The sequence below is a fragment of the Lepisma saccharinum genome, chromosome 8 (genome assembly GCF_977018435.1).
Source record: "Lepisma saccharinum chromosome 8, izLepSacc3.1, whole genome shotgun sequence".
Lineage (NCBI taxonomy): Eukaryota > Metazoa > Arthropoda > Insecta > Zygentoma > Lepismatidae > Lepisma > Lepisma saccharinum.
Window position 1 is genome coordinate 37,982,848 of NC_139236.1, and position 60,948 is coordinate 38,043,795.

At 37.2% G+C, this 60,948-nt stretch overlaps 1 protein-coding gene across 4 annotated transcripts; it reads right to left on the reverse strand.

Moving 5' to 3' along the window:
- Positions 1 to 9,880: 9,880 nt before the first annotated feature.
- Aplip1 (JNK-interacting protein Aplip1) lies at positions 9,881 to 54,552 on the reverse strand. 4 transcript variants are annotated; one of them, XM_083127417.1, is made up of 8 exons: positions 54,444 to 54,552; positions 41,412 to 41,818; positions 35,739 to 35,903; positions 29,984 to 30,100; positions 26,399 to 26,575; positions 18,802 to 19,085; positions 15,989 to 16,167; positions 9,881 to 10,730 (listed from the first exon to the last, which is right to left on the reverse strand). In XM_083127417.1, the coding sequence occupies exons 1-8, from the start codon at positions 54,524 to 54,526 to the stop codon at positions 10,658 to 10,660; spliced, it is 1,485 nt and encodes a 494-aa protein (XP_082983543.1). In that variant the 5' UTR covers positions 54,527 to 54,552; the 3' UTR covers positions 9,881 to 10,657. The 4 variants fall into 4 exon arrangements, with proteins under 4 accessions (XP_082983543.1, XP_082983544.1, XP_082983545.1 ...); XM_083127418.1 differs by lacking the exon at positions 54,444 to 54,552 and adding an exon at positions 54,186 to 54,253; XM_083127419.1 differs by lacking the exon at positions 54,444 to 54,552 and adding an exon at positions 54,161 to 54,253.
- Between the last annotated feature and the right edge of the window lie 6,396 nt (positions 54,553 to 60,948).

Here is a 60,948-nt window from a genome sequence, read left to right on the forward strand (position 1 = left end):
ATTGCTCCCATAGTGCCCGAGTTATAACAATCTTCCTCCAAAAATGCAAATTACCTATTTTTCGTAAAAAAAAAAATCACATTTAGGCTTATTATTCAACTTGTATGGCACACAAGAACATGAAACATGTTTAATTCTGTTGAGAAATGTCCATTCTTTGAAAAGAATACTAAAGTTTGCACCTTCTTCCCAAATAGCGGGAAAAGAGGGGGCAAACTACAGATTTTTATGGTTTTTTCATTGAAATTCGGGGGTCGCGCTCCCCAACCTTCCCCCCACCCTTCCTAGCGTTCTCCCATAGTGCCCGAGTTATATCAATTTTCTGAGCAATATGCAAATTACCTATTTTTCGTAAAAAACAGATTTTCACATTTTGGCTCATTATTCAACTTGTATGGCACCCAACAACATGAAACATCTTTCATTCTCTTTGGAAACGTCCACTCTTTGAATAGAATACTAAGGTTTGCGCCTTCTCACCAAAATAGCAGGAGAAGAGGGGGGTAAACTCCAGATTTTTGTTTTTTCCCATTAAAATTCGGGGGTCGCGCCCCCAAGCCCCCTTCCACGGTTCGGCGTTCTGAATTGTACACGGTTGCATGCTCTGATGTTTTAGCTGGAAAACAAAGTTATCCGAAGTAGATAGCTCCCATAGTGCCCGAGTTATAACAATTTACCTCCAAAAATGCAAATTACCTATTTTTCGTAAAAAAAAATAATCACATTTTGGCTTATTAGCTATTAAACTTGTATGGCACCCAAAAACAATAAACATGTTACGTTCTCTTGAGAAATGTCCATTTTATGAAAAGAATACTAAAGTTCGCGCCTTTTCCCCAAAATAGAGGGAGAAGAGGGGGCAAACTCCAGATTCTTATGTTTTTTCCATTGACATTCGGGGGACGTGCCCCCCCCCAAGCCTCCCTTCCCCGGTTCGGTGTTCTGAATTGTACACGGTTGCATGCGCTGATGTTTTAGCTGCAAAAAAAAAGTTATCCGAAGTAGATTTCTCTCATAGTGCCCGAGTTATAACAATTCTCCTCCAAAGAGTGTTCGAATTTAAAACGCCCGGGCGAGAGAAATTTCTCTCTCTCTCTCTCCTCCTGCCAGTGGCGTGGCGTGGATTTTTAAAAGTGTTACCGGTTATCAGTAGGACATTTATGGGAGACTTGGGCGCCTCCCCACCTCATACCCCCCCTCCCCCCAATGTCTTCCAAGTAGTTCATATAATATTAATCTGGTACGTATGAAATTCAATACTAGATTTTGGTAAAGTTATTAATCAGGAAAAAAAATGTTGACATAAGGACTAAAGTGAAATCGCAAACATTGGTTGTTGACACAATAATACGTAATTTGATACTTACAGAAACATCGAAGGCTACTTATAGAGCAGGTCAATCCGACTTTGAAAATAGTTATATGATGCTGGGATCCCGGGTTCGAAACCTAGCTTGGGCATGGTCGTTTGTGATGTCTATTCATCAATTTAATCATATCATCACTCATCCCTATCTTCGCAAATTAGCCAAAAGCGGCACAAGAGAAGCAAAATCAATCAAATCAAATCAAAAAACTTCTATGATGCTGTCATAAAGAGAAGTTTTTCATTTGAATTTGATTTTTTGGGTGCGTCATGGTCATGGTCCATGTTATCCACATCTGAATTCCATACGTTTTTTTTTTTCACCCGAAAATAGAATACATGGCCAACAAAAGAGTTTCGACAACTGCACACACCCACATAACCACGGATAGTCGTTATACCACGAAACATTGAAATGTCGGTCATATCCAGAAGACGACTTGGTTTTTAAATCGTTCAAAATAGGCTTTGGCCTCCCTTTCGCCACAATTTCGATTTTTTCTGCAAAATAACGAACCGAAAGATTGCTTCAAAATATCTTCTATCGCACGATTACACACACTGTCCAGATAGGATGAACCCGTCACCTCGGAACTCGGAGCAAGCTTCATTAATTAATTGACAATGCCCGAAAACAACATAAAGACGAAAGACACCAGTCACAAAACTCCCATTCCACAGTCCCTCCCACAAACCGTTGTTTACTTTTGTAACACGTGAAGCACCCTCCTTGCCCCCTCCCCTCTCAGCATCGGCCCTTCCACAATATTTCCTTCGGAACCTGCAAGAAGTCCAGTTCTACTAATGTTGCCATCTTAGTTCTTTTGAAACCAGATTTGCCCAAATCGCGAAACTTTTCGTTTCAAATAAGACGTATGTAGAGTAGATGTAGTCTTCATCTGTTTCCTAACTACTCCCACTCCCATGTTTCGCTAAATCCACTGAAATCTCATTTCTGATACCACTACTATTTCGTATATTTTACGTCCTTTGCTACCTTTAAGGCTTTCGCTTTATAGGATAATCGTGACGATGAGGATGAATGGTGAATTATTGAAATAAAATTATTATTTCTTTTTGTATGTAATTATTAATTTTTATAATTATGTAAGTAAAATAATAACAACGACCACTGAAATAACCATTTCTTGCTGAGGATTCGAACCTGCGACACCTGACACTTCAGAGCGTGCTAAGATAACAATCGGGAAATTATGCTTGTAAGTATTGTTTTCACCCAAAAACAGTTCTACCACCTCAAAAACATTGCTTCAATCCGAAATTATTGCATTCCTGCGACAACGTATGTCAATCTCAATCAGTATTATCAACAATTATCACAAATTCCTGTAACCGAAATAATATTATATGTGTGAAATATAGAATTTTAGGTTGACATTTTTAGAAGGACAGCGGACCCCTTGACCATACCCATCCCTCTCCTCTCCTTCTCGCCCATGATGTCGAAGAAGGACAAAGAGAACTTTCATAATCGCTGATATTTAGTGTAAATACAAAATATCACTTGGTAGTTTGCTTTTGCCCCAGTGTGATTTGATTTTTTTAAATTTTGATTTGGCGATTTAAGTCCACTTCATGAACAGTAATGCTAATCGGGACAGTTTAAAGTTGGATCCGAACCACTTGTGCCTCCACCGGGTATCGAACCCGGAATCCCTTGATTATAAGGCGGCGACGCTACCACTGTGCCATCGTTCCCCAGTGTGACGGGACACCTTCAGAGTAAGATAGACCCGATTAGGCGACTAAGCTCTTTTCTGTCAATTGGATATGGCAACACTGGTATGTTTCCGGTAAGTATCACGGGCAACTGCGGCGGCTAAACAGTCATGCCATTAACCCGCCTCCTCCTCCGGCCGAAACAGTCTTTGCTGCGACGGAAAGTCTTCCTTGGGTGGGCTCAGGGCCCTTTCCTCATGTTGCCTGTGGAGGGTACCGGATCAGTCCTCTTCGCTTTTGCCGGTGTCAGAAAAAACGTCAGTCTGCAATGTTTACTTTACGACAATATTACCAGTTTATGTACGTAATAATATTTTAAGACGAGTTCTTCAATTCTTTATATTTTGGTGTTACCTGCGGTAACAGCGGCTACATGCACGCCACGCCTCTGCCTCCTGCCATCACTGGTTTCTGGCGTAGTGGTTGTGTTGCGCATAAAAGGGGCCTAAAAGTTACGAACGAGATTCCTGTTCCCGTGCAGAGTTCCATAACGATATCTTTAAATAAAAAAATAAAATAAAAAAAAAGTCAATGAAGACGAAATTCCCTGACATTTCCCTGACTTTTTTTGACACCTCAAATTCCCTGACTTTTCCCGGTTTTCCAGGTCTGTCGCCACCCTGCTCTATCATCATTAATCCTCATTATCGCGATTAGTCAAAAGTGGCAGAAAAGTGCCGCTACATAACAAACATCAAAATCAAATCACTTGTTTGATTATTTGATCCAACCTATAGTCTGCCACATGCAGGGACGTCGGAGTCGGGGTGGGGAGGGGGCCACATACCCCCCACTCATCATCAAGGGGGGGCAAGATAGTATTTTTGCCTCTCCCAGTCCTGTGCTAAAAATAAGACTATAATTTCTCCAACTTATGTTTCGTTTTGAAAAAAATTGGAGAAATATTTTGCACTATCTAAATGAATGTAGACTCAAGTTTTCGGTACCAGCAAGAAGTATGTGGTACACAGATTCACGGGCAGATTAGAATCACAGCCATATCTCTGCTAATCACGTGCAACATGGAATAATCTCCCTAGGAATTTGCTGCTTCGGTTTGCAGTTTTCCTTTGTATCTGCCAGGTGTTGTACGTACAGGTGCAGGCAGTGTCAAACAATAAACTGAACGAACCCTGATGGGAAGGGAGGAGGGGGACGAGAACAGTTTAATTTTAAATCTCTTTCTTTCCGTCTACAACTACATTGCACGATGCAGGGATTCCGAACCAGTGGAACAGATGGAGATTGAGCCTTCTAGGTAAAAAGTTGGTTGGAAAAATTCGAGACGAGTGCGAGACGACACGGTGGTCTAATCGGTAGGGCCTCTGAATGCCACGCGGAGACAGGGTTCGACTCCTGGGGTGGGTGATGTAAGGTCGGAATTTTTATGGCCTTGACCCTGCATAAAACGGCTCCGGTGCTCACAGAGCCTCAAATTAATTGGTGCCAGGGGGCAACCCTAGGGAGGGGGGGGGGATGCAGCCGGAGCGGTGTGCTGATCAATCACCTCCAAAATGGCTGACATCGAGAATGTGTGGGGCCCTACCCCACACATCCCCTAAATGTGCCTTCATGACATGATGCTATATGCATGGGTAAAGAAACTTCAAAAAAATAAATCACACGTGAACATAAGAAAAGCTGCGGTAGCTCAGTAGTTAGGCATGTAACTACCATGCGAGAGACCCGAATTCGATGCCGGTGGGAAAGATCCGAGATTTTTTCCACCTGTTCAAGCGGATCCGGCACCCACCCAGTGTCGTACAAAGTGGGTACCTGGAAGATACTCCGGGGGTTAAAGGCGGTGAGGGGCATGGTGCAAAGCACAGGATAAAACTTTACTTTTTTACTTTACGTGAACATAAGAATAAATGGTGCTACCTTTCTCTGAGGTCTAAAACTGAGCCATCAGCCATGAACATTATGTTTAACACATTCGGGTCTGGCCTCATAATACAGCATTGTTACCTCTGGTCTGCGGTTTTTGGTTGTTTTTCAAAAAATCATAGAAAAAATATTTTTAATTTGTTTTTATTTACCACATATTTCTTAAATCTACAAAACTTCCTCTTTTCAATGAACAAAAATTTGTTAAATTTTATTTTCATTTTCAGACGTTTTTTAATATTTTTTTCAGCAATGTTTTGTGAAGAAGAAAAAAGTACAACATTGTAACAAATGTTAATATAGAGATATTTTAAGTTCGTAATCTGGAAATTTCAATAATTAACTACATAAACTATCAATACATCTTTTGAATCTTGCATAAGAATACTTCTTATGTGCACATTACAAAAAATAATTACAAATTACAAGTAATTATCTTTTGTATGAAAAAGTGGCTGCGGACAGGACCAGACGATGTATCAGTTGGTTCTGCGTCATCTGTAAAAATTAAACAAATAAATAAATATACTAAATAAATAAAATAAATTTTCATTTTACATACACTATACAAAATAATAAATGGAAAAACTAAAAATACATCAGTGCATGTAGGAGAATCAAACAAGAGGCAAGATGAATAGACCCAAAAAAATTCATTCATAAAATACTAGAGTTTGCAACACTGTTTATATTGTCGACAATAATTATTACGAATATAACCTACCTTCCAAATCTTCAAATTCATCTGCATCATCAAAATAGTCGCTAACTTCAAACTCTTGAGTCGGAATCCTCTATGCAGTCTGGATCTAACGACGCCATTCTAAACAATGCACAGTACAACAACTCGACAACAAACAGTCGCAGGTGCGAGATAAAAATAGCTCATGAGTCACCTAGCCGTCGGAATTTCAACAGAGAGGCTTGAATGAACACGCGCATGAGACGAAGTACGAGCATAACCCGTCGTTCAATCGGCAAAGCGATTGCATACCGCAGGATGGGTTATGCCCGTCGTTCGTCCACATTGACTTTAAGTGCACTGCGGGCTATGCCCGTCATGAGACCCCAATGTGTTAAAACCAAAAAAGTAACTTTTAATAAATCTAAATGGCCAAGAAACAAAAGTTCCTCCCTTGGCTGTTACACCTCTACCCACAACACAAGTGCTTTCAGTATTGATTGATGTGAAGAAACCACAGAGGGGCAAGATGGTATTTGTGACTCCCTCCCTCCGTCACGCCCTAAAAATGAGACTATATCTATTTCAACTTATCTTGGTTTTGAACAATGTTTGGAAAAAAAAAATTGCACTAGATATGTGAACGTGCTTTTCCGTTAACAGCAAGAAGGCTAACATCAAGAAGTACGTGACATAAAAATCCTAAAAGCAGATACGAATCAGTCAGGTCTCTGCAAATCAAGTATCTCAGTAGGAAGTCGCTGCTTCTGTTTCGAATTTTACTTTGAAGTCTGACAGGTTTTGTACCTGCAAGTGTGTTCGAATATAACAATACACTGGGGGAGGAGGCTTTGTTTAAGGGCCCCTTGCTGTTAAAAAGATCATTGGCCATGAGAAAAGGTGCGGTGCACATTGTAAGTTCTTGGAAATTCAAGTCTAGGCTAATATCCCCTTCCTTCTCCAAATTTAGACTTGGTCAGACGACACAGTTATTGTTCAAAGTAGAATAACTGCAGAAGGTGTGTTTTAGTGCAGTGATGAGTTTGGATTTCATTCTGTGCCAAGCGATGTAACTGTGCATGTGTATGTGTAAATCATTTGCAGAAAGTATATCGACTACAAGGTTGCCTGTGCTCTCCTTACGTTTTCTTTACTAATTTACAGAAGAGACATTATACACAGACAAGCATGGTCTTGTTGTACCATCAGTTCTCCGCTCTTTCGAGTTTTAAGCTGAAAGCGTTGGAGTGTATGAACCTTTACATTGCCTGCTTAATTTATTTATCGCTACTTGTTTGTAGAATTATAATTATAATGTTATATATACATGTTGTAATGTTGGCCCAGAGTGGAGAGGATGATAGGAGAAAGGATAGAAACAAGGAATCTGAAACTGTACCAACAGAGCATTCGTCTCGGTTGATTGTGAAATTTTAAGAAAATCTATTTGTCAGAAATGTACATTCAGTGGTGTCGCTGGAAGGGTAAGCTCAGGTGCGTGGTCGGGAGAGGAAGGGGAGTGAATTCATGTTGTTATGGCTGTGATTTTTTAGAAGCAAAAATGTTTTATGTATTAAAATATGAAAAATATAGCACCTACAAAATAAAATACACCATATTACCTCAATCTCATTGACTGCCTTCGCGATTAGCCGAAAATGGCAGAAAAGTGAAGCAAAATAAACTAATAAATAAAATAAATTATTTATTTTTAACTTTCATTCATGTGATTCTTCTTTAGTATGCGATGTTTTGGTTAATATTATACTACGATTTATGAAATGATAAAATGATAAATGAGAGCATGGGCAAATTTCTTTACACAACGATCAAAAAGTTTCACAAACATGGATTTTCTCAATACGTTTGCATGTGTACTTTGCCCCCTTTTAAAAGTAGTGCATTTTCAGTTATGTTGCTAATCATTAAAGGAATGCCTCAATAATCATGCCTCACTGTATGATAAGATCGACTACCACGCAGGGATGGAAATTTGCGGTAAATATTGTAAGACAATATTTCAGTTTTCTTGTATTAAGCACCATTTAATGGAATTATAAGTAATAAAATAATCTGTAATAGAGGCCTCTGGGACTCCTCTTATCTCTTATGAGGCTTCGCCACTGTATATGTATTTAAATGCAATAAATATATAATATATATGAATATAACAATAAAAATATAAGATAATATTATATAAATATTATTGTTAAATATATAATATATATTTATTATATATGTATATATATGGGGGAAGAGAATCTATAAACTGGTTGGTTGATTTGAAAACCTGCCCCCCCCCCCCACTTCAAAATAAGTTCTTAAGTCCCTTGGCCACATTTTCATTTTAACTTACAAAAGCACTAACACAACCCCACAGATCCCACAAGTAAAATCTATGGAGTCACAAACCCCCTTGTAAAATTTAGGATGCCACCCCCACAACAAGGGACAGGTGCAACCCGGCAGCACGGCATAGACTCTTGCTAAGAAATTACGAAGTACAGGGAAAGACAGCCTGCAGGAAAACATGCTTTGTACAAAGCAGCAAGTTCTGACAGGTTGAATTCGTAAAATTTATGATAGGTTTATTAACTTGCATAATGTTTCATCTAAATGAATTTAAGCATGTCTCGCAAAAGTTCCCATTGTTTCTTGCAGTTCCATTTTTCTTCAAGTATTGTTTGTGCATTGAATTCTCTTTCACTTTACTGATTAATTATTACGAAGATAAAAAGTTGAGCGAAATCTGTTCAACTCCATTTTATAGTCACATGGATTAATGTACACTTATTTTATTGTCCACACAAATATAGAATTTCTATTATTATATTTTATATTAGGGTTTTATTTTTAAATTTCACAATACTAACAAAATATATACTTTTTCCAATTTTTGAAAATTATACACTTAATTGTTTTTGACATTAATAATGTATTTTTTAAGTTTGGGAAGCTATCTAAATATATCATTGTTTGATTACATTTTGTGAAAATTATATGGTTAATTATTGTTACCAACAACAGTTTTATTTAATAATAATGTATGAGACAGCTATAATGACATTATGAAGAAATCTATGTAACTCGATTGACTGATATATGTCTACTAAATTATACATATTTTTTTTAAAAATAATTTACTGTTTTGATCGATCATTGATTTGTATGTTCAATCAAACTGGACTTCTTAAATCCTTTCCTTATAAAAGGCCATGAGAATACTACTGCATTTCATGTACAGTGCAACCTGGATTTTATGTTTTTCTGGGAAAAACCGAGATGAAAATTTAAAACTTTAGAAAAATATAAAATATGGAAAAATTTTACATTCACCATGATACTTCCAGTCATGTGATCAGAGCAGCTGCTGGGCCATTCCTTGTTGTTGGAGGAGTGGACGCAATTGAGTGAGCACTGGGTGTACATTTCCCACATACAGGGTGACAATTAATGAACTATATGAAATAAAACGGAAATTAGTGACAAACCACGTAGTACACAAACTGTATTGCACATGTAAACGGCACTACAGAAATTCGGATTTAGGTTATGACATGTTCGATATGCTGCCATCTCTGGCGATGATGTGGGGCAGACGAACAGCAAAATTCTGCATGACCCGCTCAAGTGTCAAAACATCGATGCTGTCGATGACCTCCTGAATGGCAGTTTTCAGCTCGGCAATGGTTTTGGGGTTATTTCTGTACACCTTGTCCTTAACATAGCCCCACAAAAATGAGTCACATGTGTTCAGATCTGGGGAATATGGCGACCAAGCGAGTCCCCTTCCAGTGGCCTCTGGGTACCCCAGAGCCAGAATGCGGTCCCCAAAATACTCCTCCAGGACGTCAAACACTTTCTTTGCGCCGCAATCGGACTGTTATTGCTCGCATAATAGGTCTTCACAAGTGATATACGCTCCTGCACGCTGTACCGTGACATTTTCACTTGCAAATGGCAGACATCAACACGTTGCGTGTGCATATGCATACGAATTTCCATCATGCCCTGTGGCCAGCCACGCAGTTTGGACGTCATCACACAAACAGTTCAGAAATTATGACGGTTTTATTTCATATAGTTCATTAATTGTCACCCTGTATAAACATTGGAAGCACCATAAATTATCAACAGTCTTAATTTTTCTGGATCAAAATTACAACTACTTATCATATGAAATAAAGTGTCACACAATGTTAATTCAGTACAAAATTATATTTCTACTCAACAAAACAAAAATCATAATATACACAAATTACTTAAAATAAACATGGTTAAGCATAATATCACACTTCCCTGTCATAGTAAAGCTAGAACTAAAATACATAATTACACATTGCATGTATGACCAATAGGAAGGAAAATACTTAGGATACAAGTGACCTTTACAAACAACTTAAACTACAAGAAAATTAACTGGTACAAATGCACTGAGCCTTACGAGAACAATAACAGGGGACTGACTAGACAATGACTAGCTACTCTTGTTTACACCTCAAAAAAGAGGCAAAAATGGTCATTTCCAAGAGAACACTCTTTTATATATATATACAAGACGACTGCTGTACATATTTTTTACATCCACACGAATGATTCATCTTTTGACATACACAATGGCTTTCCTTGCATATGTATAAACAGACAATAAGAAGTCCATGTTCAGAAAATTTAATACAAATTCTCTGTATCTCTCTTTCTCAACTTGATTCTTTGTGACAAAGGGGTTTGAAGCTGTGTTTCCTATTTGCTTCACTGATAATACTGTTTGGTACCACTTTGGCATCGATATACACAATATAAATGCTATTAAGTGATCCTACAATCAATATAGGAAAGGAATGTTTCCTGCTTTATCTTAGAACAGCATTAAAGGAAAGATTAAGCTACAAAAACAGGGAGAAGTACTGAGTATTTTAGTTGAAATATTTCAGTTGGGTGTTGTGCAGCAGCATGGAAGAATAAATTATGAAATATTACTTTTACTCCAGGTAAATATCTTCTATAGGGTAGGCTGTTTCAATAAACTTCTGATAGAACCGTTGGAAAGCACGCCTGAAATGAAATAAATGATTTAACACATTATCAAATCAGAAAGTCAAGTTAAGTTTGATGACCACTCTTACTATTTACATACTACGAATATCCTTTCCACTTCCATTTCTGTAACGTGTGGCTAAATACTAGCGTGCAGATATGGAAAGTTTTTTGGGATATATCCAGAGGACTTTCAAGGTGTACTGACCTCTTGAAATGTTATGCTGTCACCACCAGTTGTGTTCTATCGGGCCACAATCATTGTAGACTATAGTCCTACATCGGAGTTCCCATTGCAGCAAACTACATTGGAGAATGGGCATGGGAATGATATCCTATTCCTCTCTGCATGCTTTTCAAAGACCAGTGAGGGTGCATGGACAGCGATATTTCAGAAGTAGATTCCAGGGTCCACATGTTAAAAAATCCATAGGACTGCCATCAGGATTTCCACAGGAATGTTCTGAAATAGTATAATATGGATCCTAGTTTCCTGCTCCAACTCCTGATAAAAGCAGAGGAATATTCGGGTAGTGTGGCTTGAGGCCTTGTTCATATGAATGTGTAACTGTTCAGTGTCCTCTATGTACAAACAAGGGATGTCTGTATGGAAGATGGGGGCATAATAGATGACAAAGTAGGCAGCATTCACCTTCACATTCCTGTTCACTTTATGTATCAGTATCAGCAACTTCGCCGCATTGAAGCCCCTTGGAAAAGTAACCCAGCAGTAGCGAACAAAGTTGCTGCGCCCCTTGCCATTGGTGCTACAGTACATAAGACCGAATGTGACCACCGCCAGTGGCATAAATGTACGCTTCAGCCATTGTGGCCACACTCCTCCATATGGACCCTGGCACGTGTCTGTCATAGTTATCTGCAGTTGATCCTGCATTCAGCATTGTGGCACGGGAGGTGGTGCACGTAGGTTTTATGAATGCACAGCAGCCCAAGACAGTTACAGATGGTTGTGTTCACAGTGGAATGAACCATATGCACCTTCCTGGCCATCTCATGTTGGGTTGGTGGATTTTCTTGGCAAACCATTTGCCAAAACTCTTGGATCACAACAGGCGATACTTTTACTGGTGTCCTCTTATGGGCCCCTGCTGTGTGCACTGGGACATTATCTCTTTCACAGCAGTTTTCCCGATGACCTGGCAATGAACTATTTGGTCAAACGAGAAATGTGCATTTGACACAATTTGACAGTTACGTGCATGACACTCCGCCACCTGCAAGCTGTGATACATGACTGATAACAACAGCTGCACTGCCACTCCAGCTCAGTGACATCGCAAATCATTTGGATATATCCCGAACAACCTTCTGTATTTAGATATTTGCCTTCTTTTTATCCCTTTGTATTAAAACATAGGATTTAATAATATAAATTCACTTCATGTTATTTAAAGCCTAACAACACTATTTTATAGTGCCTAAAATGCCTATTTTGAGATTTAGTATTTATTTTGCATTATCTTGCCTAGAAATATCTTTAAACAGTTACTGTAGAAGATAATTTCTGGTTTTGCAAGTGTTTCAATTAACCAGGATTGGTCATCATTGAGATTGTTGCCTATTTTGGTGCTTTTTATTTGATAGTACTTTTTAAGGGCCTACTTTTATAATTTTTGGTGAATCTGCTCCCTACCAATTACTAAAGGCCTTTTCATTCTTTCTTTTCATGTGTAATATTTGGAAATTTCACATTTTTCAAGTTTTCTATTTCACATTTTGGACTCTTCTTTTCATTTGTTACCAAGATCTTAATCTACAATACTACTTTTATGTATGCCAATGCAAATGTCTTCATGTGTAGCATTATGGTATTTCTGTTGCACTAAAAATATATTTTCTTTTCTCTAGACAATATGGATGGATGTCCTCTAGAGAAAAGGATAGCTAACACAAACAGCACACATGTAAAGGAGAAAGAGAAATGGTGAAGTGAAAATAGCTGACCATGCACAGAATGACTGACATAGAATTCAATGGAACACAATAACAGTACTTCACAAAGAAGCAAATTAGTTCCACCAGCATATATAAAATATTACATGATCATTTAGCTGTGAGAAAGGTATGTTCTCATTGGATCCCACACAATTTGACAAAAACTCAAAAAGACGCTCGCGTCAATTGGTGCAAACAAATGCTCAATAAATACAATCGTGGTGCTTCAAAAGATGTATATAAGATTGTAACAGGTGACGAATCATGGATATATGCATATGAGCCGGAACGTAAACAGCAGTCGACTGTATGGGTGTTTCAAGATGAACCCAATCCAACAAAAGTTGTTCATGCTCGAAGCACATCGAAACAAATGGTCGCCTGTTTTTTCGGGAAAACTGGTCATGTGGCAACTGTGCCTTTAGAGGAACGTAGAACGGTCAACTCTGAATGGTACACAACAATTTGTTTGACAGAGGTCTTTGGTCAAATACGGAAAACAAACAAACGCCGTCGGATCATTCTTCATCAAGACAATGCCAGCTGTCACACATCTCGTCTAACAACCGACTTTATGAACAGTCAAAAAATCGAATTGATGGGTCATCCACCATACAGTCCTGATTTGGCACCCAATGACTTCTTCTTGTTCCCGAATGTCAAGAATAAATTGCGTGGACAATGATTTTCGTCGGCAGAAGATGCCGTTGATGCGTTCAAAAACCATATTATGAAGGTGTCTCAAGAAGATTGGAAAAACTGCTTTGACAAATGGTTCGAACGAATGCAAAGTGTATTGACCATAAAGGAGAATACTTTGAAAAACAATAAAGCAGTTTTCAATGGCAAATTCCTGTTTTTGCATTGTTAGGCTCAAAATATAAATAGTGACCCTCATATTATATCAGTGGTTCATTTTATTTAATTCAGCCTTTGAAAATGCATGCGGTGCACGGACAGTAAACTGTAGTATTACGGACGCACGTTAAGGTTTATAAAAAAGAGAAACTACAGGGCGAATGACTTCATTTTCTGAATGCGACATCGAGCAGTGGCCTTTTTTTTTTAAGCTGAGTGGGGTGGGGGCTCTTCTGTTTATCGTACAACAATCACTATGAGAAGGCAATCTGATAACATGCTTGCCTGTGTTATTTTTTAAAGCATTGAAATTTCTTGCTTTTTACTCTTGGCTGCATATTTTTGAAATGCAAAAATCAAATCATGCCGGGTCCAACGAAATCCACAATTTGCTCTGGAAAGCCCCTCAGAGGACAGGCCAGAGAAATTGTTAACAGAAGGAGTTACATAAACTTAAGTATAATGTTGTCGAGTCCACAAGCGCCGCCATGGGAGTATCTAAATGGATGGTTTCTCAAGTTTTAAAAGAAGGAAAAGAGTTGTTGGCGAAAGGTGAGCTGAATTTCTGTACTCCGACAGGCAGAAAATAGCCCAAGAAAAAGCAAATACAAATTTCGTTGAAAATCCTCAGACCATTCCGCTCCCTCCAGGCTGCAACACTGCGAACCAACATCGCCGTGGAGAAGGAAGTGGGGAAATGTGGTGTGAGGTGCGCAACAGCAATTTGCAGCATCTTGTTTTTAAACTTGTCAAGTTATACGTAGTAGTCAAATTAGAGGTCTGTTATAGATTTAATGCCCACCACCAGCAAAAATATATTGTTCACCTAAAGACTAGAGAAGAGGTGCCTGTTCTTGCAAAGTAATGGTAGAAAAGTTGTAAGTAGAGAAAACACTAATTCGATTAACGTTGTATGCTAATAAATAGCATTCAGAGAATTACTAGGTGATGATAAATGATTAAGTGATGAAATAAATGAAAATGATACATCCATGCCTACCCATGGTTCAAACCCGTGACATCTAGCTTTGTAGCACATTAAGATAGCCATTCTGCCATGGGGTTTGGTTCTTCATGTGTACAACAGACACTCTGATTGTATCCTAACTGTAGTTGCAATATTATGTGCTTCAAAATGCAGTAAGCAAAACAAACTGTGCAAGAGTATATGCCATATTTTAACAGTGTCTTATTTTATGTTCTTCTGTTTCACACTTTTCATCTTTATAAAGGAAGATTTCATTGAAACTGTTGTGTATAAAGTTTTGATGCATGCAATTAGACCATATTTAGACAACACTAACAATACTTTTGTTTTTAGTAGACCTTTGATCAGCTTCTTATGTATCCATCATGAGAGTTGAACAAAATATCAGTTATACAGTGTCATGTCTTTTTATGTTGATTCTTGCAATATTTTCGTTGCTTTCTATCTACTGATAAGGCAACACTCAACAAAACTTTATCATAATGTGTTAATAAATATGCATGAAATTAAAACAAATATTTTGAAGTTTTGGAAAAGTCTTTAAACTGGGAGTCAACATCTAAATATTACATGGTAGAGAATGATGTTTCAGAGGTTAAGCAAAACTTGAAAAATTCAATTTTTGTGTAGTTTCTCTGTAGTAACCAAGAGCATGTGAGCAAGCAGTGACACTTTCCTCTTAGGGGTAAACCTATGAATAGCAGTTGAAGCTACTTTCGTCCTATTACCCCCTTCATATTTTAAAATAGGGATGGGCTGATATATTTTGCAATAATAGCAACAAAAGAAAACGTAAAGGGGTCATACTTTTTGTTTCTGTCAAGACTTGCTCTAGCTGTTATTTAAAGTAAATTTCAAGAAAAAAATTACACAACATATCAAGCAGTTAATTAACAATGACACACGATACTACTCCTTGCTCATTTAAAAAATGGAAAGAAATATTTATCACTGTTCAACTTGTTGTGAATACTTGGTTCATCTTTATTATTATTATTATTATTATTATTATGGAAACAGGATTAATGAATTGATTTTCTCCAGTATTTGAATCTTGCCACATATGCTCACTGCAATATTTAGTTTTTTACTAAATATTCATTACTACAACCATGGTACAACAGCAAACTAAGTTCAAGTCTGCTGATCTGAGAAAATTCCTATAACTTTGACCTTAGATTGCAGGAACTTAATGTGAGTTCAACTTTTATACACTGAATCAGAGTTCAGCGTGACTGCAGATAAATATTACTGGTTAATCGAGGATCAACTGTTTTATACAATCAGCCGTTGTTGTATCAAATTAGCATATACGTGACAAAATTTAATATACCAAAAATTTTCCAGGACTTTCATGCCATAGGTCGATATCCTGGATTTTTCCAGCACTACCAGATCATTGGGAACCCTGCCACAGAGAATATCAAGAATTATTCACAAGATTATCTTCTGGCTAATAGTAATGGATACTCACCCAACAGCTTCTGCGACTGGCCTTGTAGATTCATCTCCAATGAAAACATGGCATGCGAAACGTTGCATTTTAGGATGCTTTGTGATGAATCCAAGGTAGCGGTGATCCCACGGATGAAATGCACAAAATGTAACATTTTTTAGAGAGTAGAAGTAGTCATGACATGGAACATGATTCGGCTGTAAGAGACAGGACATAAATGAGATACAAAATTTACCTATCACCAATATACATGGATACAAAATTTTCACTTCGATTCACAGCCTAATGTAATTAATGTATGTGACACAAATTAATAGCTGATTACTTTCCCTGGTTTACATTTATAATTGATGATCAACACAAAACCACTAAAAATACTTTCCTGGTATTCAATTAACTGCTAACTACTGTATTCAATTTAAAAACCATTCATGACCGACCGACTGACCAGTCTCTCTTAAAGGCACAATTTATTGTAGTTACTTTCTAAAATGCAAATGTATTCGCACACCCCTACTAAGAAACCTTAGGCCGACTTTTGACGAAAGCATTTTCTTTAACATTTTTGCTAGCATAAATGCTATGTAAATGCTTCCAAAAATCTCATATAGCAGGTAGTACTTTACATGGAAGCATTTCATGGAACGTTTTGGTTAGCTTTTGCGATTACAATTCATAACATATACAGCATGAAAAACACATTGAGTTACACCATCTATGCTGAGTGCACGGTGTTTACAATTAAAACAACTAAAATATTCTTCCATATGTGTACAGTAAACGTTGTAAAGTATGTATTTAAGCTGTGCCATTATTTTATACCTAATAAAAGTTTTATACGAAATGTGATTCCTCTCACTTCAATAGTTATCGGCTTTTAAAAATCTTAAGTGATACATTGTTACATCTCACGCGGCAGCCATTACATCTTCACTTGTGACCTAGAGGTCGCTTCTGATTAGTTATGCTACGAAAAATGCTACGGACATAGGTTGGGTTCTATCCTTGAGAAATTCCATGAAATATGCCATGGCATCTGAAAAGCCATAAGATTTTTTACTTTACACAGTAGCTTTGGTCATGGCACAAATGTTAAGAAAAACCCTAAGGAAAATGCTTTCGTCTAAAGCGGGCGTTATTCTCCTAGATGAAAAAATTCTGTGCAAATCTTTTAGCCCCCTCCCCCCACCCATTTGTTTGGCAAAGCTGAAAATATCTCATATGACTTCAGTGAACTCCTAGGAAAATAATACACAAGCTGGGCCTGGCTGCGGTACAGATGGTAAGAGAGACAGAGAAATGTGATATTTAAACACATGAGAGAAACAGAACATGACATAGAGTGGGATGAGGCTAAGCAGATAGGAAGGGAGAAGAGAATACTAGTGAGAAAATGGAAGGAGGCCAAGGAAATAGAGAAAAAAAAGGTGAAGAAGACAGAATGAACTGGAATGGGGGACTGAAGATAAAGAATAGAAGAAGGTGTTAGAAAGAGTGGAAAGGACAAGAGAGAAAGAGGAGAGAAGAAGGAAGAAGAATAAAGAAAGAAAGGAAAAAGAGCATGCGATAAAGAATTGCCTGTCCGGTGAAAGTACAGTTGGCAAGGGAAGGCCAGCTGCTGGAATGTTCCAGGAAAACAACTTTCTAATAGTCTTGCATCTGGAGGGGAGTAATTTTTGTGTATATATATATCGTTGAAACGTTACGTTTAGTTTATGTTTTATAATAGAGTGGCCGTGGTGACTCAGTCGGTAACGTGTCTGACTACCATGCTAAAGGTCACGGGTTCGATCCCCGGCCGGTTCAAATCCAGGAACATTTCTAACGTTGGAAGCATCCACCCAGCATCAAATAACATGGGTACCTGGGGAAACCTGGGGGGGGGGGGGGGGTAAAGGCAGTCAGGGGCATGGTGCTGATCACATCACCCTCACTCACGACCAGATCAAGAAAGTGTGGGGCGTTACCCCCACACCCCCTATACGCCTTCATGGCGTGGTGCTAACACAGGGGAACACTTTACTTCTTTTTTTTTTTTACTTTTTTATGTTTTATAATAAAATAAATTTCTGCCTTGGTCTGCATATTGAGTTTTTCATATCATGGAAACAAGGCTTAATGGTGTTATAGATGGTACCAGTCTTTGGTGTCAGACATATAAGCCATGGGCATACATATTTAGTGACAAAACAACGGTGGTGAATATGTCAAAAATTAATTTAGGAGTCATTGTAACTAATGCAATAAATGTAAATTACTATTGATATTCTTGTTTAAAAAATCATGGGTTTCATGTGACGTATAACATACATTATGGTTTTCTCTTGGATAAAATGTTGGAAAACGTGCACATTCTACATGCACAAATATGGCATATTTTGTTTCTTAGACCTAAAAAAACACAATAGCCTTGGATTTTGCAGTACTTTTAGTTATTTAAGAACATTCTTAACAAAAAATCCAGAAAAACCAACAATTTGCATTTTATGCCAAGTTCGTGTTATTTCGCTATTTCACATGGGTGAAAAATGTGTTCAAACCTTTCAGAAACCTTAAAAGTTAACATTAGAATGTGTTATTTCACATTTCGTGTTTCCGTCAAAAACGAAAATAGAAGATCAAGATTAGGGGTTTTTCTGTCATGATGGGAATTTTATTCTGTGAAAAGTTTTCAAATCAAATTTGAAATATTTATTCAGTATAATAGAACTACCAATGTTCTCTAAGTTTCTCTTATATTTCTTGTATTCGTAATTTTATAGACACTTGTTCTTAACAAATTTATGCTAAACACTAGCCACAACTATAGTTTAATTTTCCATTAAACTTACAGCCGGTTTGCTTTTATCCACCATTCGTATACCCTGGTCAGATACTTCTAGTATACAAGCATGAGGTTTTTGTGAAGAGAAATCCTCTCGTTCGACAATTTTTTTAACTGCCTGACAAAGCACTTCATTCCCTTTGCGGTAAAGCGTTTCAATTGATCCCAAGTAGCTCAATAGGTACCGTTCCTTCTTCACTTTCGTAGCATTTGGATCAAAATCACTGTAGTCCATATCCACAACGTATGCTGAAGGAAATATACCCTGTCTTCCTGATCTTAAATTGACTCCTGAAAGAAAAAAATAGTACAATTTTTAAATTTTATCAAGTTGTTGTCATGCCATGCAATTTGAAACTGATTAAGCCTCAGTATTTGAATTTCGTATTTTTGTTATTTGGCATCACTTTTAAGTCACTTTTTACAAATAGAGATGATGAGGATAAAAAACTTCGATGGAAAATCTTGAGTGTCAACACTTAATGTTCTAGGCCCCAAGATATCTAAGCCAGTGGTCCTCAGTGTGTACCATGGTGCCCTGCGGTTGCCTTACAGGGTGCAGCAAAATTTTCCAACATGTTCACTGAATTGATATGATTGTTCCAAATATGTGCTTATTTAGTATTTTTTACATATGTGTAAAATGTTTCTGGATTTTAAATGTGTGTGTATTTTTTAACTTAAGGCAAGTAACCTAACCACACTAACTGAGCATTGCTAAGGCAAGTAACCTAACCACACTAACTGAGCATTGCAAGTGTTAGATAATCCTACATTCTGACTTGGTCCCTGTAGAAAAATCTTGAAAACACTAAGGGTGCCGTGAAACGAAAATGTTTGGAAACTTCTGGACTAAGCTATAGAACTTACATCACCTTTTTATCTACTTCTGCTTATATGTAGGTATGTAGGTAGAGGATTCTAGTTCAACATGGTCTGCTGTTCCACATTGTCCAGGCATTTTTCAAATACATTTACAGACCACTGCAATGTTTTAACTTAATTTTACTCCGTTTACATAATATAGAATTAGTCTAAATGATGTTCCCGATTTGAAACACAGATTTCTCAGGTGTGGTGGTATCCAGATGCAGAACTTTGTATGCTGGTTTACATTGCAGCCTCATAGTATGCACTGTTCACTGCCGGGGTGACATGAGAGAAAATGGCTGCTATCAAAGGCAGGAGAAATTTTCCCATGTTCATGAATCTGGTATTCATGTGAAACAACACATCCATACCAAGTTCTCTGAAAATCCACTTAGGAGGCATCTGTATGAAAAAAAAGTTAACAGGCTGGCCACAAGTAGGGAAGGAAGCAGTGGAGTGGTTCTCACAAAGTTTCACATGCAAGGCACAAAAATTACCCTTATCACAGGCCTTGTTTCATACATGAGGGCGTATCATGCAACCATTTCAACAATTGATCATGACAGACTGCAACAAACAACATGTCTGGTAGGAATTCAACTACAGGCTCGAAGTATGCAGAGTTCCCAAGCTCTTACATAAGCTCTCATAAAACCCCTGGTAGTGAACAATGCACATTACAAGGCTGGACCAGCATTAACTTTTGTAATTTATCTTTCAATCAGTGCTAATTTTGTGCACCTGGAATCAATCAAACCTGAGTAATAAGAGTTTCAAATCAGGAACATCATTTTGACTAACGTTGTAGTATTTTTAAAGTGGAAATATGAAAGTGCTGGTTCAAGTTGCAATGAAACTTATTTTAAAGGTAGCCAAATTGTTAACACACTCATCTTTGGTGTGAACACTTCCAGGTTTACTCCCAGTGTGAGTTCTAAAAGGCCAGGGTTCAACTAGCATCATAAGCAGCTACTTGCAAGAAAAAAATGGCAGATTGTGGTGTTCAAAGCCAGATAACGGTGGTGATGGGACTCGATGAGTGAATCACGTGTCACACATTGAAAAATCACTTGGCAGACCTTGCCCTTCAAAAGACTGCTATCATTTTTTCCCTTTTCTTACTTTTTTTTATTTATCAATGGAGATCTGTTGTAGTAAATGAGTTTCCAAAAATATTGGAGTCAGTGAATAGTAATTACATACACTTTTGCTGGTTTCTTCTACGCTGGCCATACTGCTTTCTGCATGTCTATGTCATTAATGTGTGCATTTGCTGTTGCCGAATAAACATGGAGGTGCCACACACTGCACCAAAGAAAAGGAGAACAGTGATAAGTTCTGAAAGTGACACGGTGGACTAATGTGCAAATGCCTTGCTACTTTATCAATAGTCATGCACAGGCTTGCTCAATGTTATGAGTTATGGGTGTGAATGAGTATCCTAATCCTCCTTCATGCTTGACAATTGTCCAACTGGTTTTGAACTTCTCAAATCATTCAAACACACTCCCCCATGATATAACACTTTCCCCATATTGAGATGTGACAGTGTGTGACACAGACATCTTTACTCAGCAACAACAGGAAAATGAGTGAAAGTCAAATATGTGGTGAAGCAGTGGCAAATGTACACTCAACTGACAAGGGTGCATGCAGAAAGAAATATGGCCAACCTAAAGAAAATTACAGCAAAAGAAAGCTTCCTAGCTCAATTGGTATGAGCACTGCTGCAATATCTCACATTCGTGAGTTCAAATCCATTTCAGAAAATCCAAAAGTGTGGATAATTACTGACTGACCCTATATAAAAACATCCATATTCTCTGCATATATAATACCATTTAATATTTCCAGTTTCTTGCATGATTTTGAATATACTAGTCATTCAAATATGACCGAGACTGATATTTTTACCAAATCCTTTATTGCCAAATACTTATTTGCACATGTCACCCTTCAAAGTATTCCCCTCCAGAGTCCATACATTTTTTCCCAATGTTCGGGAAGCATCTTAATGCCCTTTTCATAAAAGTTTTTCGGTTGGCTGTGTATCCACTCCCGAACACTGTCGATGACTGCGTAGTTATCCACATGCCTTCCAAGTCTGATTTAAGCCTTCCAAACAGGTAGAAATCACTTGGGGCCAAATCAGAACTGTATGGCAGGTGTGGCAGAAGGTTCTACTTCAATTTGCTGATGGTTGCCATAGTTTCTCCGAGAAATTTAATCAGAATGCATTGTTCCACGCTCCGTAGCATCTTCTGTTCGCTCATCACTCTAGCAACACTCGGACACAACTGAGCAGGTTTCTAACCTGCACGGAGAAGGAGGGTTGAGTATGTGGCTCTATTCTCCCAAGGATGCACAACTGCTGCGCATGGCAGGTTGTTTGAAAAAATCAGTCCCAGATCATATTTGAATGACCTAGTATTTATGAAATTTCCGATTTTTTAAAATTTCCACGATATCAAGGTCAGTGGAAACCCTAATGAAGAGACATGAACTTTTACTTATAATAATGAAGAGAGAAAATAGGTATATGAAAATCCAACAATTATGCATGCTACATCCAGGGGTGATAAGAATGAAGCTTGCCATTAGCTGAATTGCCAAATACCTTAAAATTGGTCACTTTGGAATAATGTCAAATTGTGCAAAATAGCAGGGCAACAAAACTGTCAAGTGTAAAAGGGTGATGCAAAGACAATTTGCCACTCTTAATTATTGCCCCTTACCACTGACTTGTCTCTCAGCATTTGTATTACCTGTTAGAGTGCAGGAAAACAAGAGAATGCACATAAAAATAAAACTTTAAAAGTTAAGATGTTACCCTGGAGCAGGAGAACACTTGTTTTACTGACCACACCTATTTTTAACTCAACTTTATTCCTGACAATGCCAGCGGGAAATTGGTAAAATGTCAGAACTTCAAAGTTGTTACACCCTTGTACAATTTGACAAAGTTAATAATAATAATATATATATATATATATATATATAATGGATAAAAGCAAGGAGGACCAAAAGGGCTAAGTAAAAATCAAAGAAGGTAAAAGGAAACACTCACCGGACAGTGGGAGAAACAAAATCAGGCACACACTGCACTCTCTTCTCCCAATTCTCCACAGTGATCCTGAAACCAAAAACATATTTCCCGACAAACCCAGAGTGGTTTTCAAACGCCCCCCCCTCCCCCAACCTCCAAAACATCCTGGTCCACAACACTCCTTCACCACACATCCAACACCCCCCTGCCCATAAATGCAACCACCCCAGATGCAAGACCTGCCCCATCCTCATCACTTCTCACACCCTCCAGGTGCACACGGCCACTGGCAAATTTACCCTCCATCCCAAAGGGACCTGCCATGTCTCAAACCTTATCTACATCCTCACCTGCAACATGTGTGGTGATTTTTACCTGCGGGAAACATCAACGGCCCTCAACCTCCGCATCAATAACCACCGCTCCTCCACCCACAACCTGGACTTCACTGTCGCCCTCCACACCAACCACCACAACATCAGTTTCAACGACTGCTTCTGGGTAGTGATCACCCATCTCCTACGCAAACCAGCCAACACCTCTGTTCGCAAAAAATGGGAGAGGGCCTACATATCGGCCATGAGTGCAACCACTCCACCTGGCCTGAACAAGGCCACCCAGTAATGCCCATCCCTCACCCACCTTCCCTCCCAAACCATCCCATCCCTCCCGCCCTCCCAACTCTTCCTACACACTCACAGTTTACGACGAGCCAGGTGACGAAACAATGTTTTTTTCGTTCTACGCACCGCTTCTTCTTCGATGGGAACCTGGCAACTCTGCAGTGCCCCAACTTCCGGTTCCGTCTATTTCTCCTCACACCAATGATGCTATGAAATTAGCGAAAATTTTGAATTTTTCTACTGTCCAGTGAGTGTTTCCTTTTACCTTCTTTGATTTATTTATTTTTATATATATATATATATATATATGATACAAGATAGAAAGGTTGATAATTAATATTCAATTGTTCTGAACATACTAATCATGATGATGTAAATGAATGAACACCAACTGAAATTTAAGTTGTATTGAAAGACTAACCTTTATGTACAAAGCTGATGGTTTAAAGCAGTTTAAGAATTACCGCTGCCCGGGAACAAACAAAGCAGTGCCGTGGTACCATCTCCACTCCAGAAGGCGTACTCTTAGTAAATTAAGACAGAGTGTCTTCGAAATTAATCGGAAATAACCATTAAATTGTGCAACGTGGAAATAAGACAATTGACATAAGTAATGACGGCGATATGTTTAAAATTTATATTTTTTGATGTATAAAGATTTGTTAATTCAAAAAGATATGTCAAAACACTTTAAATAATTTATCAAATCAAATCCTACCAATGTATATTCCACCATTTTTATTGTAACAAAAGAAAACATTGTGTCATAAAAGATGTAGGGTGAGAGTACGAGACTGCAGAATACGGAATTTGCTAATAAGTTTTAGTATAAGTTTATCCAAGCCTTGTGTTTGTGTCCAGATGAAGTGTTGGGAATCTCAACACCATGAGGCTGACTACCTGCATTTTTGGGGTAGTGACAATACTGGGTATTCTGGCATTGTCTGTGGTCCCAAGTGTGGGTAGTCAAAACACTCCGAGATTCTCTGCCTGGAAGTTCAGGTAAGAACTCAGTATTGTTAGACAGTGAGATGTTTCCTGAGAACTAAAGTACGAGTACCAATTCAAGTACTTGATCATAGTAAAACAGTAAATACCTGGATTCCAGATCTTGAACTGCTTTCATCCAGATGTACTAAGACTTTCTAATAATAAATAATTGTCAAAATCTACCCAGTGGTCAGAGTGTTCCTTCAACCTATCTGAGAAAGTTTCAGTGTAGACTCTTGGGAGGGAAAATAACTGTTGGGAAGGTAACAAATTTCAATTTTTATGAGTGTTGTGTTTCCTCTTGTGTTCCTGCTCTCAGACAGGCAAGCTGTATACTCAGCATGTGGTGTTAGAAGATATTTGTATTGTCCATGGCCCCTACCACACAAATGCAATAGATCTATGTGAGTCAAGGCAATGCAAATGGATTTCCAATGTGTGACATGTGGTCATTGTTACATAACCTCTGCTTGTACAATAGCATAATTTGTTTTACTTTTCAAGTAGCTCCTCAATAGTCCTCAAACAACACTGGGGTTTGAACCTGGGCCTGTTCACAATGAATGAAGGGCTTTAAGCCATGGGAACCTGTTTTGCACAGAAATATGCCTGTAAGAGAACAGTAATTATTTTATGGGGAAATTGTTGTCACTGCACTGTATGTTAAATACACAAACAATACAGAACACCACGATTTCTGAATGTTTATTCCATAATTAGAATGTCATTTTAACCAATAGTCTCTAATAGTAGCTATCAAACATTTACATGTACAGAATAGCAAAGAATAATAGAAATTTACAGTCTAAAAGTGAGAATTAAATACTTCAACAATTACAATAATAAACATTTTAAATTTAAATTGAAAGTAGTGCACATTTAACACAAAAATTTTCCAGGGATTAGACTAAATTAGTCAGTACTTCACTGGTGTCAGCTGATATGGGTATATTAATTTATTAGTAAAATTGCCAGTAATTTTACTGATCAAATATTTCTGTAAATAGCCTTTAACTTAGTGGCAAATTTGTTCATTTGTTATTTTTTAAAACACATACGTAAACAGGGTGGTCCAAGAAGGACTTTACACTTTGTAAGTGTATAAAAAATTATTCACAAACTTTACAGAACTGCCTGTGGTGTCATTTGGTAAGGAAATACATCAAGTTCGACTAGCATTGTGGAATAGTACCAAATTCCAACACTGAAAGTGCCAGCGACAGTCCCATTAAAAATGGCAGCTTTCACAGGTCAAGAGAGATCTCACTGTGTGCTTTGGCTGCATCCACATCCAAAAAGATGGTGCACCACCTCACTACCACAGCAATAATCAATTTCCAGGTTGATGGATAGGTCGAGGTGGGCCAATTGCATGGCCACCTCGTACATCTGATTTGACACCCCTCGATTTGTACTTTTAGGGTGTTCCATTCATTAAATGTATAATGTTCCCTTTCCAAGCAAAACCTATGGTCACCTGGTTACACATATGTATTAAGTTAGTGAGCCAATGATACTGCATTCTTTGAGGAACGTTTGTAATTTTCTACCAGCTACATAGAATATCAGTATTGATCAATTAGATATCTGACCTGTATTAGAATTGGCAAAAATTTCATATTAGTTGATCCATATTACTTTTGATCCAAATCATAATAGACCCTGTATGTATTGGTTTGATAGTATTTTGTATGTTTCTACATTACTTTGCATTACTACCACTTTTGGCTAACAATAATGATGGGAATTAATAAAGATTAGATGAAATTGATGAAGAGACATTCACAAAGAAACACTAATGATGAGACTGGGATTCAAACATCAAACTTTTGATGGTAAGATCACAAGTCGACCAATGAACATGTTCAACAACGGAGGCAGCAACGATTTAATAATGCAGACTGCACTATTATGTCATCCTCTTCCATTTTTTTTTTTTTTGCCAAAAATGGAAATTCTAATTACTAGCATGAAAATCTTTTAAAGAATCTGTGAAGATCAAGTAACAAAACTGTTAACATTATCTATTATCCATCTTGAAGAAGAAAATAACAGATGATTCATATGTATATTACCTTCACACCAAAGATCATCAGCCTCTTTCTGCATATAAATTGGATCGCCTATTTCTATTTCTATCTCGTCATGATGTCGTGGTATAAATTTATGTAGCCCCCTGTGGGTAGCTTCTAGAAGTTCCAGGTGAGTGAAAGGCACTCCCCCACTTGATGGGGAAGTCGGCGATAGAGAACCTGAAAACAGAAAAAAAAAAGGGATGTGTTTACAATTATATGCTTACATAGCAGAAAATACAGTGAAACTTAGCAGAAGACACAGTCAAAATTACATCTGAGAAAACTTCTTTGCAAGTTGATCAATTTGCATCAGGGTCACCATTAGGGGTGTGCGATGCATGCCACCACACTGGGCCTTGCGCTTCTAAATCAGTAATTCATTAATTTCTTGTATGTGCAAGCAAGATTGCATTCGAATAGAGGGAAGAGAAGGAAGAAAAACATAATTCCTGTGAAACAAAAAATTTCACCATGACAAAGTTGAATATCTGGTAACGGACAAGTGTCCATTCTTGTCAAGCCATCAGTCAGAATTCACCGACAAGGAACAGCGACGTATTTGTGAATCCAACTTTCTTCGATTTCCTGTCATATACTTTGCTCAATAGAGGACAGACACCATAAAATGGTTATTTGTCTACTCTTCAAGCTGAGAGAGAACACATTTGAGGGTGTGCCGCCCCGGTCTCAAAACTATTCATACATATGTTAATATTTAACAGATTTTAATGAAAATTGTGTCAATATGTTGTAATTACTATTTATAAGGTGAATAGTGACACTACATTAAATGTTTTTCTTTTGTTTGTTTCTTCCGATTCTATTACCACAAAATAATTCTTTGATACTTTCACTTAATAATACTTCAAAAATGAAGGAGGAAAGTAATAATAATAATAGCATGATATGAATAATGATATTTCACTATCATAATTGATTGAATTGTTGTTTTTAAGTTCACTTTATGCACAGTAATGCTAATTGGGACTGGACCTACAGTTTAAAATGGAATCCGAACCACTATGTGCCTCCACCAGGTATCGAACCTGGCTCCCCCTCCCCCCCCCTTGATTACAAGGCGACTGACTCTCCCTCTCTATCATAAAGATGAAAATTTAAAAACAATGATTACACTGCAATATGTGAAGAATTTTTACTAGCAGAAACTGATCTCTAACAAACCAACATTCACAGAAGAATATTAAAAGGTTCTTCGTGCATATAGCACCATGCCATGATGGCAGATTTAGGGGATGTGGGGGTAAGGCCCCACACACATTCTCAATCTCGGCCATTTTGGAGGTGATGTGGTCAGCACCACACTCTGGTGACCTGGGTGCCCATTTATTTGAGGCTGGATGCATCATTACATGGGAACAAAGCTGTAAAAATTCTAACCTTACATCACCCAAACTGGAAATTGAACCTACCAACTAGACCATCTCGGCTTTATTCCAATAAAAATGCACTTGTAACCTAAAATTTCCTTAAACATGTCCTAATAAAGGTAAATGCTTTAGCTTACTTGCACATTGCAGTATACATCCCAAGGGAATATGGGGATGGGGAATGTGGAGATATGGCCCCACACATTCACAATCTGTCATTTGTGAATCATCACAAAGCTTTGACCACCTTTACCCCCAAGGTTGCTCCCAGTTACCCATTTATAAGAGGCTGACAGAACTGCAGAGCCACTACATGCAGACACATAACAGGAAAAATTTCTAACTGAAAACACCCACCCTGGGAATCAAAACTGGGTTTCACATGTGGCAGTCAAAAGCCCTACCAACTGGACCATCGAGGCTCTCAAAAGTCCTGATGGTAATGCAGATTTCAAATTAAATTCTTTTCTAATACTACTTACTTCTAGGGGTAAGAAGAGGAAAAGAAACATGAAATTTAAAACTTACTTCCCACAGTTTACAACAAAATACCTTGAATTTCACAAGCTCCCAGCTTCAAAAGATTTAATAAACATTGGACTTGGTACAACTAGCTGCTGCATTCTGAGTGCTAGTAGTAGATTGTGTACCACACCGTGTGGCTGTAAGGTCTAAGGTATCATGCTTTGGGATCTGGCTACTGGACGCACGCAGGTTAGAGTCTACTGGGAGAAACGTAACAACATTTCTCCTGTGTACGTGACGGGTGGCCAAACACCATCGTGAGGAATTTGGGGAGCTTAGAAAGAGTAGCATAAAATGGTCGGTAACTGGTTGGATGATATTCCACCTCGGATGAGCGAGAGAGTAGAATCAGGTGGGAGTGAGGCTGGCAGTTGGTAGGCAGCCCCAGGCCCTCAATGGGCTGTTGTGCCATAGGTTAGTAGTAGATTGTACCTAGGTACAACTGTTCAGTAGACTGTTGCACACAGATGCTCTAGGGTTAAATCCAAATTGCACATTCCATAGCAAAAGACAGTATTTACCAATTTCCATGAAAGAAAAGGAATGAAAGAAAGATAGAATGGCTTTTACCTAGGGCTATAGGAATTCAGCAACTTGATTGAACATGGAAGCAGGGAAGAAAATCACTTCAGAAATATCGAAGTCATACCTTGGAAAAGTAAAAAATATGACCAATATATGGTTAAAAAATGCTCCATCATGTAGAAATGGCCAAATATGCATACACGTGTCCTAACAAAGTATCTAATTTAGTTACTTTCCCATAACATGAATTTCTACACAATTCAAGAACATGTGAGCCTTACAAAAAAAAATGCAGTCATGAAAATTCAAACCATACTTATAGCAAAGCAAAATTTCATCTGACACTTTCGTCAAGTAAAAATTTGCAGGGAATTATGTAAAATGTGTAACTGTGATTAATTCTTCACAAATCTTGGGAGAAATTTGTAATTTCATATTACATTGATTGATTTATTTGCTTTATTTTACTTTGCCTTTTGAGCCACTTTTGGCTAATTTGCGAAGATGGGGATGAGTGATGATATGATGAAAGTGATAAATGGACACTCACAAACATCCATGCCCAGGCCAGTATTCGAACCCGATTTCATATCACATGACAGCTATTTAATATACTCATTATTTTATGTCTAATCTAAAACTATTTTAACAGAATTCCAGTATATTATTGAACTGAGCAATAACACAACTCCAGTGCTCCAGTGAGTTGATATTGTATAGCTATTGTGAAAAATGTTCGGTGCTTGTTTAGTCTTATCTACTGTGCATTCAAATCTCAAGCAGGTTCTAACACCAACTACGAGTTTGAGTTTTTGTTTTAAGTCCACTTTATGCACTGATAAGCTAATCAGGACAGGACCTACAATTTAAAGTGTGATTCAAACCACTATATGACTCCACTGGATATCGAACCCAGGACCCCTTGATTACAAGGCAAACACCATCGGGGAGGACACCAACTACATGTCACCTTTCTAATAATCACACACACTGAAATGGTAGGTGAACTAACAAACATAAAATTCACTGGGAAAGAACACTACAGATAAACTCAATAGCTTCCCAAAGACATCATATAATGAAAAAAAAAACAATCAATTTAACATATTGTCCAAAAATTTAAAAAGCTACAATCTCAGGCTCTCACCATTAGCTGTCGGCTGCGGAGACGATGACTTTGGTCCATCTGGCGAATGAGCTGTAGAATTTCCTGAGTCTACATCAGTACTATGAAATCTTTCCGAGTCTGGGGAACTGTCTTCATCTACAAACAAACGTAAGCGTAGGTTACAACATTCCACTTTTCCTAAAGATCAGATGACAAAATTTAATAATAAACTTGCTATAAATTACAAAGAATACAAGCAAGAGGTCTAAAAACTTTCATGAATGTTTATAATGTTTCTGTTCTTGTATAAAATACACATACAAGCATACACATCAACACATGAAGGCATAAAGTACATACATATTTTAATTTCACAGAATTAAAATTTCTATCTTAATTGTGGAAAATATACAGTAGAAGCATGAAAGAAAATTTTTAAAAAATAATACAGTGGAACCCCAATTTTACATTCCCTGGTTTTACATTTTCCCGCATTTTAACATTCAATATTCATGGTCCCAATAGAGCAAAATGTTATAAAATTTTCCTCGATTTTACATTTTCCTGCATTTTAAGTTTTTTCAGCTTGGTCTCATGAAAAACGTAAAATCGAGGATCCACTGTAGCAATATGTCTGTAAAGCTCAAATTTGACTGCTTTCATGAAGAAAGCCATTGCCAAGCATCATTCCTAAAATGCAGAAAGTTCTTAACCAAAATTTCAAATGAATTCTTGAGATTTAAAGTAACTATTTTTCAATGCAGGAATATTTCTGGAATGATTGACAAATAGGCATGAAGCCATAACTGTATTCAATAGCAGCATTGACAGTGCTCTCAACATTAAAGAATGACAACTCTTTCTAAAACTGGCAACACAGATTAAGTGCATGGAATAGTTTGCCAGACAGCAGGAGGTAAATATCACAATGCAAATGCTGAAAGTGTTGTATTTTTTTGCATGCTGTGATGTCAGCAGAATGTATTGATTGGAGAAATAATTTCACACCGATTCACAAATCACGGGGTCTGGTTCAGTACAATTTCATGCATTTTAACTGGTCAGAGTTTTATGCGTATATATTGACCCGAACTGAATTTTCGAGAAAAAATTAACTCATTAGAGAAGTATGCTTGAGAATGCATATAGGGTCAATCCATATCAACAGGCACAGAAAAAAAATATTGGTTTCTTGACCACTTTTTAAAAATTATATATTTTGTGTGGTGTCTCTCATACGTTGACAGTGCATAACCACAGTTATTTTATTTTTACAATCACTGATTTCAAAATGGTAGACTTTTTTTTATCATGGCGCGCATAATTTTTTCCATTCGTAAGCATCAGCGGTAACTTTTTATCTCAGCTCTGGTAAATCCTTGGACAATGAGAAAAAATCTATGATGTTAAGTACGCACATTATACACAGGGTTCAAAAAATTACGGTCGCCAGGTCGCCATGGCAACTAAAAATTTCAGCCTGGTGACTGTGATCTTTTGTTGTAATATATATGAAATTTTGATGATTCTAAGTTCAAATTGCAGTACAGCTTAAGTTAGCAAATGATTTTTTTTTTTTTTTTAATGAACGTTCTGAACATTCCATAGAGTCCATAACAATTTCTTACCCTTTGTCCACCAACACCCCATTTCCTGCTTTCTCAAATAATTTAGCGATGTTTTGAATACCGTGATACTCAGCATCTTATACAGTGTGTTTCAAAAGTTGCACAAGCCAAACTTTGGAAATGTATATAATGAAACCGTAAGAAATATTTACACCGGGATTTCTGCATTACAAAGCCTCATCCATTGAGATATTTTTCAATGCATAAAATTATCAGTTCACTCCGTACAGAAAATTATATAAATTAATAACTGACGGAAAGCAGCATTCAAATTTTTTCAGAAATGAATTTCTGAGTAAGAAAAATACGTAAGAAATTATCGAAGGGTCATAATTAGGCATTTGATGACTGATGCCATGTCCGTCTGTCATTTGCGACCAATACTGGTCATGTGCAACATTTGATGAATTTTAAACTGGCGAGTTTATGGTTTGAGTGAAAAGTGCCATTTTTGGGACATATCTCCATATATGGCAACACTAGCAGGTCAAAATATTGCCAACAGTCGCATGCAACATGTGTCTGAGTATTGGATATACATTCGTGAAAAATCGTAAATCAAGATTTTGGGCCGAAATTGGACTCTTGAGAGAATCCTAGGCTGCCCCTGGTTCCTTGAATTCTCTTCGCTCACTTTCACCGCTACTGTGCTTGTTTTTTTAATTGATTCAGCATGGCATATTCATTGGAGCAGCACATGTGCATTGCTGAAGAGTATTTTACTACTCATACTTACACTCATGTGCAAGAAGTTTTCCAATAAAAATCCCTGCTTCTGCTGTACCTCACAAAGCAACTGTTTTACAACCAGTCAAACACCATCAAATGATCCCACAAATTGTTTAAGAGTTGGTATTTATTGTTGAAAATCAGTTCTCAGATATTTCCAGCAAATTAACCATGTTTTTTAAAATAATGTAATTGCTTTTATTTAAGTAGATAAATGCTATAAACCCAGTGATAGCCTACAGGATTAGTTTAGTGCAGAAAACCCGGTGTAAATATCTCTTACGATTTCCATGATATACATTTTCAAAGTTTGGATGGAGCGACTTTGGAAACATACTGTAGTATGCACAATTGCTACTAGGTGGTTTCCTGGCATCTGATTTTCAGAGCTGGCACCTAGGTTTGAAGAAAATTTTTCGAGCACATTATACATTATAGGCTACAATTATATTTCTGTATAATATTCTAAATATTATTCCTGCATAGTAAATTTTAAGGTCAAAATTGTGTATCCTATTAGTAAAAAATATCATTTTCACATTTTGGGGGGGGAAGCAGTTTCTTTAACACTTAATTTTTTTTTGCGATTACCTGTGTACAAATAGTGTATGTCAAAATTATTTGAAACTTGACACTTTAATAATTTTTTCTACGGGGTCATAAACATGTACATTTTGATTTAAAAAAATCCAAGATCAGGGTGGGCAGTTGTTTAAAAATCTGAAATTTGTACACAATACAGTACTCTATATGATAAGTAACTTCAGTAAAAATTTTGAGTTTGACATTCAATTGATTTGAGAGATATGGTCATGCAAAACTCATGAAAAATTCAATAACTCATATTTAATAAGGTATGCCTTTTTCATTTCTTATTAACATATTTTGTCTTAAAATTCTGCAAACTGTAATTTGGAATGTAAATGAACAACAATCAAATGCATCTGCAATAAAGTATATATACAAGGGCATGCTGAAAAGTAATGTCCTCTATATTTTTATTCAAATAAAAATATATAAATAACTTACGTGAGTGAGTAGGAATGTTTCAGAACAACGTTTCAGAAGTCTATACTACTTCTTTCATCAGTTAATAGAATAAACAAAACTTTAGGTGCCAAACATGGTACCGCGTTGTCAAATCGTAAGTTGAGGATAAAAAATGTAAAAAACTTAACGGTGACGGCATAAAAACTCTGATGGAAATCTTCGCTTGTTAAAAATTCCCTATGTTAAAAACTAAAACCACAACTAAAACAAATAAAAATCGAAAACCTATTACAGCAACTGTTCAGACCTTTTGTTCTATACCCAACACTGACAGAAGTCACCACGGGACTGTAATAGGTCTTCGATTTTTATTTGTTTTAGTTGTGGTTTTTGTTTTTAACATAGGGAATTTTTAACAAGCGAAGATTTCTATCAGAGTTTTTATGCCATCACCGTTAAGTTTTTTACATTTTTTATCCTCAACCTGAATCCTCAGCTTACGATTTGACAACGTGGTACCATGTTTGGCACCTAAAGTTTTGTTTATTCTATTAACTGATGAAAGTAGTAGTATAGACTTCTGAAACGTTGTTCTGAAACATTCCTACTCACTCACGTAAGTTATTTATATATTTTTATTTGAATTGATAGTGAGTAAAACGCACCATTGTAATATGTTTATATTTTTATTACTGTGTAAATGCTTTTTGGATTTTCAGCAACCATGCATTGTACTTATCGGACTTTCCAGCTTCTCCATTGAAGGTTTCAAAGTTGAATCACCAGGGGATGCTGAACTATAGCAAGGAAAATGGCAGCATGTAACCATGCAATGTCGGTGGAGTGCCCGAAGCACCCTGAGGCGATTGAGTTTCTGACTGCAGAAAATGTCCCTCCAAATGACATTCATCTGAGAATGAAGGCTTTTTATGGGATGAATGTGTAGGCATCAGTACTGTACGACGTTGGGCTGTTCATTCTCGTAATGAAAACCCCAGCTGAAGAACTCTCAACGTACAGGGTGGAAGGCTGTGTACTGCAACTTTGATTTGATTTGATTTGATTTGATTTGATTTAGTTTATTTTACTTCGCGTTTTGTGCCTCTTGGCTAATTTGCGAAGATGGGGATGAGTGATGAAATGATAAAATTGATGAATGGACATTCACAAACAACCAAGCCCGACCGGGATTCGAACCCGGGACCCTTGGCATCGCAGCGCGATGTGCTAACCACTCAGCCACAGGGTCGGGCTTGTGTACTGCAACTGATGGAGGTCATCCCATATTGATCATATGTTTTGGGACTTTGTACTCAGAATTCACTTCAAAAGCCTTTTGTTTTCCAGTGTGTCTCAGAATCTCAAAATAATTTTTCAGGGTCGATAAATGCTCTGGTTTAAATATATACATGTAGAAATTAAGGAAAAATTAGTAAAATTACAAGATCAAGAACAACTTGAAATCATCAGAGTGGCATTTAAAAATTATGGGAATCTGACTGTTGGGTGTAAATGGGTTCAGAATAATCAAATATATTCCTGGAAAAATGAACTTGTCAAAGTTCAGACTCCCTCTTCTGGAGACTAGTGTATCATTTGATCACATTCTTTCATTTGTGAACTCACTGTGTGCAGATGAAAGGTTGAGCCTAACCTCTAAACTTTTGAATCATACTTAAAATTAAAATGCTCAGTTATACTGTGTGTACATATTTGTCAAAAGTTACTCAAAGAAATAATTGGATTAAATGATGCATCAATCAAATATTTATCCTCAAGAGCACAACATAAGAGAGACAGGCTCAGCAAAAAAAAAAAAGTATGTTCATTTATTTGTTAATGGATCATTAAGTACACAATGTAGTGAACTATATACATACATCAAATTTGGTGATATGTAACTAGCAATATTGAAAAGGATTATAGTACACAGAAGACATAATTTGCTAGAAAGTTATGAAAAAAATATGCGCTTTTCTTCTCTTTATCTCTTTAGGCTAATCACAGCAATGAGGATGAATAACATTTAGACGAAATGATGAAGGGTTACTGACAAAGAAACACTCATTCTCATGCAAGGACTTGAAACTGGGACAATGAATGAGACAGAAAGTCAAGAACTCAACACTTGGTCACCAAAGCAATGTTAAAAATTGTGGCTCACCTAGAAATTGAACGTAAGGTCTTCGATACATTGTCTTAATCATCTCTGGCCTTACAAATTATTATTCAGATACAACATTTGGTTTCCAAAGATTATATTTTTAAATACATTGATGCAGATCTTTACTATTTTGTTATAACATCCCTTAATATGGTACATCCTTCAAAGAGCTAATGCTTAGGATACGTGCAATAAAGGGCACTTAGCAAACTAAATACTGCAAAATCAACATGGCAAGCCACTGTTAGTTCATAACATTAAATATACAAAAAACATTTTTTACCTCGCAGGTAACTATGACACTTAAGAACAAGCAACGGTCTGCTTTGGCCACTGAAGGTAAATTGCACCGATTCTGGAAGAAGTTTTGGACTGCAAACCTCCCCTCGCTCTATCACCTCACCTAGCTCCTCAGCAAGCGATGGCTGACACATTGCTATTAGAGATGCTGCAAAGAGAGAAATATATACAGTCTCCATTCCTTTATATCATCTTAATATTGAAACACTTAGAGTTTCTTCAAGCAAAGATTACACATTTATATGCAACACATGAGTGTTTCACTAACTATATACCAATGTTCTGTAGCAACTCGCATCTTCTCAACTACTTCAGTTTAAATTAGATTTATGAGATCCTCTATATCTGATCAATATAGACGTCTTAACAGTAAATGAGTATATGAAGCCACTTTATGCACATACGGGTTAATTGGAACTGGGCCTTCAGTTTAAAGTGGGGTCTGAACCACTATGCGTTTCCACTGGGTATCGAACCCAGAGCCCCTTGATTACAAGGTGATGGCATTACCACTATGTCATCGGGAAGGTCATAGGCAAATTAAACGATTCAAAACAGAATGAACATACCATCTCTTCATTCAGGTGGCTGATTTTCAATGATAGGTCACGGATGCAACTGTGTAGTCCTTTTCACAAGTTTGGTAAGAGGACAAGGAAGTTCTTTTAGAATACTGGAAATGAATGTGAAAATAAGTTTGAAGTTTGGAGAAAATATTTAGCACAGTTTAACCCCTTAAGTGTGGATGTTGTATATTTATGCCATCTGCAATGTGCTGTTGCACATGTTTTGTGCTTGCTTGGACTAGATTCGACTGCAGGTGGCGTATATATTTATATCCAAATGTTGAGAACATAATCACATTAAGTGAGATATGTTAGCTGTAGTAAAAACAAACAGTAAGAGGAAGAAGAGAAAGAAGTAAGAGAATATAAGTAAGACTTAAGAAAAGTTGTCTGCTCTTGTGCAGTGTAGTTTGTACATAACAGGAAAACGAAATGTGGCTCAAAAACCAAGTTTGCGTGATGCAGACATTGAGTTGCACTTTTTTGAAGTCCTGCTTTATGCCCACTTTATGGGCACATAGGCTAATCGGTACTGGACCTACAGTTTAAAGTAGGATCCAAACCACTGTGCAATGTAACTTCACCGAGTGTCGAACCCAGGTCACCTTGATTACAAAGCATCAGTGTTAACACTATGCCATTGGGGAAGCCCGACTTACACTTGTTGTTCACCTCTGAAAGCAGTAACAGTGAATCAGAACCAGAAAATAAAGAAGAAGAAGAAAGAATGATGAAATGGAACTTTGCTTTAAAAAAAACTCCAGGAGTGACTTGTTCAGAAAATTTCACACTTAAGAGGTTCAAGTTGCAGAATTATGTCATTAAACTTGGGTTTCACAATCGACCATGCTCATTTTAAGGTTTCTTCTAAAGCGTAATTTTAACGTGGAAAATACTTTGTACATGTGGAGCAGAGAAAGAAAAGTGAGGAAATACTACCATGGGGGCCACTAGGAATATTGACAGGGTGGGCAAGGTTTTCCCAGAGCCTTAATTACGTCAAACAAAAATGTCAGAAAACAGTCGGATACTCTTTTACTTCATGGTCCATCAAGTTTCGCAAAAAAGCATTACATTTGTCACTTTTCTTCAACGTTTGTAATTGTCACGAAAAAAGCGATGACACTTTTGATTGTACTACAAGTGTTTCTGATGATACAAATATCGTTTAGATTGTTAACAACAAGGTTACCATGCAACACACAGTGGTAGAACTGAGCACATGGAAATTTATCTCTTATCCTTTTCCAAACCCCTACAAGTTTCCCAGCCATCCATCCATACTTTCGGCAGCAAGAATAGAAAACCCCATTCTTGAACGCACATCATTTACGATGTCTTCTCGAATAATTCGAATGTTATTTTGTGTTTAGTGAGACATACACTTTCTCTTCCTTTGTGACTGTGGCAACATTTGAAAGCTTGACAATCTGCACATTGTACTGATAATTATGTTAATAGCTTAATAGCCGAGGCAAAACTCAGATAAATCGGTCCATTTAGCCAAGTATAGTTTTTAATGGAATTACCTACATAACAAAAATAAACGAAAACATTCAGGAAAAGCTGCCATGGAGGGGCAAATGCACCCCCATGCCTTGAAGCAGCTGTGCCTATGAATACTACAGCAATCAAACGTAACAATCCTAACCTACCCAAGTTTACTCCAGCCTGAAGTGCCAAGTCACAAGCAACAATCGCTTGGGAACAAACCATCAGAAATTACCTTTTATACTGGAGCAACAAAACCAGCTGCACAAGCTTCCTTAATAAAAATGTATTTGTTCACATGAAGCGCGATTGTAATGCTAAGAGCCCTAAATCTGGCCTACCTAACCTACTTACATAAGATTACAGAAATGGGCCAATAATCAAGCCATGCATTAAATCCTCTGTAGTAGTAGCCCATGTCAAATCTGACCCAATCTGACAGAAAATGAATGATCACTCTCTGGGAAACATATATATGTGACAGAAATATCATTCTAAATGAAAGATTCACTAAGTAATAAATATGACTGTTCAGTATATTTTTATGGACATACGTAGAAATCTTATCATGAAGAAAGTGCATGAACATAATGAAAACATCAGAATAAAATAATCTGAACCTGGGCTCAGTCATACATCCAAACTGTAATGTTTCAGCAGCTTTCAATTACAAAACTACCCCGGCATTGGCAACACTGACACCAAGTAATATGCTATCACTTGACATCATCAAACCTACATTTTATTGCCATGGCAACACAAGTATTCCAAATATCAGTATCCACAGCAATGTTTACAATTATTCTAGAGTTCTCAAAGTACATTTTAATATTGGCTTCAGATTTCCAGAAAACCTGTTTGCACATTGCTTCGTAATATGTAAGTTGCAGTAGATAACATATGACCTCATTTATCCCCTTTACCCCTTCGAAATAATGCTACAGACATAAAAGAAACAAGATGTGAAAATGTGATCATGTAGTGGTGAAATGGAAACGTGAGGGGGTGTGATAAAACCACGACCCGAGGAAGAAAAAAAAAACTGATCAACAGAGATCAGCGAGTGCTCCGATGTGTGGTGAAGTCAAACTAGCAGGCTTCATTGGACACTGTGGACTCAGACTTTTGAATGGCATCGGGAAGTGATGGCAGTACTAATGCCACTCGGCAAGATGTGGTTGGTGGCACTGGGATGCCATGGGAGAGCTGCAGTCCATAAGCAAATGATTACTACCGTAATGCGGCACGTCAATTACAGTGGTGCAAAGAAGGTCACCATTGGTCCCTACAACAATGGAAAAACATCCTGTGGAGCACTTATTACAGGAGTGATTTGTTCCCACTGTGAAATTCGGTGGATGTGAAATCATGGTATGGGGCTGTTTCTTTGTGGTATGGTGTTGGTGCTGTTTTGTGCCTGGAACCCTGAATGCCAATGCCTATCACACAATGTTAGACAAATCCATTCTCCCCAGCTTGTGGCAACAATTCAGAAATGACCATTTTCATTTCCAGCATGAAAACACAGCTGTCCATAACTAACTTGCTGATGACATGGGGGTGAATGAACTTAATTGGCCATCTCAGAACCCTGATTTCAACCCCACTGAACATCTGTGGGGCGAGTTAGGGCACTGGTTTTGATCCAGGCCAAACCACCCAAAACCCACCACCAAGCTGTTTGCCATTTTGAAGGAGAAAAGTAAGCGACTACAGGCTGACATTTATCCAAAACCTGGTGGAAAGTCTTCCTTGTAGGGTAGATGCTGTCGAATAGCAGACATACCTCATACTGACACCAGACCAGCTCCAGGGAAGCACATCCCTACAGAAGTCCTGTCATTATTAACATGACCAGTGCACAAGGGACTTTTATTGGTACACAAGTGATCGTTATGTAAAGTTTAGTTGCACATGACACCAAGAATAATTTTAACACATTGGAGAATTATTGTTACTACTGTATTTAATATTCCATGGTATCAGTGTAAGATATAATGCAGTACTTGACAATTTCAGTAATGAAGTCATTTCTTAGATATATTTGTGAAACACTGGGTATTGATAAAAATCACCCTTAATACAACAGTGTAAATGTAATACTACAATATTGTCCTAATAAATTACCAGTGTGTATATCTGTGTGCCTTAATTTATTTTATTTTCTTTCACAAAAGCTGAAACAATAATTAAGGTGCACCTTATATTAGATGGCATCTTGATTCAAAGAAATATGGTGGTGCAGCTCATGGTGGGGAGGAGGGCAATAAATATAAAGATGCAAAACAGCCCAGGTTTCCCCTCAAGATCATTGCCAGCACCTTACGATAAAGCTTATTACCCACCAAGGTGAATAAATTTACAGTGCATGCTTCTTAGGAAATCAAATGTTGAAACAGGAAGTAGTGGCTTATGGAATTTCCATGTCACAAGTCCATAGAGACAAATTTTCTTGTTTACCGCATATCCAAAGGCACTATCATGTTATTTTGAATATCTCTGTTTAGTTCCCCCTTTATTTGTAGAAGAAAACATAAGGTAAATGATATCACTTCCCAACACATGCTGGTTCGGACCAGCATGCTATATATGGGTAGTGTTATGAACCACATGGTAGTGGAGAGCATTGTGGTACTGAGTACATAGTGAGCAACAAGCTTAATGTGGATAGCCTGCCAGGGTATCTACAATTGTGCAAACACAAAATTCCCTGATTTTTTCACGTTTTCCAGACCAAGAACCAACATTTTCCAGACTAAGTCATTAGGGTAATTCATGTATTCAAATATGTATATACGAAAATCACTACATTTTAACTATTAACCAACTTTCTAGAATATTCACTTTCCATGTTGCAAGTAATAATAAGGGAAACAGTTCAGAAATCAACTGTTGGATAGAAACATTAGGGGGTGAGCTTTAACATATTTCTTGCCACGTTTTGACCAATAGTAAACTATGAATTATTTCTTATAAAAAATCATAACAATTATAGCATAAATAATATGTATTTATTCTATGAACCAAACACAATCCAAAAAAAATGCAACAAGGAAGTGGTAAATGTCATTAGTCATTTATTGTAGTAGATGTCTACTTGAAAATAGTTCAAAACATGGCCCCTTTTTCTTAAGTATTTATTATGAAATTTCCACTTAACAACCGGTAATATTCAGGATACCAAACTGAAGTATAGTTTGTCTGTAACAATTTTAAACTTTTTGTTTTGTATTTTTTTCTTTAATCTGCTTTTAATGCACTACTACAAAAATGTTATTTTCTCCAGAAATACAGCAACTTTCCCTGACATTTCCAAAACAAATTAATTCCCTGACTATTCCAGGATTTCCAGGCTGGTAGATACCCTGCCAGCCATTCATGGGCCACTGAAAACATACCCGCAACAGTTTTGGCAATCCCTAGCTTTATACATTAGTTTTTGTAACATACATTTAATTGGATTTTGACAACTGAATTCTCAGTTTTGATGCCTAGGCATTAGCCACCGAATGTCACATAAAGTGAAGCAGAGTTTCAAACTCTAGTTGCATAACACATGCAGGGATAACAAGCATAACACGAAAAAAAAATTTACTTACATTTTTTGTTTTTTGGAATTTCTGGAAGCTTTCTTCTCCTCCTCTCCCCCGGAGGTCTATCCCAATATGGTTTCGAAAAATTATCTCTGAAGTCTTGGTAAGGAGGTGGCTTTCCATTCACAGACTGGTTCGACAAGTAAGAATTGTATCCATTAATTCCTTCAGGAACAGAATTTGTACAGTCACTATTGCTACAGGAGTAATGAGTCTCTTCACTCGGACAAGGATGATATGAAAAACAGCCGTCAGTTTCACGATCACAGTCAGTGGATGCTACAGCTTCTTTCTCGGGCAACACCGAAATGTTATTGTTATTATTATTGTTGTTGTTTACTTTTGTCTCCTCATCTGTAGCATTCACAGTATTCTCGGAGGCTTCATCATCTAGAACAATGTCATGTACAAGCCTGGAAAGAAGAAGTAATTGTATTATGTATTATGACGCAAACAGGATTGGAAAATTATTTTTACTTAGGGTGGTTTTGATTTTAAAAAAACAACAACATACATTTAAAGTTGCTTGTATATTTTTTGGTACCCTACATATAGCTATATATCTTTCCATAGAAAGGCTTTTACTGATAAACGGCCCTTTAAAATATTTGAACAGTGTAATAAAAAATAAAAAAAATATATCCAAATATACATTTTTCTGTTTCTGATACTGTATGTATGAACCTACTATGGAAATGTTTGTTGAGTGTGTTAATGAAACTATAATAATTTCAATAACTTTTCTTCCAGTGAAAATAAAACGTTCTGAATATACAATATAATTGTAACTTAAAATATTTCTTATAGTCTTTCTAGCTGAATTTTGGCGATTTTCTTAATGATAGTTTGCAAAATATGCCATGTTTATTTACAGCTTAATAAAAATGACACTATTAACCCTAGAAAGCTAACATGTATGAAAAGTTTCGTTAAAGCTAACATATCGTAAAATTTAAGAGGGGGTTAAAAAAACTATGACAACCAATAGGTTTTTAGAAAAATTAATTTTAATGAACATGACTTGTTAGAATACACCTTGACAAACATTTTGGTTACAAAAAAACTGTTTTAAAGTTCATTAGTGCAGTGCACACAGCATTTTCCCCAATGATCCCCACAGATCGGCTTGTTGCAGCGGAAGCAGTACAATGACGTCATCATCCTCCACTTTGCCGATGGACAAATTCTGCAGATTGTGCATGGCTGGTTTTGTGGATTCATTTTTTGTGCTTATAAATAATTTGAACTTTAATTCAATCAAAACACACCCTCACTAAAAACTTCACTAACTATACACAACGCAAAAAAAATTTCCAGCAAATATCCAGGCGGAGAAGCTAACGTGTCCTAAAACATATGAGCACGTTCTGAAAACAACTATACCAGCAGTTGGTTGACAACTGAGTCTGCCATAAAGAAACACAAAAGGCAACGTGGTGAATGGAACTGAGCGGACGAGTCCATTGCCCACCAGCTATGGAGGTGTTGAGTGAAATATGGTTATCTTGGATCGTAGGTTTTACGATATGTTAGCTTTGTAAGGTTAACGTGATTAGTGTTTTGTATATAATTCTACATGAATTTTTTGCTATTTTTGCCCATAAAAGTTATTGAATTTTAAATCAAGATAAATTTAAGTGTGTTTACAGTAGACATATTGCATTTGCTTTCATATGAGCTTCACCACATCAGTATATATTCTGTTTTCTTTCTTAGAGCCTTAAAAACACCATTCAATGATTACGAGATTAATGTATTTTCACCAAAAGTGATTCTGATATCTATAAATTCATTATGTACATTATTCTATCTTTTTCTTTAAAGTGATTTAAATTGGCAATTTAAAAAAAATCATCCAATTTAAATTTTGATTCGAATCAAACTGATTTAAATCGAACCACATTGTTGTTAACTGCAATATATTTTTTTGAAACATTACTCACAACTCATTTGTTGAATGGAAAGAAGATAATTTTGCATGTGCTACAACAATTTCATTTATTCACCAGTATTTCTCATGAAGCATGTTCCCCATTATCCTACTCTTCCTGCCAAGAGAGCAACAAAACACATTCTGCATCAGAAAACTTGGCAGTACAACACTTGAGCAACCTTGTGTTCTGACGTCATGGCAGTAAGCTTTTTAATTTTAGGCTAGATGCCTACGTTGTCAGATTAGGCTAGCTAGGTTTAGTTCTCTTAGCCTAAATAATAATTTTTCATTGTATTTATGCTAATGGAACCAAACCTAACCTCGTAGGCATTCCTCGTCTGACGTCAGGACGAAAGGTTGCTAAAGTGTTGTTCAATAAGGGATATCCCTTGCAGATAAGGGCACAAACTGTCTAATAAGGCAGTACACTACAGGATGCCTAGAAAACTGATTCCAGATTCTGGAGCACACCGATTGAACCAGTGCAAATAAGGACACTCTGGAAAGTTTGAACATCGGCAAAGTGGAGGTCCTTTAGGACTGCATACAGTTCAGACATGTACATGGAACATAATGCATAACTGTAACTTTCAGAGTTCACAAACAGCAAGGTAATCAAAGCATTTTATAAGCACAGATCTGTGTTCTTTCACTTTTGTGACTCATCAACAAAATTTAACTTTCGAGCCCAGCCTTGACTATTATCTACAAATTATAAATTACTATTTTCCACTCAATTTTTCTCCACCTTTAAAGTTGAAAGAAAATCTTGTCAAGTTATTTTTGTTTGTTATTTGACCACTGAAAGTACAGCAAGAGCATGAACACACACAAATTATTTTTTGCAAGTTTTATAGGATACTGGAAACGATTATGGAAGGAAGTGTGAAGTAATTAATACCATGATTAAAAGCTTCACTAAGTATTATTTTCCACAGAAATTATGATGTGAAAAGTAGCTCATGCGAGCATCTGTACTTTGCATGGAGCAGCTGTTGTTGGATTATGGTCGTCTGCAGTCTTGTCAGATTTTCATGCAAGGCATGAGAAGTTCGAAGGGGGTTTTGTGCTTGAGCCCAGATATTATGAGATCAGGCATTGGGAGTATTTATGGACATTACATAAACATAGCAACAAAAGCATTTATGAACGAAGCACCCCTTCACACCCCACGAGCATCACTAGATGGCAGCAGCAGTCTATATTTAACACACAATGGCTGCTCACAAACAAAGAACCAGAGGAGTATATGTAAGGAAAAAATAATTCCCCAGAAAATAATATGCAGTCAGTAATCACAGACTCAAGTATGTCTCAACAGACATACAGTGGTTCCAGAAAATATTCGTCTGTATAGAGGAATGGGTTATTGGATGTACAGACTGGCATTAATTTACAATAAAAAAGAACACAAATTGCCCTCGATTACTTATTCATTTGCACACAAAAAATATGCAAAAGGAAATGTCGTATTTGTCATATAAAGTGAATTACAACAAAAAATACATAAGATGCATCATCCGATGCCAAATAAATATTCGTCTGCAATACATAAAAATAAAAGTGTGTCATCTTTACAAATGGTTAATACTTTGTGGGACCACCTTTGGTTTTTTAGGATGGTTTCCATCCTTCGTGGCATTGATCGAACCAAATTACATGTCGTTTCCTGTGAAATATTACGCTATTCAGTCATTAGAGCTTTCTTCAGATAATTTTTATTAGAAATGTTGTGTTTGCGTATGCTTTCCTCCAGCATATTCCACACATGCTCTACGGGATTAACATCTGGAGACTGTGGAGGTGTTTCCATCCAGTGTGGTGTATTATAGAGTAACCACAACTTGGTGTTGTGAGCTGTATGCTTAGGGTCATTATCTTGGGTGAAGATGTATCCATTGGATAGACCCATATCATGCACACCTTTGGGAAGGTGGGACTTCAGGATGTTGATGTATGCTTTATGATCCATGATGCTTTCCACAAAGCACAGAACCCCCAACACCACTGGCACTCATGCACCCCCATACAAGTATTGAACCTCCACCATGTTTCACAGTCGTCGTTAGATTTTTCTCAGCCAGTTCTGTGTTCTTCTTCCGCCACACCATGACCCGTCCATCTGACTTGAAAAGATTAAATTTACTCTCATCTGTGAATATGACTTTCTTCCAGTAGTCATATGTGTCATTTTTGTGTGCTTTGGTGTAGTCAGTCCTTTTCTGCCTGTTGCGTTTATTGATGTACGGTTTTCTACAGGCAGTTCTTCCCTGATACCCAGCTTGGTGGAGAACACTTCTTAGTGTTTCTGCTGAGACCGTTTTTCCAGTTTCATTTGCAACCTCAGCAGCCAACTTTGGGGCACTCACTTTCGGATTTTTCGCAACTTTCTGCACTATCACACGTTTTTCTTTCGGTGTTAGCTTTGGAGGTCGGCCATTTCTTGGGGCATTTTTGTATGTTATTGTGTTCTTAAACCTATACACAATACTTTTAATTGTGGTGATTGGCCTACTGAGTGTTTTGCTTATGTCTGTGAAAGAGTTGCCACTACGAAACAAACTCACCACAATACACCTTTCCTCTTCGGTAGTTTCCCTCGATTTGCGCCCCATTTTTCCACACAGGTCCAACCCTGGCCTACAGCTCGCACATTCCCTGTTGCAATGGAAGAAAGCTCGTACTTGCACTACACGAGATTCACCTTGCGTGTCAAACGTGAGTACCTAGGGGGCGTGATTTCATGGAACTATGTAGCAGATGAATACTAGTTTGATGCGTAATATGACATGATTTTCGATATTTGTGTTGTGTTCGAATACAGCAGGAAATATCTCTGCTTTTTCTCTCGATTTTCGCAGAACGAATGTAGACGTGTGTCGATATTACATTTTGCTCATGCTTTTCTTCTTTTCCAAAGTGCTATACGTGGTTTGACAGTCTGATTGTGCTCAGACGAATACTTTCCGGAGCCACTGTAAATAGAAATCTGACCATGTAAAAATGCAAGTATACCATGATTTCTTCAGAATTAAACAATTAGAACTTGAACCATGCAGTTTTAAAAACTCAGATACAGGCAGAGCAGAACTAGGATAAGACCTCCCCCCTACCCTTTCTTTACTAATTTCATTACAGATCTCTTTCTTTCTCTCCTATTTTGAGGCATTTTTCACATATTATCTCAGATTTATTCATTTATTAATATTGAAAATCCACTCTTCAATTCTAGAATAATTTGTTCCATCATTTCCTTTACTTTGAATTAATCAATATTACGCATCTTGCTATTTTGGACAAATCACTTCCATGATCCCACTAGTTTTAGCCTTTGCAAACTTAAGATAACAATCAGGAACCAAACTAGCAACTATTTTGTTAATATCCAATAATGAAGACTGTCATATTGTACTAATGGCAACATGGTCTCTCTGCTTCTGCATTTTCAGAACCAGGAGGCCATCTTCATTCATAGTGCATTGATGCTGGACTTATAATCTTGCCACCAGAAGACCCAGGTTTGAGTCCTTGCCTGGGCATGGTTGTTCCTTTGTATAGGTTCCTTCATTAGTTTCATCAGTAATGGTTCTGCTTATTTAATGATTTTTCCAAAGTTTCATAGGATAAACTAAGAATTGTAGAAATGATTGTTACTGTAAATTTGAACTTTGGTGAAAATAATTAGCAGTTTGCAGTTCCAAAAAGTCATATTTATTGGCAAAAAGAAGTTGTAAAAGGTAGGGTAGTTTTGGCCACTTTGCTGTTCATATTTAATTGGTAGCTACCAGGTGATCTAAAGCCAATCAGAGAATAGCTTACATAAATCAGTGTAAAATAAGCTTTCCAATTGGATATCCATGTTTCCTCTTTGTACTTCCTGTAGGAAGTAAGCTTGTTGTAAGGAAGAAGCTGCTTGTTACAGTAGATTTCTTCTGCATTTTCATAAGAAAAGAGAGAGCTACAACAATGTTTTCCACATTTGTTATATATATCAGGAACATATAATTTGTTGAGAGGTAAGTTTAAATGTTAGAATTGCAGGATTTAAATAGAAATAACCAGAAAACAGTATGTGTAGACCACATGGCCATACTAGATGCAGGTTTGTAAAGATTCTTTGATTATGGCCACTGCAGAAAATGATTGCTTTGATTATGTAGAAAATGATATTTCAACAATAAATGTGAATGACATTATGGGAAAACTGCCGGAGCCTATCCTAATGCAAGAGGGGCGATACTTGATAACAAAATTTCCTGGTCCTGTTAACTCACTGGAAAAAAAGTAATTTTCTGTATAACATTATTGCCAGTGAACTTGCATTAGACATATAATTTCGTTGTGATATGAAGCTACTACCTAATGTGTGAAAACTTTTTTCTTATTATTTTTATATTTGGAACTGACATTTTGTTGTTTTGTTTACTACGGAGTAACCTAAGAAGTCTGGAAATGTTAATTTATGTTGTTCAACTACAATTACACTATGTTCATCCATTGAAAACTATGTTATTTACCTTTAGCATATTGTGTTTCGTCTTTATTACTTCATTATTTGTTCATAGACAAGGTGGCCATAAGTGGGGAAAATGGGTGGCCATAAGTGAATTTAAGTGGCCATAACTGAAGAATGGTGTCACGTTTGGTTAATATTTTTAAAACTTTTTTCTGACTAACTTGTTTGTTTTTGTTAATGCTTAGTCATTACATTAGACTCTGTACCAGTGATCATAATTTTTGTAAGCCATCTGTAAAATTATTATCATGTTAAAAGTTGTATACTATTGTACACTTTCCTTAAGATTGCCATAACTATAGCGTGTGTCAACCTTAAAAGTCAGTATGGAAGTAAATGGAGTACTTTCCTCTCTCTCTAATACACGAGTTTTGCCAATAGCTCTGTCCTCTACCACTGCTGCATTGTGAGATGTTACAAAATTTACAAAATGTAAAAGTCAAAAATTTCAAACAGTGAAATCATTATCCTGTAGAGTTTTTTTATGCTCTATTTATTGACGGCATTATATAACCTGTCATAAATTCATGTGATCTGAATTTTTCATAATTATGCAATTTTGCAAAATGCTTAATTCTTTTCTAGTAAATACTTCAAAGCCATAAATATCAAACTGCTTGAACAACTTCACCAGTTTTTTTTCTACTGGATCTATGATGTTTGTAGATATGATAGATATTCTTTGCCTGAGTGAATTAATTTGCTTACAAGGAGAGTTATATATTATATATATGTATGTATTTATGTATGTATGTATGTATAAATCATCAGACCGTAACACAAAAAAGTTGGTTAGCGAGAAACTTTTCGGTTTGTTGCGATACATGCAGACCAAGCAAGAAAAGTGTTGACCATTGTTTGAAGTTGTTTTTAGAGAGCATTGTTACTCCACAGCACCGTTATTTATTCCGCAATTGTATTTATTTTATTATTATTTATTCCGCTGCCTTGCGTATCAAATTCATTGCATGCCACCAAGATTACAATTCAGTTGCAGGCAGGTGCCCCAGTTCGTAAAAAATGTATCTTAATGTTTGTTTTTGCATTTATTTAATTCTGTTTATGTAAAGGATGCAACACTCAACACTTATAATGCAAATGTAAAATGGTAAATATTTACATTGAAATATGAACATTTACATGCAAATCTTGAGGTAGCTACAGTTTTTTTTTTTCCAAAATGCATCAAATACATAGATTTTGATGATTTCCTATACTGTATTAAGTTATTAGTCCCAAATGAAGCATCATAACTAGGGTTGGATTTTTTTTACAAATAGTGTTTCTTGCTAAATTAGAATCCCTGAGGCAGGTGTGAAATGAACCATGATACTCCGATGTGCATGACCAAAACAAGACACCTGCTTCCAAACTTAAGAGTAAGAGGTTCAGTTACGCTCATGAAGTGTCGAACAAAAGAAAGATCTATGTAGGCTAGTGTTAGGCAGAAGACAGAATTTTACATTAAAGCTTCCAAAAGTACTGGTTATTTTCAGTACTCTATGAATATGTTACTTAGTGTAACTGCACAAAACGTAAACGGAACGGAAAAATGTCAAAGAAATATCATCAGAACAGAAATGTTAAAATGTGGCCAGGAATAGTGAATATGTTACGTTAAAGAGAGAGAATGGTGCCATTCTCCTTAGGAAATATATCGGTGTCTAAGCCATTATCTAGTTTCAAAATGGATGTAAAAATCTGCTTTATATCTCCAACATGGGGGAGAAATGCATACTCTAGAATATATCAGAGGCTTTTCTTTATCTTTTCAAATAGTCAAGTGCATTTCAACAGAATTTAAGTAAATGTGCACGTTGTGCAAAAACTATTACTCATGCCTTTAAGGACTGAAGTCCTTCACAAAAAGAACAGTTTCCAAAAAAATATATGGTTTTGAGGAGTAGGCCTAATGGCAAACAACCAGTGGAATTTTTATTCTGGAGGGTACACAGTGTTCGAAGTTAGGATGGGGAGATCATCTAGCAAACTTCTTGTAAAACATTCCCCCAGCTCGATCAAGCATCTTGAATAAACTGACAAGTCAGATTAGTATGTATTGTGATAAAATAGGTTATAGATCTGCTGAATTTGAATCTGCAATAGTTGTTGAGTAATCAATGATATCAATGTGAATACACAAACTAACGAGCTAATTAAGAAATTTTATAATGCACGAATTTGGTTCTTCATACCATTTTTGTCCCGTAAATTGCATGTTTGATTCTTTGATATTTCCTGAGATGTCGAAGGTTTGAGAGTGTGTACAAAGTCTCCCCATGATTACAAAACATTTTGTACCATCTGAAATTTTTAAGATAGAGAAGTGAAGCCTTGTCAGAATGTGGAAAAAGTCACCAAGTTTCTTGGACATCATCAGTAAACTTCTACGTGAGCACCTTTAGTTGCTCAGAGCACATCTACGCAAAATTCCACTCCTGCACATGTTTTAGCAGATTCCTCTAAGGAAATTGGCGCAATGGCAACATATATCCTATTCTTCAATGTGTCAAAATGTGGCCTGTGGTTTACAAAACCTGGACAATTTTCACACTGTTTCTTTTTTACTTCGAGCTAAACACCCTTCAATTCGCTCTATGCTTCGTCTGATGTCAATCACTGACCTTTAGAGAAAGAACACACACACCCGTTTCCTTAAGCTTTCCAAAACTTTATGTTCTTGACATCAGATGGTGCCCTTCTGAACTAGATGTGAAAGAACAGTTTTTGGTGAATGTGTCTCATGATACGATAGCACACACTGTGTTCTTTTCAGATTTGAATTTTTTTTTTTTTAATATTTTGGACACAGTTCCTGTTTCACTAATACCACATCACATTTGGAGGCTTGAACCAAAGAAATGTGATGAGTTTTCCCACATGTTACCATAAAGTTTGGTACCAGTTTCATAGATCGGAGACACATTAAAATCGGATATGTTGTCTTTTGCATGGTTCGTACTTACCAATTGTGTATTGCAGAACATAGTTCAAGGTGCCATTATGCTTTTTACACGAAAAAAACAACAACAATTTTCACATAGAGAGTAATTTCTTTGACTACTTTTTTCGCTTCCATAACACAGAATATGTCGGGCAAATCTTGACTACCGTAGTGGGTATGCAGTGTTTCCAACATCCTTCACCGCAAAATACCTACTATTGTGTTCGTCACTTGGGCAAATTGTACATTATGCATGGGTAGCTGATGGTTAGCCCGGGTAGCTCATGGATAGCCCCATGAATCATACACGGATAGCCCCACGAAACATTCACGGATAGCCCCAAGAACCATTATGCACGATAGCTGACCAATAGCCCCACGAACCATTTCCAATAAAGTTAGGTAAGGTTAGGCAAGCATAGTAAAAAGAAAAGGGGGTTTGAAACACTGACAGGGGCTTACGTCATCAAATGTATGCAGCATCTGGTTGTCGTAGGGCAAGCAAATGAAAGCAATGACAATTGTGCGTCGGTGAGATATTTCTCTTGAAAAATACATGATTTCCCGCTCAACGAACGTTGTAAACCTTGGAGAAACTCATTTCCGTAAGTAGTTGCTTGTGTAAAATTGAAGAAATGTGTCTCCGATGTATGAAACTGTTACCAAAAGTTTCTCTCTCATAGGGAGGCAGATATGTTTATAAAGATGGTAAATATGTGATATCGCCCGGATGGATTTCTTCAAATTTACAGGAGAAAGTACTTACTGAAATGAGTTTCTTTAGCATTCTGGACGTTCTTGGAGGTATTTTCTTTCACAGGAAACTAAAAACTTCGTATTTGAATGCTGCCTAACAAGAATTAATCACCTTTTACGTAAGAAACTTGCATTGCCTGCCATATTATGCCGTTGTTTCCATTGTGTGCGTGCAGATGGCGAGAGCGTCGAAAGTCACACGGTCTCGTCAGTGTTTCCAAACATGCATTTTTTTACAAGAATTTTGTTTTCTTCTTTTTTAACTATGCTTACCTAACCTAACCTAACCTTGCCAGAAATGGTTTTTGGGGCTATCGTGAATGGTTTTTGGGGCTTTCGTGAATGGTTTATGGAGCTAACGTGAATGGTTTTTGGGGCTATCGTGAATAGTTTTTGGGGCTATCCGGCAATGGTTTGTGGGGCTATTGTGAATGTTTTTTTGGGGCTATCCGTCAGTGGTTTGTGATGACATAATGAACACGAAAGTAGGTATTTTTCGGTTAAGAAGGTTGATACACTGTATACCCACTCCAAAATGACAAAACACAAGCACGGCTCGATGATCCATGACGAGTGCATGCCATATTGTCTGTTACCCAAGCGAAACAAGGAAGACAAATAATCACTCGTAATATGAAAAGTTGACACTATTTTATGGAAAAAGGCATAACTTCACCTTAAAGAATGTTCCGCAATGCAGAAAAGGTAAGTACCAGTGGTAAAATTAAGGAAATAAATGAGTTAAAGGTGTCCGGGGGTTATCGCACATTTACCATAAAGATTATTTATGATGTTATAAGATAGTACCAGATAGGTCTAGCAGTCCACTAATTCAAAGCTTTGTATCTGCTGTAGGTTTTGAGTAATCAATAGAGATTGAATTTCAGATATTGACTAGAATACACAAATGGGTGAGAACAATGAGAATATAAAAAGTTGTTATTTCAGTTTAAGTTCACCAAATATTATAATTGCAGATGGAACATTTTCAAAGATATTGCAACATTAAAAAAAAAATAACAGTGGGTGAACCTTTGATATTTTTCTCAGGAACGAGTTTACAATACCGGACCACTCTCCAATTTCTATGAAATTTTTCCTACTCACTAATTGTGAACTCCTAATCACGAATCTGCATGTAATAATTGGCGGTCAAGTATGGAAATCGAGAAAAAAAACGAAATAAACTGTTTTCTTAACGTAACGTAACCCTACCATAAGAACAATAGCTCCACGGAAGATGCCATTTTCCAAAAACATGAAGAAATCAAAGGGCAAGACAAGGTATAGTTCACTTAGCTAAAATATTAATTTTTCTTTATATTTATGCTAATGGAACCTAACCTAACAGGACTAACCTAACCTCATAGGCATTCCTCGTCTGACGTCAGGAAGATCTTTGTGCGTAAAGGAAGACCATTAATGAATTGCGAAGGAAAGATGGTTCCGAATTGCTGTGTACGGACAATCACCGTGGTAAATCACAAGGTTATTATACAAGTTCTACACGTAAATGTACAATTTTAACAAGTGACCGCCAAATATGAATTACAGATACGTCATCAGGACACCGAAATTAGTAAGTAGGCGAAATTTTATAGAAATTGGAGAGTGGTCCGGTATTGTAAACTCATGCCTTTTCTCATTTCAGAGATATCGACAGTGTTGTAGTGTGGTGAATCTTGTGTAGTAGCCTACATGTTGCCCTGCATTTGTATTCCCTATGTTGCAATAACTTAAGAGATTGGGGACTACAATGTACAGCCTTATTACCTGACACAATTTTCTGCAAACCTGTACAAAAAATTCGAGAAAGCAGACACGGGTAACAATTCGACATTGTCCTTGCACTTTTCCATTGTATATATTGTTTTTTTCAACTACGAGAGAAAATTAACTGCCAGATATTCTAGAAACAATTCACATCATGCACTACACACATTCGCACATCATATGAAACACTAACTGGATATTGAGAACAGTCAGTCAAGTTCATTTTAATGTGCTCTAGAATCATGAAGACTTAATTTATCCAGTTCGTGAAATAACGTGCCCATAAACATGTTATTTTCTCGCCATCAAGGTTTATATTACTATACATAACATGGTCTGTTTCATCATTCGGTGACCCAATTCTTTATGGAAAGAAAGCTTTTCTCCTTCAATAATTACCTGCACGAACTTGTGCAACAAAGTAGAAAAAGCATAAAAGTTATGTACCAACAAAAAGATTCGAGTTGTCACAACAGTAATCATGTCCAGAAGGTTAGTTTTAGAATTGTGGACACACGTAACGATTATGTAATTATGCTTGATCATTTATTTATAAGTTTCAATGTTCCTATTTTGAGCATTTGATTTGTTCCATTAGTACAAGTTCACGTCCGGAACACTTTTAATTACAACTATAAATTATATTTTAAGATACTGTTACGAAGTACAATACGTAATATTAGATCTTCCTTTGTAATGTATCAAGAAACGTTACTCTCTTCGCATATATTTTGAGTTACATGTGCAACCAGATGGAGAAGCGGCTTTTCTTTAATTAACACACGCAAAAAGACAGGTGTGTGAAGTAATTCATACCTAAGCTGCACACAGACCTAGAGATCATAACACAGCTATGACCTGGATATTCTTCCTGTGCCACGACAATACCCACTTCTTTCCCCTCGGTTTCCGGCTACCATATGGTAAACTTGTGGTGTATCCTAAACGTATATTCTCCCACGCTAAGCATTAGAAAGATGGTTGTCTAGCTTCTAGGATACTAAACTGACAGAGCGTTCGCCTGCACAATCCGCAATTGTCAATGTTTACTAACACATTTACTGATTCATGCAAGTTCTTGGCAAAACAAATTTAATATAAAACAGCGATACCTACGTGTAGCTATGGGCCGGTGCTTTGATGTATTGAGGCAATTTTTCAAAATACTGCCTAAATTCTTCGAACTCAGTATCCGCCATGTTTCACCGGCCCCATTTAAGGACTAGCTACGCCAGCTTGTTATACAATTGCGATACATTGATGGTACGCAGAGGCAGCTAGCAAGATAGCCTGGCATTCGTGCGCTTGCGCTGCAAATCCGACTCCTGTCACTTTGTCACCAGGTAGCGAACCTTATCGATTTAGTGTACGTACAAGTTGGAGCGAAGAGAAAAATCTTAAGAAAACTCACCTGAAATATCTCTCACGAGAATCTTCCGTCACGCAGAGCAACCACAAAAAAAGGGGGAGATAGGAAACAGAAGACCTGGCATAGTTCTTTTCATTCCATAACTTGTAGTTGGATGTGGAACATAAGTTATCATTTACATTTGGGAGGTCGTGTGTTCATATCCAGACTCACATTGAGACATTTCCAGACGGATCAATTTTATGTTAGGAAAACTACAAAGCGTAGAATATAGAAATTTAACAGTGACGTGCACTGAGGAGTAGCTAGTCTAGCAGAGATAGATCAATCAATCTCACATCTCGAATTATATTCAAATCACAATATTTATTGTCTTGTTAAAGCCACCACAGCTCATATGCAACACCTTCTTTTCCATGTACTTCTTGTCCATCGGTGTTCTCCGCGGGCAAAGCAGGCTGGATACCCTAGCTCGCTCTTCTTCAGCCAGGCCAGTTTCCAGGTAGAAACGGCCGGCCCAAGGAAAAGGAAGATTTCTACCTCTACTTCCCTTGGCCCCACGCCCCCCGCTACAATGGTTGAAAGCCCAGGGTTTCAGGTCCCCCAGTCTATCTCCTATAGGACAGATAGGGGATTGGTTTCTCATATTTTTTTTGTAAATCGTCTAAAGAACACAGGGTAAAATTTTCTGCAGTACTTATGTTCTCTGTATTTACACAACCTTTTACACGTTGTACAATATGTGTGTATGTATAATATGGGATGTAGTTTTATTATTTATAAAATGGGAACGTGTTATGTGCAGACAATAATGTTATGCTTTCTTTCTTTTTTTCTATTTCAAATATGGAATATATAATGATTAAATTACAAATATGTGCTCAGGCTCTCTCAGACTCTCGTTTTAGTAGTGTTTTATTTAAATATACTACTCTTTGTCTCTAACAGTCATAAATACGGATGTATTTATTTGGGCAAGAGAACGCGTGTTCATATTGTTGTTGGTTTGATTTATTTTACTTCGCTTTTCTGCCACATTTGGTTATCGCGAAAATGAGGAGTGAGTGATGATATGATGAAATTGGTGAAGGGACCTCATATGAACAATCCAGGCCAGGATTCGAACCCGTGATGAGTGCGCATTCTTGTCCTATGTGTTGCAGTGAATAATGAAATAATTTGGAATGAAAAATGTATCTCAGAACTCAAAAAGTCAAATGAATATCATTGAAGAAACTACAAAAAAGTGTGTTGTGTTTTGTTTCCTGTCACCAAATCAACCAAGCGCGGGGGAGTGATTATCACAGCGCGCTACGACACCAGGCGTTCCGGGTTCGAACCCCAACCCGGGTATGGGCGTTCCCTGTGCTCGTCCCTTCATCAGTTTCATCCTATCATCTTCACAATTAACCAAATGTGACAAAAAAGCGACGCTAAGTAACAAAAATGAAATCAAATCATTGATTGATTGCTCAAATTGGTTTATTTTACTTCGCTTTTCCGCCACCTTTGGTACAACAAAATAGATGAAGGAACACACACAAAGAACACAAATGGCCAATCCGAGATTCGAACCCAGGATCTCTGGCTTAGAGTCAAATCAAATAGTTTTTTATTTTCGAATGTGGGTAGTTGTTACGTGTACTTTTTTCTAGTACTCATTCATAATTTTGCAATCTTTTTTCCTGTTATTGACATTCTTCTTTTTTGAAGGAATACTGGCCCTAAAGGGAGGAGGGGTGTGACTCACACCAACCCCCCCCCCCTTGAGCACGCCACTGACTGCTACCCCAGGTGTCGACGTCACCGCACGTCACTGAAATTTAATGCACAATTTTATATACTTTTCTGTGTGTATGTTTTCAGATTGGGTTCAAGATAAATGTTTCACCCGGGCGAATGTATTTTCGGCGCCCATCCCACTTTCCACACTGTCGCCCCCTCTCCCATCTTTTTACCCAAAATGTAAAATGTGATCCATGGTACGTACAACAGTCTTCCCAATATTATTAGGTAACAGATAGTTAATTGACTGATTTGGTTTATTTCATTTCGCTTTACTGCCATTTTTGGCTAAGATGATGTCGAGTGATGATATGATGAAATTGATGAAGGGACACACAAATCACACCGAACCCGGGACCGCTGGCGTTGCATCGCGCTGTACTAATAATTCTGCCACGGAGGTCCGTGAATAGTAGAAGTAGAAACAAAAATTGATAGAAATTCTACGTAAAATTAATAAACATTGAAACAAGTGTTATCATAGAATAAATATATTTATTTATTCGATGAGAATATGATTGAAAATTTATTTTAATGTTTGTCTTCTTCACCACAAAGCTCCTTTCTCCGAAAATAACCTTCAAGACTATTTTATCGACGTTGCTATTCTTGTACGTTTGAATGTTTTAAATAATGCTTCTTAAGGACACTCAAGGATGTTTTGTTCAAGTGAGAAACTATTCAATAATACATGAACGTTTCTTAACTAAGACCTTTGCTGTTAAATGTATTCGGAGTAATTTCGTAACCGATAAGCTACATAAACATTGCTTCCTCCATAAATTGCATTTCGCGGTTGCGTGCGGTGTGAGTATGCTCAAGATCCTTTACATATTCATTTGTCAGTGAATGCTTATCGGATTTTCACTATTATTGCACATGAATTCATGGGAAGCCGTCGAAGCATGTTGAATATGGATTGTGGCTTCATTATGTAAACTTACGCATGTCGGAACTTTATCAAACATTTTGGAGTTGAGGAAGTATATAACGTTTCTTTCGCTTTTACCTCGCCCGTTTTTCGCTTCTCTCTCTCTCTCTCTCTTTCTCTCTCAAACACACACACACACACACACACACACACAAACTCTTTTTTCCTTTCGATTCTTTCACTGGTTCCTTGTTCTTGAGCCTCTCTCTCACTATTGTTACTATACTATACTCTTTCTCTCTATCCTATTATTACGCTTCTCTCTCTCTCTCTCTCTCTCTCTCTCCCTCTCTCTTTTTACTTTCGCTTCGCTCTTGCTCTTATTTACTTTCGTTTCCCACTCACTCTGTTTCTTTTTTTCGCCTATCTTTCCCTTCTCTTTTTTCACTTTTTCTCTGGCAAAAATGTACGAGAAGAAGAAGGAAAGAAAAAGGGAGGTGGAAAGGAAAGAGAGAAAAGGGCAGGAAAAAGATAAAAATAGACGAGGAAAGAGAAAAAGCCACAAATTTTCACTCAAAATCTTACTTGGCATGTAGGTTTGTGAATCGCTTGTGGGACTGTTAGCTATATTATTTCTTGAGCCTGTTGGGTGCAAGAAAGCACCTTACTATATTAATGCAGGGAGAAGTTAAAAATATGTCTATGTATAAACTATGTGTTATTTGCATTTTTTCTTATTTACGACACTTTTCTTGCTCACAAAGGAATACAATTCCCGAGCACGGACTTGAATCCGAAACGTCAGGTGGTGCGATTGTGTGTCGACCATTCCATGCACTAAGCCAGCGAGGTGGGTCAAAGAAAGGGGATAAAAATAAGATAATATTAAATTACTTTAGATATTCGCAGAGCATGAAAGATACTGATTGCAAAACTATAGTGAATATGCATTTCTTCGCAAATCGTTGATAAATTAGTGGTAATAGCGTGCTATCAAAAACTGATGACACGTATACGATGATTAATAAATGGCACAAATAATAGTATAAAATCTACATTAACTAAACAATGATATTGTATTGTGTTTTGTTATTTTACGTCGCTTATCTTCCACATTTGGCTAATCGCGACGAAGAGGATGAGTGATGATTAGATAAAATTGATAAAAGGACACTCGCAAACAAGGGCGCCCTATTGCCCCCCCCCCTGAGATTTCTGGAAATAGTGTAATTCGAGTGGTGAAATTGTAGCGATATTTTATAACAAAAAATATTGTTTTCTGTGAACAGGTTGCAAGTTACAGTAACTATTATTATAAACAATATTCATTAGCGGCGATTAGTAGGGGCGTGGGGTGCACTTGCCCCTCCACCCTTTGCCACTTTTGACCTCGGACTATGCTAGACCTTATCTACCAATGGTAAAGTAAACTGACCTTGCCCCCCAAAGTTTTGGTACCTTGCCCACCCCCCTCCCAAGTTTTGGTACCTTGCACCCCCAGTTTTGGAGTCCAATCGTCACCATTATTATTATTATTTGAAATTTAACATTTAAGCTTACAGTATACTTTACACTGATTATCTAACTATAGAAAACAGCCCTTTGTCCGACATGAATTAATATGTTAAGCATACAGTTATGCAAATTGTATATAAATATACAGAATATGGAAATTACAAATGTGTGTAATTTAAAAAATAACATAAGAAATAGTAGTAGTAATAATAATAATAATAATAATAACACTACTACTACTACTACTACTACTAATAATAATAATAATAATAATAATAAAAATACTAATAATAAAAGTTACTATGACTCTCCTCCCTGAGGAAAAATCCTGTGGTTCCCTTGGTCACAAAGAACATCCATGGCGCAGCCGGAACTCAAACCCGGGACCTTCAGTACCGAGATCGACCAGGTCCGGCGGAAGAGGGGGGGGGGGTCGAACCGTGCCACCGCCCAGAGGGGCAAATTTTCAGGGCGGCAAAATTTGAAGAGAAGAAAAAATTAAGCCTATTGAAAACTTGAAAGTTATAATATTATACTATATAAATTGGGAATTAATATATGCCAATCCACCGTTTTGAAGGAACGTATCAGTAGTCTCACTTTAAAACCATGAGTGCCGAAAGTGGGGAAAGCAGATTCGATGCCTTAACTCCGGTGAGATATGATGCGTTCCTTCAAATAATTGGCGACAATAAAACTGCCCAAATGGTCGCACATAAGGCTCAGTGTATTGGAAACCAGTTGTGTGGCTTTACATTCCTTTGCCCACTAGTTATCTGGTATGAATTCTTACTCCACGTAATGTAATGAGCAAATGTCTTCAAAACATTACTCTACGATGTGTTAGATGCTGTTAGATGATTTCTTTCAAACATATCAGCGCTTTGAAAAAAGCAGGAGTGATGAAAAATTTCAAAGTCTCTTAGACGCCACAGCCTGTCAGGGCCTTTCTACCTCCACTCGTGGCGTCGGGGGGCGGCGACCTGTGAGTCCCGGTTGATGAAATAGAATTGACATCAAATTTAGATATAGACGATCCAAAGATAGGCAACACTGTCAAGGGTCGAAATCGAAAGAAGAAGCAGTTTCAGTGTGATGAAACTGTTGAAGATTCACAAAAACGGTACAAAGTTGATTTTTATTACCAGGTCCTAGACGATTATTTTAGCTGTAAGAGAAAGATTTGAGCAGCTTAAACATCATAGTGAATTTTCCGATTTATTTTATGATATTAGTAAGCATAAAGACATGCCATCTGATCTTTTGTCTGAATAGTGTAGAGAACTTGCCGGAATGTTAACACATGAAGGCTACTGAATTATAAGAGGAACTAAAAGTGTTTTCAGCTACAATAAAACAATTACACCAAAGGAGACCTTAAACTGATAAAGGGTCATCTTGATTTTGCACCTAACGTGAGTGTAGAACTTCGAATTTATTAACGTGGTCGGTAACCGTGGCAAGCGGCGAACAAAGTTATTTTTTTTGGAAATTAAGGCGAATAATAGTAATAAAGATATTATTATTATTATTATTATTGGCACGGTTATCCTGGTATTTGTTAATTTCACATTAACTAATAATGGAAAACAAGCGCACAAAATAATAAAAATACTATCTTCGGCCAATCATGTCTGAAACACGCTTCTTTCCATTTTATTCAAGATAGCATTATACGAATAAGAATATTACATCCAAAGGTAAAGTTCCCTGTGAATATAGCACCATGTCATGAAGGCACATTTAGAGGGTGTAGGGGTAGGGCCACACACATTCTCGATCTAGGCCATTTTGGAAGTGATGTGATCAGCACCACTTTCCCGGCCGACTTTGCCTCCCAGGGTTGCCCCCAGGTATCCATTAATTTGAGGCTGGGTGAACCCCAGAACCGATTTATGCGTGAACAACGCAGGAAAGTATTCATACCTCAGATCACCAGTGGCGAAGCGTGCTGTCTCTGGAAGGGTAGGCACAAGACGGAGCAGGGTTTGGGGGGAGGGGAAGATGTGATTTTTTTAAACAGTAGTATGTTAAAATATAGCCCCTAGAAAATAAAAGATAACATATTGCCTGAATCTCGT

What these genes read in the sequence shown, in the direction of transcription:
- Aplip1 (XM_083127416.1), bottom strand. Translation starts at nt 53,413, where the DNA reads ATGGAAAAGTGCAAGGACAATGTCGAATTGTTACCCGTGTCTGCTTTC. An exon ending in TCCGCAGCCGACAGCTAATG is followed by an intron (nt 26,576 to 29,983) that starts GTGAGAGCCTGA and finishes TTCTGTTTTCAG; the next exon opens with GTTCTCTATCGCCGACTTCC. An exon ending in TGGATAAAAGCAAACCGGCT is followed by an intron (nt 16,168 to 18,801) that starts GTAAGTTTAATG and finishes TGTCTCTTACAG; the next exon opens with CCGAATCATGTTCCATGTCA.